The sequence below is a fragment of the Nelumbo nucifera genome, chromosome 5 (genome assembly GCF_055504915.1).
Source record: "Nelumbo nucifera cultivar China Antique chromosome 5, China Antique-T2T, whole genome shotgun sequence".
Classification (NCBI taxonomy): Eukaryota; Viridiplantae; Streptophyta; class Magnoliopsida; order Proteales; family Nelumbonaceae; genus Nelumbo; species Nelumbo nucifera.
The window spans coordinates 74,957,535-75,029,623 of NC_142653.1; the positions used below are offsets into that span (position 1 = coordinate 74,957,535).

The 72,089-nt window shown below is 38.9% G+C and overlaps 1 protein-coding gene and 1 pseudogene across 6 annotated transcripts; one reads left to right on the forward strand and one right to left on the reverse strand.

Annotated features, from left to right (window-relative positions):
• Nucleotides 1-2,804: 2,804 nt before the first annotated feature.
• On the forward strand, nt 2,805-3,818 carry LOC104594027 (phytolongin Phyl1.1-like; annotated as a pseudogene).
• Nucleotides 3,819-20,627: 16,809 nt separating this feature from the next.
• EMB2820 (Cytidine/deoxycytidylate deaminase family protein) lies at nt 20,628-53,901 on the reverse strand. 6 transcript variants are annotated; one of them, XM_010254074.3, is made up of 11 exons: nt 53,612-53,901; nt 53,233-53,348; nt 53,024-53,075; nt 52,766-52,839; nt 51,646-51,767; nt 42,889-42,971; nt 26,084-26,186; nt 22,694-22,735; nt 22,283-22,486; nt 21,957-22,069; nt 20,628-20,942 (listed from the first exon to the last, which is right to left on the reverse strand). In XM_010254074.3, exons 2-11 carry the CDS (start codon nt 53,303-53,305, stop codon nt 20,765-20,767), a joined length of 1,044 nt encoding a protein of 347 aa, XP_010252376.1. In that variant the 5' UTR covers nt 53,306-53,348; nt 53,612-53,901; the 3' UTR covers nt 20,628-20,764. The 6 variants fall into 6 exon arrangements, with proteins under 6 accessions (XP_010252376.1, XP_088745206.1, XP_088745205.1 ...); XM_088889080.1 differs by having other exon boundaries at nt 53,233-53,372; XM_088889079.1 differs by having other exon boundaries at nt 22,283-22,735; nt 53,233-53,351; nt 53,612-53,899.
• Nucleotides 53,902-72,089: the final 18,188 nt, after the last annotated feature.

Genomic DNA, 72,089 nt, shown 5'->3' on the forward strand with positions numbered 1-72,089 from the left:
AATCTATTTCATTCTTTCATCTTCCTCTTTGTAACTTGTTTCTCTCTCTATCTGCACATATTACCAATCACTCATTCATGTTAACAACATAACCACTCTAAGATGAAGATATTTGAGGCAAAGGAAGCATAGAAAAAGGTAGCATAATAAGGCTATTGGTGGAGAAAGAAGGGGAAGATATCTATAGGAAGACTGGATTCATAGGCTTGATTTTTAGAGGTCGATTAGGGTATGTTGTTGTTTTTAATGGGTTTTAGATATTAATTTCTTGTTCACTTTGCAATTCAATTTTTTTATTAGAATTAAATGGTCGAATTCGAATCTAATCAAATATCTGATTGTTTTGTGGAAGTCAAGTTCAGTTACATATTTTATTTATTCGACAGATATCAAATTGAATTCAAATAAATGTTTACATAATCAAATTCGAATTCAAATACATCCTGATCTGATTCAAATTCACTTTGTTTATACCCCTACTTGTAATTTCATGGGCAAAGAAAGCTGGCCGAAAGCAGTCCCTTTCATTGTCATGAAAACCTTATCTTAGAACTAAAGGGGGAGGAACTAGCCATTGACAATTTGACATATTAAGAATCACCTCCATAATGTGAAACTGGAATTTGTTTCCTTCTTGGAGACACAAATGTAATGGGCTGAAATCTATGAAAATATTGAATCAATTTGATAGTTACATCTTTCATGTTGTGCCATCTAATGGGTTGTGAGGAAATTAATGGTTGGGCTTGAATTCTCATATTAATCTCTCTTTTGTTTATAGTTCCCAACATATCTATACATCATTCTTGGAAGAATTGATAATGCTTCTCCAAGTTGTTTCTAGGATAATCTATCACAGAAAAAAAGGAAAAAAGTTGTATCTTGGATATTTGCATCTTTATATGGCCATCCTCGATGGTAGTTTTGTGAAAGGATGTTTGGCAAATGGTTATTGATTATAACAATTTGTCATGGTGAGTTCGGCTTCAGTCCGTGTAAGCTTATGCTCACATTGTTTGAACAATCTCTTGTAACATTGTATTGGGAATATCTCCTCATGAAATAAAACATATACGTACAGAGATCTTCATAATGAAAAGCTATAAAGGTTGTTCAAATGGGTGTTGCAATAAGGAGTAGGTATGAGAAAGATGAAGGATAGAATGTCCATATATACCATAAGGAGTAGGAATGGCTTAGGGAGGCTAATTATAAGAAGTTGTGCAAACAGCATGGTATGCATGGTTCAGATGGAGAAGGAGGTGTGGCACTAAGGATAAAGAAGGTACAGAGTTCTCTGATCGATTTGTTGGAACAAGAGAGTTCTTGGCAATATGTTTTCTCAAATGCAGGCTATCCACACCGAAATAAATGTTCTTCAGCAGCAATTACCTTCAAATAACATCTGGTAGAGAATCTCAGATCTGACTGTCTACATCTCTTGAGGAGTTGCAGCTTCTAGAAGCAATTAATTGTCCTGTGAGTTATGGCTACGTAAGGTATTTCTACCCTCCATTATAGGTGTTGGTATGTTATTGATGGTGTTTGTCATCGAGATGACACTTGGGGGGGTGGCTTTCTTCTTTTGGATTTTGAGAGGGGGAAAGTTGGTCAATGGGATTTTGATTACCATTGAACCAAGAAATCCATGTTCTTTGTTCAGATTTATGTGGGGATTAGGAAAAGTTTATTTTCCTAGGTAAGTGATACCCCTCTCCTAGGTGGGTAAATAACTTTCTCAACTAGGGAGTAAGTTGCAAACACTTGAATGGAACAAAAATTCCCCTTTTAATAATGGATTTTCATGACTAAAATGATTATTGCCTTATTTACATGAAAAATAAAAGAACACGGGTAAATGCATTTACCCGGGTAAATCTTTATTGGGAAACACTTACCCAGGTAAGTGCATTTACCCAGATAAGTAACTTATTGACAAGCGAACAGGGCCTTGGTGTTATGATGTTGTTTTAAAATTACATTTATCAAATAAAAGTTTCATGTATCAATTGTCATAGATTTGTATTAAGTATGCATTGAAACACTGAATTAATAGAAAAAAAATTAAGTACAAAAATGCTGAAATTAAGTAGGCATATTTTTTTAAAAAGAAAAAAATGTCTATACTGGTAGTCAGGTCCTCGGCGTAGCCTTAGATAAGAACAAAGGTGGCGGTTGTTATCCGCTAGCTTAACTATAAACAAGATCAAAGTTGGGCTCACATAGGACCTAAGGTGGTGGTCAATGTCTGTTGGCTTAGCTTTTAACAACAAAATTCAATAGTTACATATGACCTAGGGCGGCGGTCCAGATTACCGCTGAAAAAAATGGGAGAAGTATACTGCAACCCAATGGAGAATTCTGAAATTACAACCCCCCATAGTCTACTTGTAGGCCCCCCTATAAATTGCATCCTGCCTGTGGATTTGGCATCAATCCATGGTCAAGATTCATCCCCCTGTGCGGTAGGACTAAGAATTCTGAGCTGGGCTAATCAATCATTCTCCCAAAAAAAATTGAGATGTTTTGTAGTCACTAAGGCAATCACTAAGGTGGTGGTAATTAGGCTAAGCCAGCAGTACCGCCTCTTTGGGCAATGAGACTAAGGCGGCAGTCTTTTTTACCTAAGCCGATGGTGTTAAGGTATAATCTGGTTCTTGTAATGAATGATATTAAAGAATTGTTTGTCAATTATTATAAGGAATTGTTCCACAATACAAATCCAACTGATTTCTGTTTCTTGATTGGGGGGGACTGAAATTCTGTTAAATTTCTCTCGTAAACAGAGGATTCATTCTGAGGAATATCTGTTTTTCTTTCTTTTGGCTCTTGTTTTGACAGATTCAAAGAGGAATTTATTGGGTATTCGTTGAATTTTGAAATCTAAAAGCTGTTGGTGAGGAACGAATCTGTTCTTCGTGTTATTGGGATATAGATTTGATGCGACTGGCGGAAAATTGACCTTTTGATTTAGGGATTATGAAACCCTAAACAATTATGTTGGTCAACTTTCTTGATTTTGAGGTTGCTGGAGTGGAGTTTTGTTGGTGCCTTTTGGAAGTTATTCTTGATTTTGAGTTTATCGTACTGGAATTTTGCTGGTATTTTTTGGAGGTCATTGATGCCGTTACTGATGAATTGATTGAATTGTATTTGATGCTTGTCTCAGTGCTTGAACGATTGATTGGGTTTATCTTTTTCCAGATTGTGATACCCTAAAATCTTAGGACATGGATTGGTTGTTGGGTATAGTTAAAAGAATTTCATGCCAACCCCAAGATTCTTTTCTGATGACTCCAAGGCCGTCTTCTTATTAGCATTTAACAACGTTCAAGTTGGGTTTCTGGAATTTGTTTCTTGCCAAGGAAATTGGTTTCTAAAGGTCAATGGGATCCATTCAGAACACGGTTTATTACTGTAGTGTCTCCAAGGGGAATGAGATTCTCTATTCCTATAGTTGTGGCAACCATGAGATCGAGAACTTAGCTGCTTTGTGCTTGGAGAAAACTCCACCCTTCCACAGTTGGTATTTTGAGACCATGGGAAAAAAGACTTTTGGGTTCTTGATGGAAGATGAGCACGTATACTTTACAATAGTAGACGAGGGCCTTCAAAATCCAGGTATTCTTTAGTTCTTAGAACATGTGAGGGATGAGTTCAAGAAAGTTCGGGAAGGTTCAAGGAAGGGCTCAAGGGGTAGTTTTTCTGGGTTGGATGCTGTTTGTCTCCAAGAACAACTCGTTCCAATTATCCATCGCTTGATATCCTCCTTGGAGAATGTCTCCCGACCTAGGCGTCCGAACCATCCAACAATTTAATCGTTTTTTACTTTTTTTACTTTTTTTTTTATTTTTTTTGTTAAAAGGGGCCATCCATTCAGTTCAAATTGTTGGACTGTTCGACCTGGAAACCAAACCCTTGACTGGTTCATTGTCTGGTTTGGTTTTAAAAAGCTTTGTCTGTTGTATGTCAATAGACTTGTACGAAGCTCCGAGCTCGATGATATGCCTCTATACTGTTCTACCTAGCTTTTTGGTCTTAAATTACATCTAACATTCATGTGTGGGTTGTTAGTCTATTTAATGGTGAATGTATTTGATTGTGACAAACTTTCACATCCTAATAAACATGTCACTATTTAGACCCATAAGTTTTTGTAATGTGACTTTTAAAATTTTTCTAAGATATTGGCTAATAGGCATAAGGTTATATCACAAGGTGATTAACCTTACCATTTATCAACCTCTAATTATACAATAGAATTTTAGGAAGAATGATGATGATTTCCTACCTTTCTTTTTTGTTGCAATGATTTACCATGTTTGTATCATCAAAAACCAACATGATGATAAGGAAGGTGAAAATCTTTGAACCAAAATGGATAATGGGAGGATTAATGCAAAGGGAAGAAGTAGGCCTAAATCCATGAAAAAATAGGTGGTGTTTGGTGCATCTTTTCAGCACATCTTTTGGTCTATAGAAAGCTCTCGAGACCAAAAAATTGTCTTTTACGATTTGGTATCGCATAGACCGGAAGATGTGAAGATGTGAAGACAAGCGAGCAGAAAGATGGAAAGAACGAAAATCTTGAAGCTTTAAATGAAGCTTTTGGTCTTTTCATGTTGAAAATAACATTCGTATCTGTTTTTAATAGCTTGATAGACCATGACATGATCCAGACCATTTTGATCTTTAAAGACAAGACCCCAATATCTCAATGTGTCTTTTTGTCTACTAGGTTATTGAAAGATCTACCTAGAAAGGCTTGACAAACAGCCCCACTGAAACTGAGGTGGCAAGGGAAGTAAATTCAATGGATGCTTACTACCGTAATACCGTTGACTTATGAAAGGGTGGTGCATGACCCCTTTATACCAATGGAGTTGGGTGTAGATCTTAAAAGGAAGTGAGTTGTTCATGAAAACATAGACTTAGATCCATGGTTTTCAAAACCGGACTAGACATATGGTCAGATCGGAAAAATCGGGAACCAGTCAGGTGTTCCATTTTACCCCAGAACCGTTATTTTACCAAAAATTGTTTATTTGGTCAGCAAACCATTGACCCGAGTGGTCGAACCATTCAAACTATCCAACGGTTTTGGTCGTTTTTTATTTTTCTAATTTTTTTATTTTTTGTCAGTACGGGCCATCCGTTTGGTTTGAATGGTTGGACTTTTTGACCCAGGAGCCGGACCCCTGACTAGTTCGTTATCCGATTCAGTTTTAAAAACCTTGCTTAGATCCATTCAAAATACTTTTATAGCCTCAAGCTGTGAGTGCACGTGTGCATGCCTAAAGAAAAAAGCGAGATAGAAGAATTGGATCTCAACTCTAAGGTTGCGTTTGGTTTGAAGGAAAATGTAGGGGAAGGTAGGGAAATCTTTACAAAACTTGTATAGGTTTCCCTACCTTTCCTTCAAACCAAACATAACCTAAGTGAACGGGATTCTATATACAAACCTTTTGAGGAGGCTGGGGTGTTGAGCCTAATTGAGATCGGCTTCCATCAGGGAAAACATGTGCCCACACCGTTCTAACAGCCTTTTGCAACCTTGCATTGGGAATATCTTCCCATGAAATAAAGCACACAAGTACGAAGATATTCTCAATGCAAGGCCGTAAAAGCTGCTTGAACGAGCTTTGCCCTGATTGAAGCCAAACTCAGTCTTCTACACCATGCATTGTTTAAAAAATAAATCAAAATCATCTTGTTTGAAAATAGATTGCTTCTTACAACAAAAAGACAAAAAAATTGTCTTCTCAATTGTGTATGTATTTTCTGTTTTCAAAACTAAGAACTATAATTATGTTCTTGAATCTGGTTTAAAAAACATGCTTTCATATGATTATTCAACATCATGTTCCATAAATTATATAATTTTTATACTACAAGTTTTGTTTTTATTTTAAAAGCCAATATTTTGTTTGTTCTAAAAACATGTAATATTTTTTAAACAAAACCAACTTGTTTTTTTCCCTTCGAAAACAAAAATAGAATGCCTCCTTTGTGAGCTCTGAGGGCCAATCTGGCAGTCTATGGGTGGGATGGCCCAAGAATGCTAATGTAGTAGTAGTGTTTAATTTCTAGTTCTAATACTATTTGTGTCAATGGCATCCTATTAAAGAACATCCACAATTTGTTTGGGACCCAATTGAGACATGTTTTCTGATGTCACTGAACCAACCTTACCTCAGTTGGGAGATTTGAATTCAATAAAACTTTGGTGGCCTTCCCCCTCATGGGATTCAAATGCGTCTGTTCAATGCCATGATTTCAAATCGGTGGCCTTCCACATCCTTGAGATCATCTCTTTGAGGCCTATAGTATTAACAATCTTGTTGTGTAATTAAACCCGGGCAATTAGATTATGTTTCCACGAGTCACTTGGAAGTTCATCACCTTCTATCGCCTCAATCAGTTTGGTTTATCATCTAGTAAGCTCTTCCGATACCATGCCTTTCAAGTATCATATATTTTTCTTTTAGGTTGCATTTGGAAACAATGCAAATTCCATTATTGCACTCCGGTCCATAATTGCACATATTTGGAAACATTGTAAAAATACCCCTAAAATTGATGTAAAAATGCAAACATGTCAGGATTTACATCGATCTAGGGGTGAAAAATTACCTCCATTTTTTCGAATTAAAATTTCATGCTCTTGTTTCACGAGGGAAGCAGGTCAAGGGTTTAACCTCATCCACCAGAACAATGGTTTGAATAACAACTATTTTCCTATATCTTCACAGTGTTTGAGATCTGAGAGTCTGATAATCCGTCTGAGTGTTCTAGCATTTGACTATGCACAAGGAAGGGAAGGGAAGGGAAGAAGGGCAATAGAAAATCAGAGACCAGTGTAAGAGGGAAAAATTTTGGATCTATTATGTTTTCAAAATACTTATCTCTTTACCAAGGTTCTAAATTTTGATACGTATCGGGCTGTATTGGGGGCTTCCTGATATGCCCCTATAGGAGGTGTTTCGGGGTTTAACAGGCCTTAAACCAACCCCTCTAAACCAGGTTTTAAAAGAAAACTTAAAAAAAAATGAGCTTCGATACAGACTGATATGCCCCTACCAGAGCGTATGAGACGTATGATATTTTGAATCTTGCTCTTTACAAGTATTAGTATACAATTTTTGGTTGGAAAGTTGGTTCAAGCAAAATAATGCTCTTGATCCGTTATCAATTTTTGTTCGTTATTCTAGGCAGATCAGATGTAAAGCTGCTTTTGAGAAGAAGCCTTTTCAGCCCCTCTCCGTGGTCTCTTCTGCTCAAGCTCAAATGACCGAAATTGAGCAGCACATATCCTCCTCATTGGTTGGTGCAAATATGACTACAACTGAGGTACAAAATGTCAACATCAGATTCTGGTCTAAGCCTCCACCCACAATGGTGAAAGTCAATTTTGATGGAGCCCTCTGTTTCCTCTGGCTGTGTAGGCATTGTAATTAGAGATCACAATGGTTGTTTCTGTTATGGTCGTGCTATGAAGATTCCAGTTGGTAGTCCTGCGTTCATAGAGGCTAGAGCAGCACTTGAAGGGAGACTCACAAACTGTCATCGTCTGTTGGAAGACACTTCAGACCCTCCTTGGCAACTCAGAACTTTGATTGCTGATTGCAAACGTATCATCCATCAATTCCTTCACTGCTCAGTTCAATGGATATCTAGATTGGGGAATAAAGCCACACATCTGATGGCTAAGCATGCTCTATCTATTCCACTGTATACACATGGATTTCCATTCCCCTTTTTTAATTTATATTTTACATACAGGAGCCCAGTGGCAGTTATGCCCGATCTTGCAAGAGCGCTCCTATAAAAGCCCTCAGGGTAGAGGAGAAGCTCTCTCTCTGGAGACCTCAAACCTCTCGAATATAGTGATAAAGCGCGACCTCCACTCTTAGCTTTCGTTTTCTCTCTTTACTCCCCATACACTGTACTAACTTAAGCATCGGAGTATTCCCACTGGGCAACTCCCCAGGAATCCTTCTTCTTCGTCTTCTCAGGTGTTGTCCGTTGCCAACAAGGAGCCAGTCAGCAGCCAGCTAGGAGTGCCCGGATCGTGCCACATCACATACAGTCACACTTTATCCAAAGTCAGAGAGGCCCTGCCCAACTTCTAGTCACACTTTATCAGACAGATCCCTTGGTCGGAGAGCGCCGAGGCCGATGCTCTGTCCAAGTTAGCCAGCACTAAAGACATCACCATGAAAACCATGTACATAGAGGACCTGTCTCGGCCTAGCATTCTCGGGGGGGGGGGGGGGGGGGGGGGGGGGGGGGGGGCAGAAGAGGTCGCTCCTGTCGTTCAAGCAGAGCCGAGCTGGATTGACCCACTCATGAGCTTCTTGTTACACGGGACCCTCCCTACAGAGCGCAATGCAGCCAGAAGGGTGCAACGTCAAGCAACTAAATACGTCATGATAAACGAGCGGCTATACAGGAGATCCTACACACTCCCCTACCTGCGTTGCTTGCGACCTACCGAAGCCGAACTCGTACTCCACGACACTCATGAAGGTCTGTGTGGCGGGCACTTAGGGGGCAGGGCCCTCGCCCAGAAAGCGCTTCGACAAGGGTATTACTAGCCAACGATGAAGGCAGATGCCATTGAACTCGTTAGAAAATGTGATAAATGCCAGAGACATGCCAATGTTCACCACCAACCCGCTGCCGACCTCAAATACCTCACCAGTCCGTGGCCTTTTGAACAATGAGGCATTGATCTACTCGGGCCATTCCCGCCAGCAATGGGTGGAAGGAAGTTCTTAGTTGTAGTAGTGGACTATTTTACCAAGTGGGTAGAAGCCGAACCCCTCGTAGCAATAACAACTCAAAATGTCCAAAACTTCTTTTGGAAGAACATCGTATGCCGCTTCGGATTACTTCGGGTATTGGTCTCCGACAACGGCAAACAGTTCGAGGACATCAAATTTCAAGACTAGTGCCGAGACATGGGGATCCAACAGAACTTTACTTCAGTTGCGCGCCCTCAGGCAAATGGTCAGGCAGAAGTCACGAACAGAGCCATCCTCCGCGGACTAAAAGCACGGCTGGATCGAGCTAAAGGATTGTGGGCAGATGAACTACCTAGTGTTCTATGGGCCTACCGGACCACGGAGAAAACCGCCATGGGAGAAACACCCTTCAACCTCACTTACGGCACCAAAGCAGTGATCCCCGCAGAGATCGAAGTACCTACGTTGTGCCTAGAAGCATACAGTGATCAAACAAACGAAGATGTGCTACGCACCATCCTCGACTTACTCGACGAAGTAAGGGATCTCGCGTACATTAGGACCGCAGCCTACCAGCAGAGAGTAGCTTGGTACTACAACGCCAGGGTCAAGAAGCGGAACCTCCGCGTTGGCAACCTAGCCCTTTGTAAAGTTATGGTACCTGAACCCGACAGTGGCAAACTCGGGTCCAACTGGGAAGGTCCTTACCGAGTGAAACGAGTGCTCGGGGAAGGAACATACGAGCTCGAGACCCTCGAAGGGAAACAAGTACCTCGAGCATGGAATATTGTCAATCTGAGGCAATATTATCTGTAAGAAGCGAGTAGGCCATGAGCTACTCCCAAAGCCTAAGGGCCAGAATACTGAGCTAACATGACCTTGGCACAAGAAGACCCCAATCGCCACTTCGGCTTGGGAGAATCAAAGAGCGGACTACGGGTCCCTCCCTAAGCCTAAGGGCCAAAACACCGAGCTAACAAAGACCTCGACGTGAAGAAAGACAGTTACCTCAGTGGCGAAGGCAAAGTATGAAATATTAAAGGCGTAAGCAGCTCGGGTTCAAACCCTACGAAGCATAGCTCGTCTCGATACGTCGGTCGAACTAAGGGATAACCAACCAATGCTTAGTTCAGACGTACGTAGTAATCACTTCGTGGTATGCCACAGAGGCCCTAAACGTGACAAATAGGGAGAACGCCTACCGAAAAAACAACAACAACAACAAACAAATGCAGCAACCGAGCTAAGCAGCTCGGGAAAGGTTTTGATCATCATAGGGCACAACCGCCCAACCGAAAAACTGGTGAAAGACCGGGTTCACTGCACCCGGAAGCCACAGAAGCCTAGAGAAACGCCACCTCAGGGATCCGCCTCCTCATCCTCTGGAGAGTCAGGCTCCTCTTCATCCGCTTGGTCTACTGTCTCAGGGGACAGACCTTTCATAGTAATGCCGTCGAGGTTAAGCCTGGAGAACTTCTTCCGAACCAGCTACCAGCAGAGCTTAAACCCTGAGCGGTACAAACCCGAGCCATACTCCGCCTGGAGGTCATGAAACTCCTAGGAGTCTTTAAAATCCCAAACTGCTTTCTCTCGCTCAGCCTCCACCATCTGGTCAAAGTTTCGGGTCCAATTCAGAAGAGTGGACTCCAGGTCCCGCACCTATTGCCTGAGGAGCTCCCTCTCCCCCGCCATCCTCAACGATTCCTCCCTATAGCGTGCGCTCTCTTCAATAAGCCGAGCGATTTGAGCCTCCTGGTCGTGAACGAGCAGCTCCTGAGACTCGCTCCCCTTGTGAGTGTGATGGAGCTCGCCCCGGATCCGGTTGAGCTTGACTTGGAGATTCTGATTGGTAGCACGTTCGTCGAGGGCGTCGATGCGATGGATGTGCGTCTGGAGAGCCATCACATGGATGGTGGAATTTACCTATAGACGAAAAAGATCAGAAGACAGCGAAAAAGGGCAAAACAAGAGGGAAAAAGGGGAAAAAGCCACTTACCACCATGCAGTGGGCAGAGGCGAACGTAGAGAGATCTCCGGGCTCCATGTTTCCCCACTGAGCGATCTCGTCATTATTGATTGCCTTCCGACTCCTCCGGCGAGCTACCAAGTAATCATTTACCCCTTCCCAGTTCCCCACTGGGAACCGGGGATAGGGACGGGGCTGAAGGGGGTTAAAGGGGGCCTCCCCCAACAGAGAGGGCCCGCTTCCCCCAGGGTTGACCCCACTAGTCCCCTCGGGAGGGGGCATCGGAACCTCGGGCGGAGGAGAGGGCAGGACCGGCTCGACAGACCCGAACTCAGTGCTTCCCGAAGGAGGGGTTCGGTCGGGGCGCGTCCTCTTCACCTGGCGTCTCTGGCTACCCGAGAGAAGGCGGCGCGAATCGGCACTAGACATGATGGCTGCCAAAAAACCACAAGATATTAGTCCAACAGGAAAGCAAAATGCATGTGTGCACAATAGTCACAAGACACTACGCGACTTAAAAGGCCGACAAACCCGGGCTCAAGCCTGCCTACACGAGCTTCTCCTCGGCCAAGTAGTCCGAGCAAAGGAAGCCTATCGACGCCCAAGACAACATCGTTTTCCGAGTCTCAGGGTCCAGCTCAGCCCCGGGGTCCTGGATGGCGCCCCTCCAAGCAATGGGAAAGGGCCACCCCTCGGGGTTACGGACCACAAAGTAGTCCGGCTTCCAGGCGGGGATCCTATTCGGCAGCGTGTACAAGAGCTTGTAGCCGCGACGGGGAGAGAGGTAGTAAAAGCGCCTCTCCGGAGGAACCCCAGGAGCAGCATTCTTTATACAAAGGAAAGAGGCAAAAATGTCAAGGTCTAAAGGGAGGCAGTACTCGTGACATAGGGATATAGTCCCAACCATGTTTCGAACAGCATTGGGGTGAAGCTGGTCTATAGTGACGTTGAAGTGGTTCAGCACCTCCACTATCAAGGGGTGCAGGGGAAGACGCAGGCCAGCCTCGAGTTGTTCCTGAAAGATCATTATGTCATTGGGACCATGCTCCCAAGGGAAGTTGCCAGTGGGGAGGCTGTAAACCAAGCCCCCAGGAAGGCGAAAGTAGCGGATCAGAGACCTGAGTCTCTCCGTTGTCATTAAGGAAGGGCCAAAGGTATCAGGCTCCCTCCCCCTAGAAGTGGACGCCATGTCGCTAGAGGCCTCCCGAGCCTCCGGGATATGCTCCCAGGCTCCCCCCAAGCTCGAGGGAGCATCATCATCATCTTGACCATCGCCCCTGTGGTACGTATGGCGTGGGTACCCAGACATGGCTGACGACGATTGGGACTCGCCAGAGTAGACGGAACGGAGCGGACTGAGAAACTTGAGTAGACTAGGCGAAGTACGCAACCTCAGAATCCAAAGCAAGAAGGCGTGGACGGAGGTAGGGCCGAGGGGGGCTCCCCATTTATAGCCCTCGCCCTCTCAAATCGACGGCCCGGATCAAAACAGATCCAATGGCCCGTGGGCGCCCTGACCGCACGACTTCTGAAAACCGAAGGCGATTGGCAGCACATCTTCCACGATTAAGGTAGTCGTAGCCGCATGACATTCGGAATTAAAGGCCACCTCAGCACGTTTTCAAAATCCGAGAAGTCGGAGAAGTCAGAAGATCTCTTGATTCCCACAAATGCATTTATTGAAGACAGTCAATCAAGTTTGAATTTCGGTCAAATCGGTCCATCGCGCTTCATAAACTCCCCACGCTAAGGCGGCACTCTTAGCCCGAGGAGTGGGGGGCAATTGATGAAGGATGATTTGACCCAACCTATGAAACGGCGACACGTGGATGCTGACTCAGCGTAAGCGACAGCTCAACATTGTGGTCCAGTACGGCTAAGTGATAGGCTCATAAAGCAGCCCGCTACGTAGTAGCGAGGTAAAGGAGAGGCTCGCTACAACGCGAGCTCCAGGTTCCCCGAGCAACCAATAAGGGAATACTCCAAGACTATTTCAGCTCGCGAGCTAGGGAAACCAACTCGCTCTAGCACCTGGGCAGAAGAACTGCCCCAAAGACCAACCTTGATGAGGGTCACCTTGAAGTACCCAAAAGAGCTTGCTACGGAGTAGCTCGCGGCAGGGATAGCTCGCTATGAGGTAACTTGCGACTGAGTGATGCGACGCTCTCAGGAAGCTTCCATCTGACAAGACCGTACCAAACAGACTGCGCTACGTCTCTCGACTGGCGGCGCAGTCCTTGTCCTTTCGACAGTTTGTACCCACGTCTCTCGACAGATGGAGGCGTGCCTGCCCCTTTGGGACGTGTCACTCAACCAAGCGGATAGTATACTATAACGATCACCTGCGCAGACCTGGCAAGTAACGGCTGCGGCAGGAGCCCAGTGGCGGTTATGCCCGATCTCGCAAGAGCTCTCCTATAAAAGCCCTCAGGGCAGAGGAGAAACTCTCTCTGGAGACCCCAAACCTCTCGAATATAGTGATAAAGCGTGACCTCCACTCTTAGCTTTCATTTTCTCTCTTTACTCCCCATACATAGTACTAACTTAAGCATCGTAGTATTCCCATCGGGCAACTCCCCGGGAATCCTTCTTCTTCATCTTCTCAGGTGCTGTCCGTTGCTAGCAAGGAGCCAATCAGCAGCCAACTAGGAGTGCCCGGATCGTGCCGCATCACATACAGATTGTAATTCTGAGCAGATTTATGAATGAAATTTCCCGTTGGAAGGTTGCCAATGGTGTTCTCAAAAAGTATTAATATACAACTTTTGTTATATTTAATTGAACTCAATAGCACTTCACTTTGATATGTAATTATATTTAATATGTATCATTATTAACCCATATTGATCTGTATCATTTTAAAAGTGGATATTTAAGACTTAAGGTTAGGTTAGGTTTGTACTCAATGAAAGAATGGTAGGATCCATCTAATGGACGCCAAAAAGATTGTGGAATGGGTGGGCGAATTTCAAAAATTTTCCTACCTTCTTCCAACTGGGAATCGTATTCCCTAAATTAGAATACACTATTCAACAATCCTACTTTAACCATAATCGAACCAGATCTGAACCAGAAGACAAGGGAGGAATTATACCTGATTCAGAGAAGTAGTATCTCCCAAAGTTGGTGTTCACGCCCAAAGAGGACACTAAGATCCGCTCCTGCTAAAGATGACACAGCTGTAGGTGGAACGGAACCGGCAAAGTGCGTCCTACACACTGGATCCTTCGCAAGAATCCTATGGAAACTCTGAGCACCAAATCTTTTTCAGTCTTTTCTGCAAGACTGATGTCAAGAACTGATTTCTTGACTTCTTTCTTCTTCAAAGATCGAATCTTGTCAGAAAGAGAGGCGGCAGCTGGAGGAGATCTCCTGAGATGAAGATGACTGAATTGCTTCTCTTCTCTCTGGAGTGTGAATGAGATCCTATCTCAATTCGCAGGAAGCTTTCTTGCTTGCACACAACCCTAGGTTCGAAAATCTGATTATGTTCACTTAGGGTTTCTCCTCTTTTCTTCTTGATTAAGAAACCTCCTAATTAGGAGTTATCCCAATCCAAATCAGTATTTGGATAGGGGATGATCTTAATCCTATCTATAGATTAAGTTAGCTTACTCCTGATCTTATCAAGAGGTTACCAGATTCAAATATGATTTGAATTTGGTCTCCCAGAGTGGATAAGGTTAAAGGCCCAATCCTTTTGCTAACTTTAATTCCAGATTTGCCCCATAGATGGGTGATCATATCAGCCCATCTCGAAATGGGCTTTTGGCCCATTAAGTATTCAGTGCTTAACTAGTCTTCAATCTGCTGCCTAGTTGGGCTTCTTTGTATAGCCTGGGACCCAAGCATTGATCTACACACCAGCTACATGGGTTCGGCCCAGCCTTTATCACAAGGCCCAACCGAATTCATTGAAAGAGCTCAGTGAACCCCTGAGCCCATCGCATGGACCCTACGGGCCCAACACTTACATTAAGTGGTCCTTGGGCCAAGCCATCTTATAAAAACCTAGGGACTGTGGGCAGGTGCAAGATTAGCCCATCAGGTACTATCCTAAATGGTCTTACACTTAACCTCTCAGCCCTTAATGATCAAGGACTGCCCGACAAGAGAGGACCTCTCCCTTGGCTGCAAGGAACAGTGCCGCACTCTCTGCTCACATGGATCCCGGGAATTAAAACCATTTGCAAACACTTTGAAACCGTATAGACAAAGGGGCTGATCTTGTCACTATGATCACTATGATCCCCGCTAAGGATCTTATTGAGTGGCATATCAAAGACAGCCCGATCCGACACCTAGTGAAGTGTCATAATCGAGTCTAGGGGTCAGGTGTAACTTTTTACTTTTGCCCATTTGTCTCCAAGGTCCAGGGCAATACTAGAAATCTGGTCTGGTTCAATGATTCGAGTAATCCCATACTACATGTGCCTTGGGTCTTACCCTGGTGGCCGAGACAGGCCATCCCAACACTTGGTGGCACACCAGTATCAGCCTTGGCAGGATAAATCTCCCCAGACTTATCCAATGGTTGTGAACATTTAAAACTAACACGAGTCTCTATAAGTGTCCAGTTTTAGGGTCTTACACAGAATTATACCAAACAACATGAATCAAACATGCACTTTATTTATTTACACTAAATATCAAAAGTGCATCAAATCAGATTGAAGCTAAGGGCATACAAAACTGTCTAACAGCTCCCACTTGCACTTAGGTCCAATCTGGTACAAGCCGGAGTCCCATACTTTCCACGTGTTTCTCAAACACCTTCTGTGTCAATGGCTTAGTCAATGGGTCTGTCACATTATCCGCTGATGCTACCTTCTGAATTAGGACGTCCCCTCTACCAACGATCTCCTGTAGTACGTGGTACTTCTTTTCAATGTGCTTTGACTTCGCGTGGACCCGAGGCTCTTTAGCCTAGGCGATCGCTCCATTGTTGTCACACAACAACGGGATGGGTGATGTGCTGGACAGAATCACTCCCAATTCATGTATGAATTTCTTCATCCACACGGCTTCCTTGGCAGCTTCACTTGCGGCAATGTACTCGGCCTCGGTTGTGGAATCTGCAGTGGACCCCTATTTGCTGCTTTTACAACAAACAGCACACGATCCTATCGTGAAAACATACCCAGATGTAGATTTTCTATCATCTGGATCTGACTGGAAATCGGCATCAGTATACCCTAGAACTTGTAGTGAACTACCATCGAATACCAGACAAAACTCTTTTGTCTTTCGAAGGTATTTGAGTATGTTCTTCACAGCAGTTCAATGCTCCTGCCCTGGGTTGGCCTAGAACCTGCTTACTACACTCACCGCCTGAGCAATGTCCGGGCGAGTGCACAGCATGGCATACATGATGCTCCCTACGGCTGAGGCATAGGGAACGTCTCTCATGCCCTCAATCTCCTCAGAAGTCTTTGGAGAAATCTTCTTGGAGAGAGTGACTCCGTGCCTGAAAGGAACGTTTCCTTTCTTGGAGTTCTCAATGCTATATCTTTTGACAATTTTGTCAATGTAAGCAGCCTGGGATAATCCAATTATCCGCTTCGATCTATCTCTATAGAGTCGAAGACCCAGTATGTATGAAGCTTCTCCAAGATCTTTCATGGAGAACTGTTGTGATAGCCATACCTTGACCGAAGTCAACATTCCTACATCATTCCCAATTAGTAGGATATCGTCCACGTACAATACCAAAAAAGTGATCTTATCTCCACTGGACTTCCTATAAACACAGGGTTCATCCGGATTCTGCTCAAAGTCAAACGTTTTGACTGCATAATCAAAACGGATGTTCCAACTCCTAGAAACCTGCTTAAGTCCATATATGGATCTATTAAGTTTACATACCATGTGTTCCTGACCAACAGCAGTGAAGCCTTGTGGCTGCTGCATGTAGATATCTTCACTAAGATCTCCATTCAGGAACGCAGTTTTGACATCCATCTGCCAAATCTCGTAGTCATGGTATGCTGCTACAGCTAGCAGGATCCTAATGGATTTGAGCATGGCCACGGGCAAAAAGGTTTCATTATAATCGATGCTTTCTTTCTGAGTATACCCTTTCGCCACCAAACGAGCTTTGTAGGTCTCAATCCTGCCATCGGGGCCCTTCTTCCTCTTGTAGATTCATTTGCAACCAATTGCTTTTACCCTGGAGGGCGGATCTACTAGAGTCCAGACCCATTGGTCTCCATCGAGTCCATCTCAGCTCTCATGACCTCCACCCACTTCTGGGAATCTGTGTCTAACATAGCTTCCGCGTAAGTTACGGGATCCTCCTCACTAGTCAAGGCTTCCACCAAGTAGCTATCCTGGTCATAACCATATTGGACTGGTGGCCTGGATACCCAAGTGGATCTTCTAGGTTGGTCACTACCTGGAACTCGTAGGATATCTCCCACTGCTCCTGAGCCCTCCTTATCAAGAACTATTTCCCGACGATGGGTGTCCAAGATGTATTCAGTTTCAAAGAATTGGGCGTTTCGATTGCAGAACACTTTCTGCTCACTTGTGTCATAGAATAGATAATCCACCGAATCTTTTGAGTAGCCTATAAATAGGCAACAACTGGTTTTGAACTCCAACTTGTCCGCACTTGTTCTTTTAACGTGTGTAGGACAACCCCAAATCTTTAAGTGTCTTACACTTGGCTTCCTTCTGGTCCATAGTTCATATGGAGTTTTCAGAATCGATTTGATTGGAGCCCGATTCAGCACGTAGATAGCAGTCTCTAATGCGTATCCCCAAAAGGATGTGGGTAATTCTGAGCGTACGAGAAGTGACCAGACCATGTCCAACAAGGTCATATTCCTCCTCTCTGAAACACCATTGAGTTGAGGTGTAGCAGGAGGAGCTAATTGTGACACTATCCCATTGACTCTTAAGTAGTCCCTGAATTCGTCAAAGAGATACTCGCCACCTCGATCTGATCGAATGGCATTAATTTCTCTCCCTAACTGTTTATCGACTTCCTGTCTGAACTCTTTGAACTTTTCAAAGGATTCAGACTTGTGTCTCATTAGGTATATGTAACCATATCGTGAAAAATCATCTGTAAAGGTGATGAAATACACGTGTTGATTTCGTGTCCTAACACTCAGGGGACCATATACATCAGTATGTATTAGGTCAAGTGTGCCTGCAGATTTTTCACGTTTACCATCAAATGGCTGCTTACTCATCTTACTTTGTAGGCAAGGATCACAAGTGTAAAAATTTTCTACGGTTAGAAAATCCAAAAGACCATCCTTTACTAGTCTTGTGATTCGGTCAACACCGATATGGCCAAGTCGGTAATGCTAGAGGCACGTGGGATCACTGTATCACGAGTCCTTTTCTTGGGATTTTTGACCGACGTAGTTTCGGTTAACTTAGTTTCCAAAGAAGGTTGTAGAACATAGAGACTGTTCTCCAATTTCCCGCATGCGATAAATTTGTTATTCCGTTTAACAGTAATCATATTACTAAAATAAATAGTATATCCATCAGCATACAGTTTAGAAACAGAAATTAAATTTCTTCTAATGGACGCCAAAAAAGAATGCGGAATTGGTGGACGAATTTCAAAAATTTTCCTACCTTCTTTCAATTGGGAATCGTATTCCCTAAATTATAATACAATATTCAAGAATCCTACTTTAACCATAATCGAACTAGATCTGAACCAGAATGAAATGGAGGAATTATACCTGATCCAGAGAATCAGTATTTCCCAAAGTTGGTGTTCACGCCCAAAGAGGACACTAAGATCCGCTCTTGCTGAAAATGACAGTTGTAGGTGGAACGAAACCAACAGAGTGCATCCTACACTAGATCCTTCGCAAGAATCCTATGGAAACTTTTAGCACCAAATCTTTTTCAGTCTTTTCTGCAAGACTGATGTCAAGAACTGATTTCTTGACTTCTTTCTTCTTCAAAGATCGAATCTTGTCAGAAAGAGAGGCGGCAGCTGGAGGAGATCTCTTGAGATGAAGATGCCTGAATTGCTTCTCTTCTCTCTGGAATGTGAATGAGATCCTATCTCAATTCGCAGGAAGCTTTCTTGCTTGCACACAACCCTAGGTTCAAAAATCTGATTATGTTAATTTAGGGTTTCTCTTCTTTTCTTCTTAATTAAGAAACCTCCTAATTAGGAATTATCTCAATCCAAATCAGTATTTGGATATGGGATGATCTTAATCCTATCTGCAGATTAAGTTAGCTTACTCCTGATCTTATCAGGAGGTTATCATATTCAAATATGATTTGAATTTGGTCTCCTAGAGTGGATAAGGTTAAAGGCCCAATCCTTTTGCTAACTTTAATTCCAGATTCGCCCCATAGATGGGTGATCATATCAGCCCATCTCGAAATGGGCTTTTGGCCCATTAAGTATTCAGTGCTTAACTAGTCTCCAATCTGCTGCCTAGTTGGGCTTCTTTGTATAGCCTGGGACCCAAGCATTGATCTACACACCAGCCACATGAGTTCGGCCCAGCCTTTATCACACGGCCCAACCAAATTCACTGAAAGAGCTCAGTGAACCCCTGAGCCCATCGCATGGACCCTACGGGCCCAACACTTACATTAAGTGGTCCTTGGGCCAAGTCATCTTATAAAAACCCAGGGACTGTGGGTAGGTACAAGATTAGCCCATCAGGTACTATCCTAAATGGTCTTACACTTAACCTCTCAGCACTTAATGATCAAGCACTGCCCGACAAGAGAGGACATTTCCCTCGATTGCAAAGAACAGTGCCTCACTCTGCTCACATAGATCCCAGGAATTAAAACCATTTGCAAACACTTTGAAACTGTATATATATATATATATATATATATATATATATATATATATATATAAATTTTGCAAAACAAAATTCCAACTATTGAAATCAACTGCTGGCAGTTTGGTTTCCATTAGAGAGAGTGCATTCCCGATCATTACTTTTATCCGACAAAGGAGCTTATCCTGTCACTATGATCATCCACTCAGATGAATTCTCAGACTGCCCCAACATGCATAGGTTTTGATCCCCGGTAAGGATCTCACTGAGTGGCATATCAAAGACAACCCGATCTGACACCTAGTGAAGTATCATAATCGAGTTTAGGGGTCAAGTGTAACTTTCCAGTTTTGCCCATCTGTCTCCAAGGTCAGGGCAATACTGAAAATCTGGTCCAATTCAATGATTCGAGTAATCCCATACTACATGTGCCTTGGGTCTTACCCTAGTGGCCGAGACAGGCCATCCCAACACTTGGTGGCATACCAATATCAGCCTTGATAGGATAAATCTCCCCAGACTTATCCAATGACTGTAAACTTTTAAAACTAACACGAATCTCTATAAATGTTCAATTTTAGGGTCTTACACAGAATTATACCAAACAACATAAATCAAACACGCACTTTATTTATTTACACTAAATATCAAAAATACATCAAATCGGATTGAACCTAAAGACATACAAAACTGTCTAACACTCAATCTACCCCTCCCAGGAGGCCAGATGGCTGAGAATCTTGGACCAACATTTGTAACTAAGTTAGCTTGAAGTTCATACATGGTGACTGGTGAAGCCGACTTGTTTATGAGGTGGATTCAATGCCAAATAATTACCAAAAAACCTTGGGTAGGTTGTAAAACTGAAAATGAGCAACATACAGAAGGTGGTCTTTCTTATCCCTCCATTTGCATCAGAAAATCTCTATTATGCATGCTGAGCCAGAACTTACAAGGGGTGTCCCCCTTCAGTGAATGTGGGTTCACCTCATTATAGAATTTTTTTGTATAACAATTGAATTGACCCAGCCTAAATTAATTGATTCAAATTCTTCATGACAAAGGCAATGTTATTGGAATGGATAAGGATCCAAGTCTCAAAAATCCTGGGAGTAAACACCAAAACAGACATGGATAAAATGATAAAGCTGCTAATTGAAAAATATATAGTACACAGTTTACACATGAGAATGGCCTCACAATGCCTCACAAAATAATTTTTAATTTAAAATAATTGCACAGCTAGGGCCATTGCTGGCGATTGACATTTAAATGAATTTTTTACCAAAGACTTCTTCAGGTAACAAAATTCTGAAAACAGCATAATGATGATTCAAGCTTTTCTCCCCTTGTAGTCTGTAGACACTGCCCAATGCACCAGCATTAGGGTTTGGAAATGCATAAAATATACGCCGGATTCTTTGATGAACAAGTGCCATGGCACACCTTAAACATAAATACACGTAAAAGAAATCAGCTAGTAGAAAATTTATAAAAACAAATAGATAATAAAAAGTGCTTGAGCATGAGGACAACACAGCAGCTAATAGGGGATGTTACGTGGCAAACTACTTTTGACTCTTAAAGTCAGGTCTGGAAAAGACAAAATACTCTTTGAATTTGCTGCAAAGTCTAACTAATTAGATAAATCCATTTAAATGTTCAAACTAGATCAAGACACCTTATAAAAGGCTAAAACCCTAGGGTTCTTCTAACCACAAACATGTATCAAAAAAAAATTAATAATAATAAACAAAAAATAAAGATGCAAGAGACAGAACTGGAGAGGAGAGATAGGAGCGCCAAATTTGAAAAGCTCCTAAGTTGGGAATATATTAGGAGTGTACTACTCATACATGCATCTCTGTAAAATCAAAATTTCACGTGTTATTAGTAACTTAAAATTGGTTGGTTGATGCACATATACTTAACAGGGGGCATTATAAATAATAATTTGCAATTGTTAGTTAATCTTACGTGTATGCAGAAAGAATAATGCATTTATTTATTATAAATGGCATTTGAACATGAAAAATATAAGTGTAGATGTAGGTAGGACAGAATCCCACTTTGGAGGGAGAAAGGGCTTGTGAAGGACGTGACTTTGGAAGGAGAAAGGGCTTGTGAAGGACGTGACTATATAAGCCCCCTTGACATTTCTATCCAGTCCACAGAAAGTCGTCTTTCCAGCAAAAAATACTAGGCTCACACATCAAAAAATATGGATGGTGAATATAGCTGAATGATTTACATGGAAAAGAGAGTGATGCCTATCTGGCCAGGAAACCTGTTGGTTATGTAGCTACCCCTATAGGTGCAAGGAAAAGAAGACCTAAGATTTTATTCCCTATATTTTGTTGTTTTTTAGATATCTGAAGAGTATGGACTTGTTCTATACAACACAACACTGGATGCATAAAGTAGTAAGGAAAATATCCAGATATAATGTTAATGATTTACATTGCACATGGCTCCCAAACCAGGTAGATATCAAAACCAGTGCACAAATAAGGCCGAACTGCTTCTGAATGGAAGCCATCTGTACAGGCTTTAAGAGTCATGTCTTCAGCAACCTGAAATACCATTGAACAGTAACAAGAAACAAGTTGGGGCAAAGTTAGGAACAGAAGCACTTAACTATAGACAATGATCACCTGAGGTGGGTAAATTAGAATAAGGAGTTAAATACTCTGATTTTAGCAAGAATTTGTAGCTAAATGCTGTCCCTAAAGTTAGCCAGACCAGCAACATGGTTGTGCAGTAAAAACAGAGAAAAAAACACTTACTTCTGAAGGAATCTTTTGTCTTTTTGCCGGATTGATAATAGAAGAAGACTGCATGTGATCCACTTGAATGGAGAGGCCTGAGTTACCTAAACCAGGAAATAGGTGTCTATCCCTGGCAGCAGCATTTTCAATAGCAACAAGAGCAGCATGTCTTAAAGGATGCCAAGCATAATTTTTTCCTGCATATTGATGCTTCTCTTTCCACTGCCAAGGATAGAGACAAGAAACACCACTATATGAGAGTGGGCATTGATCTATACGATTTAAGATTGACTGCTCATTCATTTCGACCCTGTTTGCATCAGATTGCAAGGCAGTGCATATTTCTGGTTGACAAGAAAACCTGGTTCCTGAAGTGTTATTTACAGAAGGATGCTCATAGCATGTCTGATCATATGCACTTGCAATTACCTGCCTCACTGAAGGATCCACTATAACTGCAGCATTGACTATCTGTGCAGAATAATAAATACAAGCATGTTGAAATGAAAGAACTTTCAAGTCAAAAAATGAATATATGATAGCTACAAATTCATAATACCTTAGTTGTCCAAGCTATCAGCTTGGGAAACAGAAATGAATAGTCATAATTGGTTAATATGCTAGGAGAGCTATTAAAAAAATAACAAATAAAGCAGATTGTTACAGCAGAAGAGGCAAAATATTTTTAGCAAGTAAAACATTGTAGTTCACTCAAGGATGGTGATCAGTAAAGAGTTCAGGGATGTAAGCACCCTTTTCTTTTCTCTCCATTATGTAGCAGCTAGTTGTACATGGGCTATACTTGTTGAATATTTTTTGTCCACTTTTTTTCTACTCTGCTTCTTTATATAGCATCATAGTCATATACAACATATCTTTTTCATTTCTTTTGAGATTTCTTCCTTGATCACTTAGCAGCTATACTTGTAGTTGAATGTTTTTTGTTTTGTGCTGCAGGTATTATTGTCTTCTAAAGTTTGCTTTTTATTATTTGTTTAATGCTGAGAGAACTATTTGAATTGAATTGGGTGCTTCCAATATATGACTAGTATGTCTTCCTTTTCAACATTTCCCAGTTGTACTCTATAAAGCTAAGTAACCGTTGCTAATGGATCTCTTATATCTTAATAACAAAAAGTACATATTAGACATGTCTATGCTACACATTCTCAAATTAAATACAAATTCATTTGTTTGTTAATAATCTCAGGTAACAACTGCATTGTTTCATAGCCTTCTAGAATCCTGATACATTATTACTTGGCTATGAGGAAAATCATTGGAAGTTGTAAACCAAAATGAGACTTGCTTTCTTATCTTCTAATATCTAAAAGTATAAATATTTTTTTTATCATCATCAAAATCAAATTTTATTACTTAGAGAAAGAGGAATGTACAAATCAAAAGCAGCCCCGGCTACCTCCAAGAAAATACGAAGACAATTTAATATTCGGTCTTACAACTGAGCCCAGAAACACAGTGCCCTATTTACCCCTTGCTTTGCTAGTTGATCAGCTACACCATTTGCCGACCTAGGAGTCCATTGAATTATCAGCTGCATGTCCCTTGAGAACCTCCTGAATTGTTTGATTTTGTTTCTAAAAAAACAAGGAGTCTTCTCATTCTGTTTCAGCCAACTTATGATGTTTGCTTCTCATTCTAATCTCTAAAAATATGTCCAATTCCACTCTTTGATCTTTGCATTCACCACTTGGAGCCTATTAGAGAATCTCATTCCTTCCCACTTCACCTGTACCTTTGCTTCTTCCCACCATTCCTTCACTTTTTTCTGCACACCCTGAATGAGTAAGCCACATGTTTTCAAATCTAAAAGGAAAAAGACCACCAACAAAGGAATCTTGGTAGAGACATATGAGACAATGATCAGATGTAAGCCTAAGAAGTATTCTACACAATGATCAGATGTAAGCCTACGACATATGAGACAATGATCAGATGTAAGCCTAAGACATATGAGACAATGATCAGATTTAAGCCTAAGAAGTATTCTACATGTCAATATGTCCCTATGCTCCTCTCAGTGAGGTGACCAGAAAGGCAGAAATCTGTCAGACTTAAAAGAAATGGGGTTCTCTTGTAAATCGAAGCAAATGAACTATGTCTCGTCAAAATTTCCTTCAACCCAAAAGTCACAATGAACTAATTAAATTTCCCCATACTAGTTGTTGCTTGTTGCCTAGGATTACTGGACTCTTGGGAAAATTTTATCACATTGAAATCTCCTCCCAAACACCAAAGTCTATCCCATAAGCCATAAACCTCTCACATTCGCTACTTCCCCCGACATCTCATTTCTCTCCCTATAGGTGCTTGGTCCATAGATATTTGTCACTACCCACAAAAATCCATCCACCACAATATTTACTTAAAATGAAACAGAAAATCTTCCCACCAGCTCTTATAGACATTCCACTGACTCTTCTTGCCACAAAGTTAGAATTCCCCCAGAAGAAACCCATGATGGAGCCACAGTCCACTTACTAACTCTCCCATGTGGGGCCTCTCTCCTAAGCACCTTTTTAATAACCGTCATCTTTGGAGCACTACCCAATCCCCTCACATTCCAACTAATTATCTTCATTTAGTAATTATGTTCATTTTGAAGAAAGCTTGGATTTGTGGTCTCACATGGTTCATGTTACTAAAATTTTTTCAAAACTGAAAGAAGGGCTAGTTGGCGCAGGTCCCACAAACAAGTTTAAGCATGTCTACAAGAAAAGAGGCTCAAAGGCTAAAGCTCTAAATAAGAAGATTGATGAGGGGAGAGGATTTGGGATTCAGGATTCAGTTGGTGCAGAGTCCCAGATGCTGGTGTCTCAAGAAGCAAGTTTACTACTAATTTCAGGGCCAGAGAAGGAGATTTTAGTGACGGTGAGGAGGGAAATGGTAAGGAGATTTTAGTCAGCAAGGTGGGAAAAAAAGGAATGGAGATTGAGAGTTTGGCTGAGAGGAATGTAAAAGTAGGAAAGAGTTTAGGCTTGCTTTTTTGAGGCAGAGAGGAGTTTGTAAGAAGAGCATTTGAAGCTTTTGAAAAGAGCAGGAATGAAGAAAGATTACGAGTAACTTAGCAAGGGCAAGGGGAGAGGCGTCAAATGAGGAAGGAGATGGTGAAGAAGAGGTTTTTGAAGGAGATGACTTTTGAAGTCTCCAGAAGGGGAGGTTTTTTCTGTTTTCTTCTTGTCTCCTTTTCTTTAGTTTAGTTTGTTTCATAGTTTGGTTGGGCGCAGCCTTATCACCCTGTAGCTGGTTGTAATCAACTCTATTTTTTTCTAATATTTTTTTCTTTTTATCATTCAAAAAAAAGATTGGGAACAGCTACATGGAAGTATAGACTTGTTATAAGAGAGAAGGAATTAACCAGTCTGATGCATATTAGGTAGATATGAACTTCAAAATCAACCAACACTTTGCTTGATGGACTGGCAAAACATAGTGCGACTAGGGATCATCTGTATTGGAGTACAACTAACCAGAGAGGGGACACAAAACATATTATGGGTCAAACATAAATTAGCAAATCTATAGGGTGTATGGCACATTACTATGTATAGCATTCCTTATTCTTTTACTCAGAATTAAAAAGGACTTATCAGTTACCAATCAAAAAATTCTCAACAGGATTTAGATCAGTATATCATCATTTGAAACCCTAATGATATGTCACTTCATCAAAGAATTAACAATTAATCCCAATCATCTATAGAGTAGTCATGTTACTATAAAATATGAGAATAGTGACTAAGATGATTAATACTAGTAGAATTGCCATTCAATGGAGGGAAGCATAATAACAGTTACCTGATTAAAAGGATTAGAACTTGTCAATTCAATTGCTACCTTCATAAAGTTGAAGATTGATTGTGAATCATCTTCACTAAACCCAGTAATGCCATCAATATTGCTGTCATTAGAATATAAACCAAAGTTCAAGCAGATCAAGAAGAGGAAACAAGGACATGATAACATTTTGTTTGGTAATCTTAATGACAATAACAAAAAAAGGTTATTCACTGCCATCTAATCTTACTACACGAAATTTAAAGGAAAATTCACACATAGAAGCTTTATGACCACAGTAATATGAAAAGACAGAGAAACTCAGAAGCTTCAACACAGCTAATTAATTGTCATACTCAACAGTCAAACAAAGATTTGATCAGAAAAGGAAGAAATTATATCCCATCAAGGGATCCTCTGGACAAGGGTTTCAGCCTTACCACTTCATACAATGCAAAACGGTTTGGGTGATTTAGCATCTCTGCTTTTCTTTATAATTAACAGTGCTGATTTCATTCAAAAACAAGCCATACCATTCAAAAAGTCGGATAAATTGGACTAATACAATGACCCAAAGACTACAAAAGATAGTTAGACAAGGATTACAAGTTACTCCTAGGTCCAGGCATTCCCCATAAAACACGATGGTGGTTGAGATCCCTTGTATAATCTCTTTTATTATTCACAGCCCTAGTTTTTCTTCTCTATTCTCTCTATTTTCAGACCTGTTTTTTTTCTTATTTTCCTTGTTAATTAAGAACAGATTAGGTAGGTTGGTTATGAAAACTTGCTAGTTGAAGGGAGTATAGTGATGACAGATTGGCTAAGAGGGGACAGTTAGAAACATGGCAGTTTGGACTAATGTTTTAAAAAGGCGCACCTAGGTGCACAGGCGAAGCACATTTTAGGGTACGCACCTTGCCTAGGTCCCAGGCACAGCATTTTCAAAAGGTGTGTGCCTGGTATGCCTTGCACTTCAGCCCAGACGTATGCCTTGCACCTCACTTGCTTCGCTCACTCACCGAAGCTCAGAAAACACCATATTTGCTAATATTGCTCATTCATTCATCCTAAAAAGAGATATTTTTAAAAGACGCTTAAAGTTATAAAACCTTTTTTATAGGGATTAAGAATTTAAGACCTTTCTATGGATCTTTTCTAGGCTTGCCTCGAGGGGCTTAATATGAAGGCAGCTCGTAGAACCAAGAATGCATAATGTTTAACATTACATTAGCTATTTGAAGCAATGTAATTGGGAAAAAAAATAAAGAGCTGAGTTTACATGCTTGAATATGTATTATATGTTATGCTTAATTTTATTTTTATATTTTCATTTTGAATATGTTCTACATGTTATGTTATGTATTTAAATTTGAGATAATAGGTTTTTAAAGCATTTATTTTAAAATTTAAGTTCATATTTGTAATTAATAATGTGTTTAATATTTTTAATATTTTGCATTTTTTTGGACTTTTTTTATTTTTTTAGAAATTCAAAAGCCTCTTTAACTTCCACTTTAAATTTGTTTGAAGACCTTTCCTTTTCATTTACTCTTATACCTCGGTCAATCGAAGAGGACTGTTTTGTTCCCTTTCCCCTTTGATTAAGTCATTTGTTGAGGCAGTTCAGTTTGGTGCTCGATCGGACCTACGATGTGAGCAAAGCTACACAATAACTAAAGTAGGCACTCGATCAGACCTACGGTGTTAAGCCCATGTGACTATTTAAATAATCGTGAGTCATAGAGGTAGTCTGTTGATTGGGGACAATAACCCCATCTATCATCTTCTTTGTTACAGACTAGTAGACATGTTCATGGGCTAGGCCGGTCTGGGCTTTGTATATGTATCAACAGAATACATTTAGGCCTGAGCCCGACCTGACCATCGGGCCTATGTCTTGAGCCCAAGCCCGGCCAAAAATTTGAAAATAGAATTTTTTTTCTGTTTTATTCAATAAAAAAGTGTTTTATTTATATTAAAAACCTTCAAAACTCAAAAATAATAAACATCTCACTATTACTTGGAAAAAAAGAGAACAAAGAAAAAATATTGTATATATATTTTTTATTAAATAAATATATTTTTATTATTTAATATAAATAGTACCCAGTCAGGCTCAAGCTTGGGCTCGGACTTGGGCTAGGCTTTTTTGAGAAAGCCCGAGCCCAGCCCGAAAAAAAGTCAAGCATGGTGCTTTAGGCCCGAGCCTGAGCCCGCAGGTCTAAAATTATGACCAAGCCCATCTTATAATAGGTCGGGCCAAGCCAGCCCATAGGGCTACCCGGCCAATTAACAGGTCTACAGACTAGCCACAGCTATATAGCAAAGTCTTGTTCGAAACAGCCCCTACAATGGATGCCAAAACAATGTGAGGAAGAAAATGACCTTGGAAGACCACAAAATGATCGGCCTAATCCAAGGTATACCCAAACGGGGATGGAGGAGAAAGATTTGGTGGATGGAGGATGGGTCGACTATGATTCATCAGATGAGGAAGACTCTAAGTCTTAGACAGAGTCACTGAGCAGTCGCGTGGGCACAACGGCAAAGACTTAAGTCTTCAAAGATGATTACTATATCGACAAAACATTTAACAATGAAACAAAAGGAAGTGGCAAAAGCCTCTGTTCAAAGTTCAACGCCAATCAACATTAAGTCAAAAGAGGTCGAGGATTGCTTGGTTGGGAGGCAAGTAAATCCTAGGCATAACACTAAAGAATCATTCCCTAATGGAAATAATTCACATGGTGTCTGTAAGGAGGATTTCAAGATTCACAAAGGGTGTAACAAGGAGTTCCCAAAAAGAGGCAAGTCATAGAACTCTAGAAGGAACTTGCAAGTTGATTCCTTACTCAAGATTATTTCAAAGCAAAACCAACCTAGGAAGGACTATGACCCTTCTTATGCCCAAGATAAAGCGGTTGAGCCTTCCTCTATTGTATCCCAAGGTATGCTTGTGAATTCTTTTTTGGATACTAATTTGGGTCCTGTGTCTGTTGTCCTCTCTCCAAGTGTCCAGCATATAGTCAAGTCACCGACTATGGATGTAGGAAAGGATGAAGGAGAGGATATTACCAAAGAAGAGGAAGATATGAAGAGGAAGGAGATGGAAAAGGTTAATTTCACTGATCATGAAAGTAGCAAGGAGGACATAGATCCCGGGTTGAGAGAAGATAGTATGGGCAAAGAGCTAAGGATAAATTGTGGAAAAGGTGATCTTAAGCATCCATGGGCTGGTGGCTGATAGCTAAGACGTAGGAGTCTCGAATTGATCAACTAGTACAATGCCTTGGAAAGCTATTCATGCTATCCTTCCATTTTTTTCTACCCTTTGTTAGGTATAACGTGTCCTTTGGGAACTTGGTAAGGTTTTGCGAACATGTGTGGGTGGGAGAGTTACCACTTAAAGATCAATTTACACAATTATTTTCCCTCTCTAGATACAAAAAATGAGCCTATATCCACTTTCCTATCTTACTCTTATCTTGGGCTTGAACTTGATTGGGACTTGCGTTTTAGAAGGGGAATCAAAGAATCAGATGTGGACAATGTTTTGTCTTTGATTCAAATTCTTCAAAAAGTTTTCTTGGACTCATCCAAGTTGTATTCTTGGATTTGGACCCTCTCCTCCTTTAGTTCCTTCACATGTGCCTCCTTCAAAGCCCTGCTACAACCTACTACTGGTCTTGGGCCTTCTTTCCTAGTTAAGGAAGTGTGGGGAAGCCGGTTCCACCAAGGATTGGGGTGTTGTGCTGGAAAGAATTAACACTTTTGACCATCTTCAAAGGAAGAAGCCTTTTTGGTGTTTGTCTCCTAACTGGTGTACACTTTGCAAAGCCAATGGTGAGTCTTGATACCACTTATTAATCTCCTACCCCTTTTGTTTTCTGTTTGGGTTTTATTTCTTTCTTTGTTTGGCTACAGGTGGACAAAGAAGAGGGGCAGAATATTATGGAGATAAACAAGAGCAATGGTTTGTTGGATAATCTGGGAGGAAAGGAATCAAAGAATATTCGTTGAAAAGGAGAGAAGCAAAGGCAATCGTAGAAGTGATCACTTCCAAGGTTGTTCATTGGGTAAAATCAATGGAGATATTTAATGACATTCACATAGGGACTTAATACCAATGGAGATATTTAATTGGCAAGAAGTGGTAGCCTCAACTCCAAGCAGAAGTATTGTGCAACCTTTAGGGTCTCCGCCATGTGCTGGTTTCAAGCTAAACTTTGATGGTGGCAGTGAAGGTAACCTTGGACATTCATGGATTGGTGGAGATTTTAGATCAGAGGAAGGTTCAGTCATAGCTATGTTTTCTAGCCCAATCGGTCATGAGGACCCACTAAGAGGAAAAATGTTGGCCTTGATGGAGGGTGTGAAAAGATAGGATGTGGACTTGGTTCTTGAACCAAGTCTTAATAGGTTGATCATTGAAGGAGACTGTAGAGTTGTAATAAGATGGCTAGGGAAGGATGATGATAGGATGTGGACTTGCATCAACAAACAAAGAATCTTCAAGAGGCTGACTTAGGGTGTGGAGCTGAGACTACTGTGGGTAGAAATCGTTTACTTTGGGCTACGTTGTAATTTTTAATATTTTGGGGGGAGAGTTAAAGAAAGTTTACCTCTTCCCACCAATGAAAATGATTCATATTCATTAATGAAATTTTCTTGTTATTGATCCAAAAAAAAGGCATGGAGAGTTAAGATGCCTAAGCATGTCTCTGGCCACCCATGAGACATTACCAGGAAGGAATTGCTTTAGGGTCTCCTAAGTCTCAATCCTTGGCCTCCCAACCTCGGAATCATCACCATACCGGGTTCTCAACCTCCCAATCCTTGGCCTCCCAACCTCGGAATCTCTGGCCACCCCAGTCACCTAGGTACATGCGAGTGAGGGGGACTTTCTCAGTCTCTAGGTATGGCACGCCTTGAAATATTGCTCCATATCCCATTCCATATCTCAGATAGTGGTGGAAAGCAATGTTTTAAAAGCGCAAGGGCCAATTTGCGTTTGAGGCGCAAGGCACAAGGCGAGATGTGCACCTTTTTGAATCAAGGCGCAAAAATACAAAAAAATGCTAAAAATAAAAAAAAATGGCAAAAATTTCAAAAACATGCCAAAAAATTAAAAAAATAAATAAACAAATTTCAAAAAAAATAATAAACATAATGTTCATAAAAAATATAAACTTAAATTTTAAACTAAATGTTTTAAAAAACTATTATCTAAAATTAAAATACATAAACAAAACATGTAAAGCATATTCAAATGAAAATTTAAAAGTAAAAGCAAACATATAAAGCATTTTAAAGCATGTAAAACCCACAATCTCTTTTTTTCCTCAATTGCATTACTTCAAGTAGCTAATGTGATGTAAAGCATATTGCATTCTTGATTCTGAGTCGTCTTTCTACCACACCTCTGAAGCAAGCCCGAACAAGTCCATGTAAGGGTCTTAAATTCTTATTTCTCACATAAAAAATAATGATTTTATTACTTTAATTGCCTTTTAACAAGATGTTTTATTGGAATGAATGAATGAACTTTAGCAAATAGGGAGTTCTCGGGCTTGCTTCGAGGGGCATGGTCGAGGTATGGGGGCAAACCCCCCAACCCAACCGCCATTAGGCTCAAAAAAAAAAAAAAAGCAAAAGCGCAAAATTTTAAAAAGGTTCATGCCTGGGCTGAGGCACAAGGCGCACACCTAGGCGCACCAGGTGTGCACCTTTTGAAAGGGGTGTGCCTATGACTTGGGCAAGGCGCATACCCCAAAATACACCTCGCCTATGCGCCTAAGCGCGCTTGAGGGGTAGGTTCTAAATGGTACAGGTTAGTAACTTCTGTCTATGGTTTGTTCAATGAGTGATGAATGGAATAGTGTGATAGGATTACAAAATCATTATCCAATTAGTGTTTTAAAGTTTCCTATTGGCTGGACTGTTTTTGTGTTTTTTCATAAGTTGCAGCTATGGTAAATTGGTGAATAGGCTGTTGGCTGACATGCTTTATGTGTATAAGATTGGATACCTAGTGGAAATTATTGGAAGAAACTATCTAAATTGTTCTTGTATTAGACGGTGTATGCCCTTAGCTCCAATCAAATTGATATAAATAAACAATTATGAATAATATTAGTACATTATTGTTTTATGATCACATTTGGTGTGTTTTTTGTGAATTACTCCTTAAACTGGACACTTATAGGACTGGTGTTAGTTTAGAATCTTCTCAACCATTGGATAGACTTGGAGAGTTTATCCTGACAAGACTGACATTGATGTATTGCCGAATTGGTGGAGTAGCTTCTTTCAGCTGCTAGGGTTAGACCCCAAGCACAGCCAGTGGGTGTTTGGAAGAAACACTGAACCTGGATCAATTTCCAATTATCCCTAGACCTTGGAGATAGATGGGCAAAACTAGAAAATTGCACTTAACCATAGATTTGATTATGAAATTGCACTAGGTTTTGGATTGAATTGTCTAATATGCCAACCAGTGAGATCCATCAAGGGTCAAATATCTGGGCATGTTAGGACAGTGTAGGAAATTACATGAGTGGATAATCATAGTGATAGGATTGGCCCCTTTGTTAGGGTTTATACTTTCTCTGATGGAAACCTCAACTTCCAACAATGGATTTCAATTGTATTTGAAATCTAATTTACAAAATGTATTTATATGCTACATTACTAGTTTATGAAAAATGTCTGCGAAAGATTTTAATCCCAAATCCATCCGAGCAGAGAGTGTGACACTGTATAGTGTTTTGATGATTATGTGCCAAGAGGTTAGGTGTAAGAGACCATTACAAGGTTGATTACCTGGTGGGCTTCATCTTACACAAGTCCATTGTCCTTGGGTCTTCATAGGGTGGTTGAATCCAATGATCATTAATATGTAAATATTGGGCCCGACTAAATCCAAAATGATTGGGTCAAGGGTTCACTACCCGTAAACAGTGAATTCTGCCTAACCTCTTCTAGAGGTGGGGCCAAACCCTTACGGACTTGTGTGAGACCTTTGTGGGTCCCACACTAATTGGGTCAAGGGTTCACTGCCCTTGGGCAATGAATTCGGCCTAACCTCTTCCAGAGGTGGGGCCAAACCCTTATGGACTTGTGTGAGATCTTTGTGGGTCCCATGTCATACAACGTTCAGGCCTATATGGCCTTGCAATGCATAGGAAAGTGAGCCATTAAAGAAAATGGGCCTAAGGCCCATTACTAATATGATTTAGTTAAGTAGGCACATGACAAGTTGTCATGTGACATGGGGTAAATTTGGGTCATGGATATGGGTATAGAGCACCCATTCTTCTAATAAAATAGAGTTTATCTATAAGGATGAATACTCCAAATCAGATTTGGATTCAGCTCTTAGTAGGACTAGGAGAGTACTCTATATAAGGGAAGAGAGGGATGGGTGTAGCAAGGCACTCTCTCTCTCTCTCTCTCTCTCGTCGCTCCCATAAAATCCTAATTTGTTCCAGCCCTAGTAGGGACTGATTTCTTTTAGTTCCTAACCGGATTCAGCTCTTAGTAGGACTAGGCATTCTCTCTCTCTCTCCCATCGCTCCCATACTGCTTCATTGATCCCAACATGTTGGAGGTTCAAAGTGCAAAAACTGCGTTGTTGAATCGGCTTCACTTCACTATTGCGCATCTACAGCAAGAGGCCAGTTTGAGTTTGAAATTAGGCATGAACTACCACTTTGGGAGCTGCGTTTATGGACTCCGTATTAGGTATGATCAGAAATTAATTTGGATTTCAAACCTGGTCTGATTCAATGCAAGATTGATCCCAAAATTTCAGATTTCAAAATCACAGAGAAACCAATTCCCTATTGGGTTAGAAAAATTTTAAAAATTCGGCCAGCCACCAAATCTGGTTCGGCCATGTCTAATCTGACTTCTAAACCTTCCAACATTCTTGGTGATAATGGCATCCCCTAGTAGTGAAAATGTGAAATTAAGTCATAGTGTAGTAGCATAGCCAGACTTTATGGCTACCCAAATGACCTCGGTCAAACTGAATGGTGCAAATTACATACCTTGACCAAAATCCGTGGGAGTACACTTAACTGCTAGGGGTAAACTAAAGTATATTAGAGATAAGAAACCTGATCCAAAGACTGCAGAGTACAGTGAATGGGTACAAGAGAATGTTCAAATCCTGACTTGCCTTCAGAATAGCAAGGAAGCCCATATTAGCATAAACTTGATATTACTTGACACAGATTTTGGGTAGTGGTGAGATACCTAAACTATCAAAGGTTTTCTCCAAAGTTAGGAGGGTTTCTAACCCACAGTTTGACAATTCTCCCCTACTTGAAAAATCTGCTCTAGCCACAACTAGAGGCAGTAGAGGTGGTGGCATACAAGGTAGAGGTGGCAATGTAAGAAGTGGTGATCGTGGAATGATAGGTGGTCGTGCAAGTGGTAGAGATAGCAGTGCTGTTAGGGGCTGAATTTTTGGAGGACATGGCTTAGTGCATGAGTGCAACTATTGTGGATGTGAATGACACACTGTCTACAATGGCTAATCATGCTTCTGTTGGAAACTATCATGGTGTCGCTAGTGATGAATCATTTGCCTTACGTACTAGGAAAGGAAAGGAGATGGTATCCATAACACATGAAAAGTATGAGAAACTTCGCCTATCGTGTTCTTCTAGCAACAATACTAACTTTGCTAAATCAAATACAACTTGTCTTGCATGTTGCATCTTCTTCTAAAACTTGGCTTATAGACTCTGGAGCCTATAAGTTACTCTGGGCATCCAGACTCGTTCGCTTCTTTATTCCCTCCCTCCTCATCCCTAACAGTTACTCTAGTTGATGGTATTACATCTGTAGTTACAGCCCAACAGGTACCAGTAATTCTAATTTATCTTTTGTGTTATATGTTCCTAAATTTCTGTTTAGTGTATTATCTGTCAATAAGCTTACCAGGATCTCATAACGAGGAAGATGATTGGTAGCAAGCATGAAACTAAAGGATTACCATCCAGATGGTGGTGGTTCGCAGAAGCCAGAAAGCCTTCTATACAACACTTTCACCTCTACAATGGCGCTGTCAATTGGGCCACCCATCTCTTCCCGTGCTCAAGAAGCTTGTTCCAAGTTTGGTGTCCATTAAAGAGTTGTAGTATGAGTTGTGTCAATTGAATAAACACTGTAGAGTGTCAATTGTTCCAAGATGACTTGGAGTCCATGTCGCATTGAGTCGTATAATGGGTTTAAGTATTTTGTTATATTCATCAATGATTACTCAAAGATTTCTTGACTTAATTTAATGAAATCTCGTTCATAATTATTTAATATATTTTTCTCATTCTATGCTGAAACTGAAAACTAATTAATGTTTCCATCAAAATGTTTCGTTCTAACAATGCAAAGGAATACTTTCACGACTTTTTTCAATTATCCTTTGCCTCTTGTATTATCCACCAATCTTCTTGTTCTAACACACCACAACAAATGGTGTGGCTTAACGGAAAAATAGTCATTTACTTGATACTACTTGGCTCCTTCTCATTTAAATGTTGGCTCCCAAAATTTATTGGAGTGGTGTTGTCCTTACTTTGTGGTTCCTTATTAGTCGTATGCCCTTTATGGTTCTCAATGGTGAGTTCCCCTTCTCTCTTTTGTTCATCGTCTTGGTCCTAGGATGGTTAAACTTTTTATTCTCATGCTTACAGATGTGTCTTTTTGGGAAAGGGTGAGAATGGATTGGCTCGGTTCAATTGCAAGGCAAAACTTGGAACCTATCCTATAGGGCTGGTTCTAGGTTTGGAACCAGAACCTATCCTATAGGGCTGGTTCTAGGTTTGGAACCAGAACCTACCCTGTCAAGATTAGTTCCAAGGTCGATTTTGGCCATGGAAATTCCAAGATCAGTTCTAGGTTCAACCCATGGAATCTGTTCTATATAAAAAAATAATGATGATGATGATGATGATAATAATAATAATAGTAATAATAATAACAATAATAATAATGATGATAATAATAATAATAATATCACAATCATAAAATGTTTAAACTTGATTTTCAATAACGATAATGCATAGTTCAAAACTTATATTACCTTAATTGATTAGGTTGATTAAATTGAATAATTTAATTTGTAGACCATCATAATATATTAATATATAGTTCAAAACTTATTATGACTTAATTTTGTAAATATTACCTTTTACATTACTTATTATACACATTAGTTATTAATGAAGAAAAGTTATCAATTCACTTAAGTGGCCCAATGATCAAGTGAGACCATGGTCTTTGTAACCATGAGTACTTGAGTTCAAATTTTCACATCTTCAAAATAATTTGGGATTTATTTTCAGGCAAGTTCAGACCAAGGCTGGTTCTGCAAGTTGGTTCAGGTAGGGTAAAACCCTGGACCCGGAAAATGGACTAGGTGGGGGTTGGTTCCAAGAATTTGGAACCAGACCCTACTTGGTAACATATTGGGTAGGGTGGGTTTGAGGCTGATTCAAGGTCTTGTCCCATTCGATTTTGGGAAGAACCTACTCATGTGTTCGCCCCTATTTGTGGGGTATTTTCATACCTAGAAAGGACACAAATGTGATAGTCCCACTCTTTGTCAGTCCTTTGTTCTTCTAGATGTGTCCTTTGAAAACGTTCCCTTCTTCACTACAGTTGAGTCTTCTTCGCCTCCACCCATTCCTCGTCCTGTTCCTACTACAAAGGTCTCTTTATTGACTTCTACTATGCTGGCACCTACACAACCACCAGAGAATTTTTACACCAGCTCCGGCTTCTCCTGAGCCATCAATGCCTTCACTGTCAACAGATCCATCTAAGTTACACTTGCTATTGCTCTTTGGAAAAGTAATCATAGTTGTACAAAACATCCCCTCTCTCGTTATGTCTTTTGCTCATTTGTCTCCTTCACATAACATTTTGTGCCTCTCCTTTCTTCTCTGTCTCTTCCCAAGTCTCTACAGGAAGCTCTTGTTTCTCCTTAATAGGAAGAGGTGATGGATGAGGAATCTCATGCTCTTCAGTCTAATCATACTTGGAATCTCAATCCTCTATGGCTCTACCTCCTAGTAAGAAGGCAATTGGATGTCAATGGGTTTATGTATTTAAGCATTGATCTAATGGAAGTGTGTTGAGGCATAAGGTGAGGTTGGTGGCAAGGGGATATACACAAACTTTGGGTATTGAGTACACTAATACCTTCTCCCTAGTTACCCAAATGGGATCTTTTCAGTGTCATCATCTCTCTAGCTGCACATTTTGATTGGTTGTTTCAGTTAGATGTGAAGAATGCCTTCCTTTATGGTGATCTTCAGGAAGAAGTTTATATGAAGCAACCTCCTAGGTATGTTGCTTAAGGGGAGGTAGGAAAAGTATGAAAATGAGGAAGGCAATTTATGGGCTAAAACAATTACCACGAGCCTAGTTTAGTTGATTCAGCAGTGTAGTACAGCAGTTTAGATTACGACAGTGTAGTGTGGATCATTCTATCTTCAGCAAAGATATTTCATCTACAAATATATTTCATCTGGAAAGATTATAATAGCCATGTATGTTGATGATATCATCACTAAAGGGTGTGACACACAGGGAATCAAGGATTTAAAACAATTCAAGCAGCAACAATTTCAAACCAAAGACTTCGGAGACAAGACACCTGAAGTATTTTCTGGGTATTGAAGTAACAGGGTCGATGTTTGGAATCACCCTTTCACAAAGGAAATATGTGTGGCTTACTGGAAGAAATAGAATTACTAGGAGCAAAGCTAATGGATACTCCTATTGATTCAAATGTTAAGATATCTGATATTGAAGGGGAGTTCCTAGATGACCCTAGCAAGTATAGGAGGTTAGTGGGAAAGCTTATCTTACCATTTCAAAGCCAGATAACTCTTTCAATGTAGGAGTGGAGTCAGTTCATGGCTTCACGCAAAACCCAAGGACAAGTCACTGGGAAGATCTTATTGGGGTTCTCTACCATTTCAAGGGTGTTCTAGGTCAAGGGTTGTTATATAAAGAAGGGGGAGAACTGTCTCTAGAAAGATATATAGATGCAAACTTGGCAGGCTCAGTTACTCATAGAAAACTTACAACTAGTTATTGCACCTTTTTATAGCTGGAAATTTGGTCACTTGGAAAAGCAAAATCCAAGGACAAGTCATTCGGAAGGTCTTATTATGGTTCTCTACTATTTGAAGGGTGTTCTAGGTCAAGGGTTGTAAATAAGGGGAAAGAACTGTCTCTAGAAGGATATATAGATGCAGACTGGGCAGGCTCAGTTACTAATAGAAAACCCACAACTAGTTATTGCACCTTTTTATAGCTGGAAATTTGGTCACTTGGAAAACCAAAAAGTAGAGGGTGGTGGCTAGAAGCAGTCATGAAGTAGAATATAGAGCCATGGCACACATGACTTGTGAGTTGATTTAATTGAAGCAGCTACTACATGAAATTGGTGTGAAGATTCCCATTCATATCAAATTACACCTTTGTTAAGTTGGAAAATCAACTTGTTGACTTGTTCATGAAAGGTTTAAATTGGGCTCAAATGAAACAAATATGTAACAAGTTGGAGCTTTACGACATATATGCTCCAACTTGAGGGGGACTGTTAGAAGTTAGCTTATATTTCTGTTATTACTTTAGAGTCAACAGTTGGGGACCCTATTCTTTTATTTGTTTTTTTTTTATGAATGAATTCCTATTGTTTTATTTGTTCTATTAATATTTAATAGGGTATTTATGCAATCTTGCTCATTATTATCGGATTAATAAAATAGAGCGGCAATTGAGATCACTTGTACGATCTCTTCCGTTATTCACATCCCTAGTTTTTCTTCTCTACTCTCTACTCTCTCCTCTCTTCTTCTCTATTCTCTCTATTTTCAGACCTGTTTTTTCTTATCTTTGTCATTAATTAAGAACATATTAAGTCTGTTCGCAACCTCCAAGGGAAGTTATCAACCTTTTTTTGATAGGAAGTTGTCAACTTTCCTTATCCAATTCAAAATAATCTTACAGTCCCCGTCAATAATTAGGTCTGTCCATCTTGCAATGGCACTAATTTTTGGCCTTGTAAGAGGGTTAGGATTTCTGTCTTGAGCGAATTACAATGCCCCACTCAGTGTTTTAATAGCCCAAGGTGCATGAAAAAGTGCAAGGGCCTTTTTTGTCCTGAGTAAGGGTGATCAAGGTTTGAAATGTCGATGTCGGTCATCCAAATATAAGAAACATGTCAGAAATGTCGGAAATGTTGTAAAAATTATAGATATGGTGGAAACATTGTAAAATATGCAAAATATAGAATGGTATTTTATGAAACGATAAAAGAAGCATAGGCACACCTTTTTAAGTTATTATCTTATTCCAAATCATTAAACAAAGCTAAGAAACTAAGGTCATAGACAAAAGAGTATGTTTCAAAGTTGCCCCGTAAACCTTAAGATTCAGAGCTTCATGATAAAATGAGTTAAAGCAAAATTTAAACTCATAGAAAATGTAAATAGTTGTAATAGATCAACCAAATAATCTATTACACAAATAAAAACTAATATTTAACTTCATATTTGAAATGAAATAATGAATATTGAGTTAGATCAAAGTGGTAACCACATAAGTTAGGTGGACAATAACTTGTTACTAAACATACCTACAATATTGTCACCAACTTATGTTATAATACCATCTCTTGCATTCCACATGGTATTTGTAGTGTTCATTGGGGAATATGTCAATTCTAGTAAAATTTCATGTTGCCACCCATGGAAGTGGAAATGAAAATATGTCATGGAAGCTATCTCTTATACTCCACAGTGTTGGTAGTGTTCATTGGGGAAATGTCGATTCCGGTAAAATTTCGTGTCCTACCCAAGAAAATGGAAATATGTCGTGGAAATATTAGGGAAATTAGGGACATTTTAAACCATGGGGGTGATCATATGCTAGGCCTGGAGGGCTTAGCTTAGCACCAATTATATGGGCTTTAAGCTAGGCCTTGGCCCAACCCGGCCCGCACCCTAGTTCTAGATTGCAAGCCTAAGCCTGGCCCTACATAGGCCTGGGCTGGGTTTACGAGCTTTCCAAGCCTAATGAGTAATGACTTTGGGCTCATGGCATCAAATAATAAAAACTTAAGTATAGTATGCATAAAAAATTTTCACAAGCTAAAGTTAAATTGGACTTAGCTAGGCTTTAGCCCTATGGCACAAAAAATAAGAAATGGGCCTCATTTAATTGTTAGGCTTAATTTGGTTTGGGTTACCTATCCTTTTATAGATGAAAGCAAGGCCTTCACTCCTATTCTTGAGCAATGTTGGACTTGGGACAACACTAAATAGTTGGTGCAACCATTGAGTGTTTTCCCTAAGTCTCACATTGCTTAGAGAATGAGAATAACAAAACACATAAATATAACATATAAAACTTATTCAAAGTAAAAATGTAAAAATAAACTTGAACACAACATAGTCAAGCACTCAAAGACCTTTGGGTGGGAGATAGTCCACTCAAAGACCTCTTCCTTGACCTATACACTTTGTCAAACTTCAAAGGGGAAACAGTAAGCATTTTGGGTAATCCTGGCGCAAGTGGGGTCAATTGAAATCTGGGTTTCAAGAGGGGCCTTAGGGAAAATGAATGTGCCTCTTTAATTCAATTGTTGGATCTAATAGGACAAGTTCATCTGGGCCCATCCTTGGAAGATTCTAGAATTTGGAAAAGTTCCTCAGATGGCCTCTTCTCTTGTTCCTCTTTCTTTAATGTTCTTGCCACACCTAGCAACCCGGTTGGGGAATTCCCTGTAAAAGAAATTTGGAGTAAGCCTATCCCTCCAAAAATTCAAGCCTTCTGTTGGGAAATTTTCATTGGCAAGGTTAACACGTGTGATATGCTACAGAAAAGAAGGCCTTTTGCTTGCCTTTCTCCTCACATGTGCTCCCTTTGTAAGGAAAGTGGTGAGACCTTGACACATCTATTGTTATCTTGTTCCTTTGTGCATCATATTTGGGAATCTTTTTGTCTTCTCTTTGGTTGCAGGACTTTTCAACCAAAGACTTTTTTAGGCAATCAAAGAAAAGAGGGAAGGTCATGTGGAAAGCTACAAAGGCAGCTATTTTTGGGTGATATGGGAAGAAAGGAATAACAGAATATTCTTGGATAAGAATAGAATAAAGGAGGAGGTAATTGACACAATCAAAGTTAAAGTAGCTCATTGGGTAAGATCTTTGCATATTTTCCAAGATTTCTCAGTCACAAAAATTATAAGATCTTGGACAGAAGTAGCACAATCTTCATGAGTGAAAGAGAGAGTAAGGATGGAATGGAAATCTCCATATGGTAACAGAATTAAACTGAATTTTGATGGAAGCTCATTTGGAAATCCGGGATTGTCAGGTATCGGGGGCGTAACCAGAAATTCTGAAAGGAGAATATTAGCATTATTCTTTGGACCTATCGGCATGGGCAACTCTCTAAAAGCTGAGGTAATGGCATTGCTACAAGGATTGAAGATAGCCAAGCAACTAGGAATGAGGCATATTGAGGTTGAAGGGGATTCCAAGGTGATCATCTCTTGGGCTAAAAACAATAGAACTACTCCGTGGACTTTCAACAAGTGATAAGGGAAGTGGAAAATGTTGCAAGGGAGGTAGAGGCAGAATTCAAATGGGTTAGAAGGAGTGCAAATGGGATAGCTGATTATCTTGCTAAACAAGGGGCTTTGAGTCAACAATTGTTTTGGGCTGCAATGTAAAAAGGGACAGAAATATGTAATAGTGTGGGACTTCTAGTCCCATACACAAAGTTGTAAAACTTTTTAACTTTAATTTCAAATAAAACTCTCCTTTAATGATCAAAGAAGAAAAAATTGAAAGCACACAAAACTTCAATCTCTTAATTTCCTTCCTAATCACATTACTCTAGTTCTACAAGCCACTTTGTACCAAGCCCCCAGTTCCTGAACTACATCCATCAAAGTTTAATTATAGCTTCCATGCTTAGGTGGATTGGTGACATGAATGCAATAAACAAGTTTGGGGGTGGGGGTACAACCTAATCTTGTTTTGAATTGGGACCACTGCATCTTCAAGGCCAGGGTCGAATTCAACTTTTAACTTATTTCCAATAGGTATCTCTCTACCTTCCCCCATTGTGATGTGCCTGATTCAGTAGCATGATTCTCACTAATAATGAAGGAATGAAGATATTTGAATAAACTGTGCCCATGTTGACTCCATGTCATATCATGCCCTAAACAACCCCCATGTTAGCATAAAACATACCCTAAAGGTTTGAAGCAGAAATTTTCAAAAAAAAAACATTATTTATTCATTAAAATCATGGATAAAAATAAAGACATTAGTACTGGACCAACTACAAAATAGAACAGACTAATAAGCTTGATGAACTTTTCAAGACAACACCCGTGGCTGATGTATTAGCATGGCAAGGTACAAATAAAACTCAGCTGTATTAGGAAAGGATCCACCAAGTTGGGGACTAGTGGAAAGTATCAAATAGGTATTTGTATCATGTTAAGGGTACAAAGGGCTAGGACTTCTTTTGGGGTACCCGTACCACACACAAACAGTTGCACATATCATTCTTTTTATTTACAACTAAAATTTTCACAATTATTGATAAAAAAATACAACAAAGAAATAAATTCTCTGAACCATTGTTGCACTTGCTTGCATTTCACAACCCAAGCTCAACCATGAAAACCAGTTCCATGCATTAAATGTCCATATCAGAAAATGGATAAAAGCAATTATCAGAAAACAAATGAACAAACAATTAAAGATGCTTAAGCTTACTAGGTTGGTGGATGATACGACGTTGGCCAAAGCTTGCATTGTTCCTCCCACTCTTCCTTTGACAAAGCAGCATACTTAGCTACCTGAGAGCAATTTCAATATTTATTTATACACGAGCATCCATATCATAAACCAAAAGAACCATTTATGCAGTAAAAGAAAATGCAAATAAGACACCAAGCTATCAAAGAACAATTTTAACCTCCTAAAAACGTACGATTAGCACAAACATGAAGTATGAACCAATCTACATAAGAGAACTGTAGACAATATATTTCAACAAAATTAGATGGGCAAAACCAAAATTTCAGCAATGAACATGATTAACAGTTGAGGAGACGATTTTTTTGGTCTTTTGAGCTTTAGTTGAAATTATTTAATTACATAGGAGAGATAGGAGATTTCTTGTAATCGTTATTCCTTATATATAAGTCAATAGTTAGGTGTATGATACTCAACAGATTCACTAAACCATTTACCTAATCTAATTTTCTTTTCCTCTCTTCAATCTTAGTTTTCATCTTCATTCTCTTCTATTCTCTTTGATTAATAAGGATTATGTTATTAACACTATAACTTCTGACCAGAGCAAAGACCCCGTTGTGATTTGTGAAGAAACAGTGATTCTTGTGGAAGAAGAGAAACCATTGTCATCGTCTAATGATGTTATCTTTTTGTTTTTTTTTTATCAGAAACACAGAACTAATTCCATTAAGATTAGAAAAAAGAATTACAACAAGAGGTTGTGAAAGAAGAAACAGCAGCTCCAGTAGAGCTGACTCATCCCAAGTATTAGAATTGAGCCCAATACAAGGATTACCTTTGTACCCTTTTCTTAGTTAAACCATCTGCCAGACTATTTGCAATTCTCCTAAGCCATTTAACTTGGACCATCATGCCTTTTGACAGCCATTTGAAGCACTGAAGTCATTCCTTAAGTGCCATGTCACCCCCTCCTTTTTCAGCCATTCCACAACTATTCTCAAATAACCCTCAATAATCAATCTTTCAATACCCAATTCTTTGGCCTTCTCAACCCCATAAACTGCAGCCAATAATTCTGATCTAACTACATCACCTTGCTCAGTTGGGCCTGAATATAAGGCTATTATGTTACCTTCCTCATCCCAAATGACCCTTCCAATACCTGAGTGACCCAGATTGCTCACACAACTCCCATCAAGGTTCAGTTTCTTCCAACCACAGTTTGGAGGTGACAACTCCACAAATATTTTTTGTCTCCTGGATGATGAAACAGCTATTACATTACACCCCAAGATCTGAAAAAATCATCAACCTTAAAATCTGAAAAGAGTTTCAGAGTTTTAGCCCATTGTGCCACTCTTAATGTTATGACCTCTACTAGAGATTCCTTAATTATTTCTTTATCTTCAAAAATTACTGAGTTCCTTTCCCCCAAACTGGCCAGATCACCGCTGCTCTAGTACATCTCCACAATATCCTGACCCTCCTTTTAGTGCAATTAAAAACTGAAGCGCTAAATAATCCTTCCAACTTCCAAGTTGTCAAGAGAGAACCATATGCAACCAAAGAAAGAAGAAAACCAATCCCAAATAAAACTTTTTTTTATCAATAACGTTGAAACTTTTATTCATTAAAATACTTTAGGTTACGACAATAAGTTACAAAAGAAATCAGCATAGTAAGTTGACCCAGTACAGAATTACAAATGTGCCCAAAACATATATGTTCTTTGAACCCCTTGCTTTGCTAAGCTATCTGTCAAACTGTTGGCAGATCTCCTTACCCATCCCACTTGAATTGGCATGTTCCTTGATATCCATTTAAATCTTCTGAAATCATTCTTCTTTGAAGCAATTTGGTCTTTTTCTTTGAACAAATAAATCTAACAAAGGAACAAGAGATTAAGAGATAAAAAACAGTCTCACCATTCAACTTACATAAGAAGCACCAGCTAGGGGACAAACACCAATTTGGTCTTTTTCTTTGAAGCAAGTTACAAGTATTAATACTACCATGAAACACTTCTCAACAAAAAGCATTGATTTTTGGGGGAATGGAAAACACCAAATTTCCGTAACAGGGAAAGAAGAAGAGCTGACTACAATGGAGTTAAAGAAAGACTTACAAGAGAACAAACATATAGGATTAAGGCCCCAAACCCTATTGTCCAAAACACCTTCTCCCAAAACTATTGAATTCAGCAAGCTTAGCAAATCACACACTAGGAATTTCAGACTCTCTAAGTTTCCTGTTAAAACCTAATTTCATTTCAGCCTTGAAGGATGAGAGTGCAGGCAAATAAAATCAGACACAGGTCTATCCTTAAAACTGGAAAGAGAAAAAAATGAGGGAAAGCTCTCAATCAAAAGAATATCCCCAACCCACACATCTTCCCAAAACCTAAATTTTGACCTGAAGCCAACTTATACCTGACATGGTTGAGGAAGGCAGGAAGGATCTCATGAATAGCCTTCCAAGGAGCAGCCAAAGTAGCTCTACATAGACAACCAGCATCCCATCCATTGCTTGATATCCCATGAATGCTTGGAACAACTTTGTGCCATAATCCCTCATTTTCTTTGGGAAACCTCCAAAGCCATTTGCTCAATAAAGCCAAATTTTTCATTGGCATTACCAATCCACAAACCCCCTTCTGACTTCAATTTCACCACCTTCTTCCATGTTACCAAATGATCTTTTTTTTCCCTTCCCCTTATTTCCCATAGAAAATCTCATGATTTTTTTCAATTTTCCTCACCACAGCTTGGGCTATCCTAAAAACTGACATGTAGTACACTGGAAGGTTGGCAAGGGTGGACTTGATTAGAATTAATCTCCTACCCAATGAAATATAGTTCCTTTCCTTTTCCACCCCGCTAATCTCTTCTCAAACCTTTCCACCACCAAGGTCCAAAAACTAGTTGATCTAGGGTTGTCACCTAGGGGTGACCCTAAATATCTCAAGGACCACTCTCCCCTCTCACAACCTAAAGATTCTACCATAGACCTCAATTCATCTCCTTCTACATTGATGCCAATTATTAAACTTTTAGACCAATTAATCCTTAAATTGGACAATCTCTAAAAAGCTTCACTACCAACTTCAAGTTTTCCACCCCATCTCTACAATCCTCATCACAAAATACCAAGATATCATCTGCAAACTACAAATGAGTAATCAAGATGTTGTCTCTCCCTACTGACCAACCTCTGAACAACTGCATACAGTTCACTCTTGAAATCAACTTACTTAGTACTTCAGCTACCAAAGTAAAGAGAATGGGAGAGAGTGGGCCACAAAACCCTTCAAAGAAATCAAACACCGAACCATTGAGAATAACTAAGTAATTACTTGTTTGTAAGTAACCTCTTATCAATTTACACCACAAATCCCCAAAGTCACACCTCATGTTATCAATTAAAACTCCTAGTCCACCAAATCATAGGCTTTCTCCAAATCCAACTTGATTGCAACCCCCTTCTTCCTTAATCTATTTTGAGCCTCCACACACTCATTAGCAATTAGAATTTGATCGCCTGTTTGCCTATCATGAATAAAGGCCCCTTGAAATTGTGAAATAAGTGAGGGAATCACCATCTTGATCCTCAAAAACAACACCTTTGCAATTACTTTGTAGATACTAGTGACTAGGTTCATAGGTCTAACATCCCCTAAAAGGTTGACATCACTCTTCTTTGGGACCAAAGCTATAAAAGTAGAATTCATACCCAGGCTAATAACTTCTCTTCTATGAAACTCTCTAAAAACTCTAATCAAATCGGCGACGGCGTTAATTATGTCCCAGCAATCTTGATAAAAGGCCATTGTAAATCCATTGGGCCTCGAAGCTTTTGATCTATCTATTGAGAAATTGCTTCCTTGATTTCATCCTACTCAAACCTTCTTTTCAGAAACTCCACTTTATTATCTCCCAAGACCTTCCTATCAATACCTTTAACCGTCCACCTTTCAATGGCAGGTCTTCTATAAATTGAAATGAAATGATCCACAAAGGTCATAGCAATTTCACTTTGATCTATAATCTCTGACTCCCCCACCATTAAGGAGGCAATCAAACCCTTCCTCCTACCATTTGCAATGGCATAGAAGAATCTTGTATTACCATCACCTTCCTTGATCCACCTCTCTCTAAATTTCTACTTCCAACTAATTTCCTCTCTTAATAATGTCTCCTCTAACTTCTTCAAGGACCATCTCAACTCCTTGTCACCAACTGCTAAGGAACCATCCAGTTCTTTTTTATCAATTTCCTCAATTTGTGAGATCAAATTAGTTTTTTCCTCTTCTTCTCTTCCAAACTTCTCTCTATTCTAATCTCTAATTTCCTTTTTCAACAATGGCAATTTCTTTAGAAACCTTTGGCCTTCTTAGTTTGGTAGTTGAACTTGGTATCCCTCCAAATGTTGACTCTCTCTTTGAATTCCGAGTGAATGAGCCACATCCCACATGTTTTCAAATCTAAAGGGGGTTGGGCCTCCATCAATAATCCTCTGAAACAAACAAATTGGCCAATGGTCTAAGGTAATTCTAGGAAAAGCTCTTCCCAATAGGCTTGTCCAATGCTCTTCCCAGCCTAGAGATACCTAGAAATCTACCAAGTTTAGAACAGATGGGATTAGCTTGAAGATTCAACCAAGTATAGCAAGACTAACCCAATGGAATATCTCTCAATTCAAAGGCCTCAACAAAATCATTATATTTCCTCATTCTCGAAGTAATCCTTTGCCTACCTCTATTTGGCTCACCCACAAATCCAATAACATTGAAGTCTCCCCCTATGCACCACGCCCTTCCCAAAGTCCCTTAATGTCTAATAACTCCTCCCACATCAAGTTCCTCTCTCTCTATGAGAGTTTGGCCCATAAACAATCCTGAGAACTCATTCAAACTCATCCTGTACACTCATCAATTTAGTAGAAATTGAAAATTTCCCCACCAACTCTTCCATGCACTATACCACCTCCTCTTTCCATATTATTATTATGCCCCTGAGGCACCCCATGATGGAACAAAACTCCAATTAATATTTCTCTCTACCCAAAAATTCCTTACCCATTTTCTATCTACTTCATGAATTTTCAATTCCTAGATTAACACAATATCCGGTTTCTCCTTCCTCAATATTTCCTCGATTGCTCTTCTTTTTGTAGCACTCCCTAGCCCTCTCACATTCCAACTGATAATCTTCATTGTCATAGAAAAACTTAACCCAACCCTTACTTTTCCTATAGCCCCCATTTCTTCTTCCCCCTCTAGTTCTAAACTCCTTGTCCACTTCCCTATCATTGATAAGTTTCATAACTTCATTCAATTTTCATCTCCTCTTACCTCCCCTCTCTTTTTCTTTCCTAGTCTGAGACTTCACTTCCTTAGATCTTTCTATCTTCAATCTCATTTTATCAACCAAGTTCATCACCAGGTCCTCTACACTATAAGCCCCCACTTGTTTTATAAGCCTCCACTTGTTTTGTTCTTTCCAAACATGACTTCTTCTTCCTTCCCCTTATTCCATTCCATCAAGTTCTCCTCAACCTTAGAATTCTTTTGAGTCAAATTTTCCTTTGGACTCCCTTTTTCCCTACTCTTACCTAAACCTTCACTATGTACTATATCTTCCCCCATTTTCCTTGACCTCACCCTCCTAAACTCAGTGTCAACAATCCCTCCTTCCCTGCTTCTAATTGCTCCTTCACCACCCCCTCCTTCTAAACCTATCATAGTCGTTCCGCCTTCAGGCACCACCAAGGGAACTTCAGAGCCATGGATGGGAGTTAAAAGATCTGTAGAACCAACATGGTAAGGGTTAGTACCAAAAACAAAACATCAAAATTACAGAGGTTACCAAAATATAGCAGAGAGGTAGACATAGTAGGGGTTGAAGTAGCAACTCCTTCGATAATTTGTTCCATATGGTGGTTCCCCAAACCAGTAGAACCAAATTTGTCAAGTTAGGAAGGTTTCAAGCTTGTATTTTGCTTTGTCGACTCTAATTTTGTTCCCCCAATCAGATTTTCCAATGAAGTTTCCTAGCTCCCTTGCAAATTCGATGTCTAAATACCTTGTGCTAGATAGTGTATGCCCTTAGCTCCAATCAGATTGATGTACACAAACATTTATAAATAATATAAGTACATTATTGTTTCATGATCACATTTGGTATATTTCTATGAATTACTCCTTAAATTGGACACTCATGAGACTCGTATTAGTTTAGAATCTTCTCAACCATTGGATAGACTTTGGAAGTTTATCCTAACAAGGCTGACACTATTGTATTGTCGAATTGGTGGAGCAGCTTGTCTCAGTTGTTAGGGTTAGGCCCCAAGCGTAGATAGTGGGTGGTGGGAAGATGCACCAAACCCGGACCAATTTCCAGTTATGCCCTATACCTTGGAGATAGATAGGCAAAACTGAAAACTTGCACTTAACCCCTAGACTTGATTATGATACTATACTAGATTTTGGACTGAACTGTCTTTGATGTGCCAACTAATGAGATCCATTAAGGGTCAAATATCTAGGCATGTTGGGGCAATTAAGGAAATTACTTGAGTGGGTGATCATAGTGACAGAATTGGCCCCTTTGCCAAACAAAGTGAATATCAGGGTTTATACTCTCTCTGATGGAAATGTTATATTACTATTTTTATAAAAAAGGTTGGTAAAAGGTTTTAATCCCAGGATCCATACGAGCAAAGAGAGTGACACTGCATTTTGTAGTCAGGGAAGAGGTCCTTACTTGTGAGTAGTGTTTTGATGATTATGGGCCAAGAGGTTAGGTGTCAGAGACTATTACAGGGTTGACTACCCAATGGGCTTCATCTTACATAAGTCCACTATCCTTGGATCTTCATAGGGTGGCTGAATCCAATGATCATTTATATATAAATGTTGGGCCCAGTTGAGCCCAAGTTGATTGGATTAGGGGTTCAACCTAACCTCTTCCAAAGGTGGGGAGTTTTGCCATCCATTCCAAAAGCCACCTTCTCCATTCAAAATCATCCAAGGCTTCCACAAGCTTCATCCAAACTTGTTTTCCTTTTCCTTCTAGGATACACACCACCTGCTTTTTGCCATCTCAAATATCTCACTCAGCTGAATATAGCCTCCTCTGTTATTAATCTTCTTCTCCACAATTTTTTTTCTTTTGAATGCCAAGTTCTTTCCAACCAGACTCAATGATGGCAAATATTGTACCATCAATGAAGCCTTTCAACCATCTTGACACCTCCCTGCTTAAAACCACCAAGGATCTTTTGTCTTCTCTGATTTTGATTGTTGAACCTCCACCAGTTTCTTCCAGCAGGAACCTTTTATTTTCCACGACCAGAACCTTTCTCCACTTTGTCAATAGCAAAAACTTCTCCATTTCCTCTTCTGTTCTAAAACCAGAAGTTCAAGCCTTAATCGTAAGCACTAACTTTCTGTAGGTGTTCCTCATGTAGCATTGGAAGCTCAAAACATTACATCTGCACCTTGGAAGCTCAAATTTATATACAGAGAAATTGACATAGTTGCAAGGAGGTTCAACACTCAGTTTGGTTGGGTCAAAAGGACTGCAAATGGGTTAGTAGACACCCTAGAAAAACAGGGGGCAAATAGATCTACCTTGTACTAGGCAGAACTGTAAATGCTTTGTAGTGTTTGCAGATTGGGTTAATGCTTTCTGCAACCTAATAACTATTGTATTTCAATATTTCTCTGTTATTAATAAAATCTTTTTGCTGATCAAAAAAAAACATTCAGGGGTAGTTTGGTCATGTAAAATACTTAAATGCATAGTTGTCAAGGCAACTAGGCGAGGCTAGGCAACCATGGGGCGCCGAGGCGCCTAGGCGATGGAATCTGACCTAAACTATTTTATTTAGGAACTAGGAAGGGAGTAAGTTTGGTTGTTAAAAATAATAAGTACAGGAAGCCAGGAACTAGGAAGGGAGGAGGAGGGAGGAGAATAGAGGCGAAGCCCCTGTTTTTCAAAAAAAAAAAAAGCATTGAATTTGGGCTGGAAGAAGGAGGAGGAGGAGGATAGGGGCGGAGCCCCTATTTTTTCGAAGAAAAAAAGAACTGAAGTTGGGCTGGGAGAGAAGAAGCCCCTGTTTTTTTCGAAAAAAAAAAAAAAGAGCACTGAAGCTGGATTTAGGCATCCGCCTAGTTGCCTAGGCGCCCACCTAAGTCTTTGGGCGGTCGCCTGGTATACAAAACTATAGGCGTTTGGGCGAGGCGACATTGTAAAACCACCTAGTCGCCTAGGCATCGCCTTGACAACTATGCTTAAATGCTTATGTCAACAATCTGTTAATAATCACTAACAATGATCTAACAGAAATCTAATAGAAGGTGAGATTTAGACAATAGAACTCATTGATAGGGGGTTCTGGGGGTTTTGAAAAGTCATGGTGACTTTTAGATAATCATTCCAACTTTTTTTTGGTATCTTGAGGCAATGCACCCTTTTGCTATATAGTAATAAAATATATACACAAAAATCATTGATCAAAAAATAATGAGGTAACCAAAAAATTATAAAATAAAACCAAAATCTGATAAGCTTAAGCTTTAATAGATTGGAAAAAGTTTTGACAATGACCAATGTGTCACAAAGTCCTATTCTTCAATTTTGCTAAAAACGGTAATTCCTTATAAAAAACTAAAATGCATAAAAGGAAATTAAAAGCAAATGGAGTTTTTGATAGTAAAATAAAATTCATAAAAGGAAAGGAAATATAATTATAAAGAAAAGGATGACCCACTTTTGCAATGAAGGGACTCAACTGGTAGGCATTTATTAGCTCAAGTATGCCATCTGGTGTGCCCTCTAACCAATTCTCACCTTTAAGTGCAACACATAAGATGATGGATATTTGATTCTTGCCTGTCAAAAATCAAATTGTCATCCATATGTATAGGCCTTTGCAAAGATAATAAGCATTAAAACAGATTCACAAACGGCCAATTTCAGCTTAGTGCAAGACCAACAACGAAAAGCATCATGAATCATAGCAATTTTTCAACAAAGAAGGCAGTAGAGATTCTTTATCTTTATGAAAGCTTTAGGTTAGGTTAGGTTAGGTGGAACATTTCCAGACCATGGTAAATACATAAATATTTTTCCATACCAGTCTATAGTATTTGTTTATTAAATGCAAATATTTTTTCTTTGAAAAAAGTGTTGTATTATATTAGAAAGAAAACAAAAGGCCCATGTACAATAAAATGTACTCAAGGACCATACAAAAGCTCCCTGCAGCACTATACCTCCAAACCCTGCTTTACAAAAAGATTTTCATGTACAAAAAAACATCTTTACTTCTAAACAACATGTGTGCAGCTAGCCAAGAAAACATCTTTACCAAAACCTCCTAAAAAACAGCATTAACAGAGCTGCTCTTATTCTTGAATATTCCTGCATTTCCTTCCTGCCATAAGAACCAAAAATACCACAGCATGGACTATATCCCAAGCTAGATTTCCCCTTGCGCTCAGCCCTCCATACCTTTAAAAACTCCACCACCAAGACTGCGCAGCATCTCTTCACCTCAAACAAGTTCCATATTTTAGACCATATTTCATAGGAGAATCTATAATGTAGCAATAGATGATTCAATGATTCAAAGTGCCCTTCACACAATACACAAGCTTCTGAATACTGGTCCAGCAACAGACCCTTCTCCGAAGGTTGTCCCTAGTAAGTGTTTTGTTTTAAGTATGCATTCCACACAAAAAATGCCACTTTTGTAGAAACATTCTTACACCAAATAATAGTGACAGGGACTGACTGCTTTTCTGCACCCGCTTTTTTTCCAACAAGTTACCCAGTATCATATATGGAAAACATGACACAACAAAAGTGTATCAAAAGATGAATCATACCTCCATCTATGCAATTCTTCCGCACCCGCTTCACATGGCGGAGATTCTCCAATGGTGCTATTTGATTTAATCGTCTAAGCGAAATTAAGAAAGGAAAAAAACATTCATTAGAACTAGATAGCATCATCCATCAAAGCAGACAAAAACCAAGCCAAGAGAAACTTAAGAATAAAAAAGCAACAAAATTGATATTTTTCTGCATACTAAAAAAAAATTGTAAAACAAGGGCTAACTAGTGGCTGGCTGCAGATGGATAACCTTACAATAGTGTTGGCAAGCTTTGGCTCTATCACTGAAGCAAAAACATCAGCTGCACAGTACCCACCATCATTAATAGTAGAAATCTCACAGTACCCATCACCATTTATAGTAGAAATCTCTGAGTAAGCTTTCAGCTGCAACCGTTATCAAAAGAAAGATAGGAAAAAGATGCAGCTAGAAAGAGGAACAATTAGTAGGTTACTTACCAGTGGGTTGTTGATTTGGTGGAACTGGTGGTTTGTCGGGAATGTGAATAATTTCCCATTTGTTATTCATCATTTTTCGTATATCACACCTTGCTTCCTCCCAGCCCTCAGTAACTCTGCTTCTTGAGCAACAAATCATTCTATTTATGAGAGAAGTCACAAGGTTGAATGCAGTAAAAAAGGAAAAAAAATACAAGAGCCTCAGTCTTTTTCCCAAAGGTATTTAAAAAACTAAGAAAATAAGAGTGATAGGACCATTCAAAGAAGGAGGGGGCGTCAGCGAAGCCCTTGTTTTGTTTCCGACAATATTTTTTATAAAAATTTAAGAAAAAAATACAAGAGAACAGGACAACTTAAAAGAAGAAGAAGAAGAAATTACCAGGTCTTCGACGACTTGGGCTGAAAAACTCTTCTTAGTCGTTGGTTTCTCTACTTGTCTTGTCTTCTCAATCGTCAGTCTTCTCTTCTCAGTCTCGGTTGAAACAATGGAAACTCTTTTTTAAGTGTCGATCTCTCTTCTTAGTCTTTTCTATCTTCTCTTCTCGGCCTCGATTTAGAACCCAAAAAAACATGTAACAAACGCATAATGCTAATAAAGGAACTACTAGCCGCCGAAGGGGCCGAGAAGAAATTCATATAAATACTAAAATGGACTGGTCTAATTATAAAGCATCCAAGAAATTCATATAAATACTAAAAAGAGATCTGTGCTCGTTTTTTAAATATTGTTTCAGCAAAGAATTAATATGATCATACAGTGAGTTTTGAGTTCTACAGTTGTCCTTTGTAGTCATCCATGGTCGAACCGTCGACCCAATTCCATTTTACCCCAAACCCGGTCCCTGGCAAAAAATCGTTGAATCAGTCAATGGCCCGTTGATCCAAGAGGTCGATTCGTTCAACGGTTTTTGGCCATTTTTAATTTTTTTATTTTTGTTGTTAGAACAAGCCATCCATTCGAACTCGATGGTCGAACCGTCGACTTGGAAACTGGTGGCCAGAACAGTTCCGTTCCTAGGTCGTTTTTTCTAGATGTTAATAATTAGACGAATTAACTTTGTAGTCATAGGAATGGTGGACATTGCAAGGGATTCCAAAACCTTGAAAGATAAACCCAAAGTGACCTTAAACATAGAAAAAATTTGCGATAAATCCACCAAACTAGAAAACCCAAAAAAAAAAATCAGAAAATCGAGTTCAAGTTCCGCTGTGAGACAAAACTTAACATACATGCAATCAAAGAAAAAGACAAAGCAGATCGTCTTGTAAGAAAAAAAAAAAGACATTGCACAAGAAAACACAGGGAAAACAAAATGGAAGAAATAAAAATGGTGGTAAACCCTATACCATTTTGGAGGATCTTAAAATCATCAGTATAAGAAACATTTGAATAGTGAAAATCCAAAAGCACAAAAAACCATGGTTTTCTGTTGACCTGGATGGATGGATATTTCGGCCCGAGAACTATCCAAGCAACCAGTTTCGTTTTACCCCAACCCCAGTCCCTGGCCAAAAACCGTTGAATCAATCAATAACCCATTGACTCGAGTGGTCAAACTGTCGACCTGTTGACCCGTTCAATGGTATTTGACCTTTTTTGTATTTTTTTTAATTGGGAACCGTCCAGGCAACCAGTTCCATTTTATCCCAAACCCAAACTCTGGCCAAAAAACCATTGAATTGGTCAACGATCCATTGACCCGAGTAGTCAAACCATCAACCGTTGACCCATTCAATGGTTTTTGGCCGTTTTTTTTTAATTTTGGTTGTTAGAACGGGTCGTCCGTTCAAATTAGACAGTCGAACTGTCAACCCAAAAACCGGTGGTTAGAACGGTTCTGTTTTCGGGTCGTATGAGTCATGCGCTCGAATGACATAACACGTATGATACTACTTAATGGAACACACACACTCAATTTTTTGTTGTCAGAACAGGTCGTTCGTCGAACTCGACAATCGAAATGTCAACCCAAAAACCAGTGGCAAGAACAGTTCCATAATTTTTTGTTTGTAATTTTTGTTGTTAGAATAGACCATTCATTCGAACCGGTTGGTCGAACAATCAACTTGAAACTAATGGCAATAAAATGATATATATAATATATATATAGATATATATATAAGATCTTAACTAAAAAAAGTGTAACATACAAAAGGGTGTATGTTAATAAAATAAAACCCACCAATAAAATGATATATATATATATGAGCATTCAAAAAAATGATATGGTAATTTGAAAATCATATTGACATTAGGCAAGGCGACCTCTAAAAGTCGCACGTCGCCTAGTTGCCTAATGCCAACTATATTAACAACAAATATCCCCACGGATCCAATTGAGATCTAAGGAAATGAAGCACCTGGGTGAGGTTGTGTGCCGAAGAGCGAGGTAAGTTCAAGAAAGCTTGATAATAGGGAGTTGGTTTTGGCTTCCAAGGGAAACAAGGGAAGTGGATTTGGTTCAGGCATGCAAGGAGGAAGCTTTGCGAATATTCATTTTAGTAGGGAAATTAGGAGTGGATCTAGGAAGGAGAAGGGCTGAAAGTGTCTCAAAAAATCCTGTTAACGACATACTTAAAACAAGGAATCTCAGAAAACCCAAAGGGTTAGGAAGCAAGCAGTTGGCTCATGTGACTAAAGTTTTTCACAAGCTTAAAAGGGCTAGTCAAGGATAGTCCTAACAACAAATTCAAGAGAATTTACAAAAGGAAAAGATCAAAATTCAAGGCTAAAGGGCAAACCTCACTAAAAGACAGAAATAAGGTAACAACTTTGAATTTAGATCCGGATAACTTGATTTCAGATTCTATTCCTCCCAATCAAATAGATGTGGAGTCCTCAAAGGAAAAGAGATAAAAAAAAAAAAAAAAATTGGGCTAGAGATTACAAAAGAGAAGGAAGGTGAAGAGATTGTAACTAAGAAAGAGGTCATTGAAAACATGATTGAGAAAGGAGGAAGGATGGAAAAATCGGATTGTTGAAATATAAGGCAACTGTAGAATCTCGTTTTAAGGAAGAAGGGGAAAGGAGAGAGAGCGGGGAAGGGAGTTAGGGGATTGTGGAAATGAAGAGTCTCCTAAGGAGAGCAATTTTGATAAGGAAATAGTGGGTATTGACAAACTTGTAGATAGATAGGTGGAAATCGAGAAGTCTCTTGGATTATTCTTTCTTGGGGGAGAAGCGGTGATTAAGAAAGCAATTGAACAATTTGAAAGAAATAGAAGGGAAGAGTCTATAAACCAAGAGTTTTGGGGGAAGAGGGGGAAGGCTTTGAATGAAGATGAAGGGGTAGAGAGGAAGAAATAGTGGATGAAGAATGATGGGGTGTTGCAAAGCAGCTGTTTGGTGAAAGGGAATCTTTTGAGGCACAATAGTAGTTTTGAGATTGGGTGGGGTTTCACTTTGTTGCCTTTAAAGTTTCAATGAAAGCCTTTATTTCTACTGTTCTAGAATGTAATCTAGCCTTTTTTTTTTATGTAGTACAATTTGCGTAGAGGTTCAAGCTATGGGTCAAGGATGTTGTTTTGGTTTAGTTTTATTGTCTTTGGTTCAATCTCCAGTGTAGTCGAAGCTTGGTTAAGTATTCTTCATTTGCTCTTACCTTCAACCGGGTTCAATGGTCATAGAGTCTTCCTTTGGTTCACCTACACCCAATTGCATCTAGACCCTTTTGAGTCACACTCCCAACTTTATCACCAGTTCAACCCAAACCGGGTTTAGTTAGACGTTGTTAAGTCATGTTTTGGTCACCTCATCCCCAAATTTAACCTAAGATTGGTCTAGTTCAAACATGTTCAGCCATCATTTACTAGCTTTCTAGGTCAGCCAAACCAAGACTTGTCCAAACCTTTATAAACCTAGTTGTGTCATCTTTGTAAAGCCATTTGGCTTCCTAGCCCCTCAGTTTCTAGTCAAACTGAGTCCAGTTGAAGAATTATTTTTTTAAACTTTTTTCCTTTTGTTTTGAAAAGAAGAGGTGTTGTTTTTCTACTTGTTTTGTTAATTAAGTAGCCCTAAATTGCTTGTCCACTTGTGTCCTAATGAAGCTCCCTAAGTGTGAGCACTTTGAAATCAACTTGTGAACTTTCTCCTAAAATAAAGGGCACACCCAACCCATCATGGGGAACTTATCTTCAATTTCTAATCCTATGGTTTGCTCTGAGATGTGATTTATGTTGACAGGTGTATTATATGTAGTGTACGCAGGTTTAGTGCCCGTAGGGGTATTTTTGTAATTTTGTAGTCCTTTTGTGTTGTACGGCTAGTATAATATAAATACAAATGCTTCACTCGCATGAAGCAGTTCTTTTGAGGCCTTAAGTCTGCAGCCTCTTCTCTCTTCTTCTTCTTCTTCTTCTTCTTCTTCTTCTCTTCTTTTCTGCTCAACATGGTATCAGAGCAAAACCGACTAGACCTGGAAAACAACCAGCTGAGGTCTCTCTTCACTGCTGCATAGGAGCTATGGTCCTGATGCTCGAAGACAAGGAAGAGGAAGCATTCTCTAATGCTGCAGTTAGTCTCCTCTGCCGAGTATGGTTCTGCTACAAGAGAGCTGACTGTTCAACTTCCTAGCGCAGAAAAGAGTTCTACTACATGTTTTCTAGGGTTGCTCGGCTAAGAAGACTGTGGAAAAACATCCTAGATGTACAAGGAAGGGTTCTGGCCTGCAGAGAAGATTGGGTCCACGAGTGTACTGTTTGTATTGCCTATTCATAGTTTGGGTGATCTGGGTACTGAACTGAAGTTTCTCTATTTATGGTTCTCTTCTTGCCCTCTTTCGATGGACTGTTAATGTCCTAAAATCTGAGTAGGGACTGTTCGGTTTTCTTTTTCTCCCTCCTTCGACTGTGTGCTGCTCTATTCAGCTCTCTAAGGGACTGTTGTTGAACCCTAAACCCTAAGTGATTGTTCGGCTGCCCTGAAAAGTGAATATCAGCCGATTAGGTGTGGTGAACCACCACTTGTATTGATGTATTGTTGTTCCTACTGATAAGCTGCATGAAAGTTGTAGGTTATTTAGACCTGGCTACACTGCAAGTGCAGTGTTCGTATGTTGTTCTGTGGACTCCTACAAAGGGTAGGTCATACAAACTAGTACTGCAGTTGCAGTGTTTGTGTTTGGTTCTCTGTGAAACCGAAAATCATCAAGTGCCTAGTTGTGGACTGTAACAGCTCTGTAAGGCAGTGTGCCTTTGTTTTGAGTACTTCTAAACCTAGAATCATGAATAAGGAAAGATTGTGGTGCACTAATTGTCAGAAGCCCCAGCACACCAAAGATACTTGTTGGGATCTCCATGGGAAACCAAAGTGGGCTCAGGATTTACCTAAGAAGCAAGGCTCAGATGTAATTAGAAGACCCAGGCAACAAGGTATCAAGAAACACCACATGGCCAATATGGTTACTTGGGAGAATCAGTCCTCCACTTCAACTGTGACTCAAACACCACATAGCCAACACAGCTACTGTGACCATTTGGAGCTTTATGGTAAAGCAATTCGCCAGATGGATGCTCCTCCCACCACATCTTTTGCATCCATATCAGGTAATCCTGCCATAGCTTTCCATGCCTCTTCACACAACCTTGACTCTCCATGGATCATCGATTCTTGAGCGTCAAAACACATGACTGGTATGTCCTCTTACTTTCAATCTTATCACCCTCTTTCCGGAAGAGATAAAGTGAGACTAGCTTATGAATCATACACTTCCATAGTTGGTCAAGGAACTCTCTCTCTTCCCCTCATCCTTACTCTTTCTGATGTTCTTCATGTTCCAAAATTCCCTATGAATTTGTTCTCAGTCAGTAGTGTTACAAATTCCTTAAACTGTTCTGTGAATTTTTTCCCTACCCATTGTGTGATTCAGGATCTGGCCTCAAGGAGGACGATTAGTAGGGGACATATGGTTGATGGACTCTACATGCTGAAGAATACGACTGGCCTTCATGTACAGAGCCTATGAGTTAGTTCAAAAAGAGTAAAATGTACTTGTGGCATTGTCGTCTGGGTCATTTGTCTTTTGAGACCTTGAAATTGGTTTTCCCAGAACTGTGTAAGTCAATGTCTGTTTCTAATTTTTCTTGTCAAACGTGTCAATTAAGCAAGCATTGTAGAACTCAATTTCCTCAAAGAAATAGTAAATCTGAGTTTCCTTTTCACATTGTTTATTCTGATGTGTGGGGCCCTATTACTTTACCTTCTGAGAGTGGCTACAAGTACTTCATTACCTTCATTGATGATTATTCCAGATATATATGGGTATATCCAATGCGAACCCGTGAGGAAGTACCAAAAATTATCCAAGATTTTCAGCGGATGGTCTTCACCCAATTTCAGACCGAGATTCAAATATTTTAGTTGGACAATGCAAAAGAGTTTTTTCATAGTGACCTTACGAAGTTCTTTGCTTCACATGGCTCTCTTCATCGGAGCTCTTGTGCCCGTACACCACAACAAAATGGTGTGGTTGAACGGAAGAACCGACACCTCCTTGAAATGGCACGTGGTTTACTACTCCACATGAATGTTCCCAAACATTTTTGGCTTGAGGCTGTCCTTTGTTCTATATACCTCATTAACCAAATGCCCTCTCGTTGGTTAGAGTACAAAGCCCCACATCAGCTTCTCTTTCCTAAGGCCCCTCTTCTTTCTATCCCTCCTCGTGTTTTTGGTTGTCGGTGCTTTGTCCAAAACCTTTCTCCCACCCGGGGGAAATTGGACTCTCGTGCTATCCCATGCATATTTCTTGGCTATTTATTCTCTCAGAAAGGGTATCGTTGCTTTGATCCTGTTTCTCAGAGATTCTATGTCTCCATGGATGTTACCTTTTGTGAAGATGAGCCATTCTTTCCTGTTTCTCCTCAGAGGGAGTGTAGGCATGGGGAGAAACTAGTTCAGCTTCCTCCTCTTCCTAATCCTTCTCCTTCCCCCCTTCTCTTCCTCCACTTCCTAATCCTTCTTCTTCTCCATCTTCTCTTCCTGATCCTCCACCTTTCCGTGTCTTTTCTCATCGTCATAAAGGCCAACCAAGTTCAAGAGTTGTACCTCAAGTGCCATCAAACTCCTCGGGGGAAGATCATACTCTCTCAGGTAACTTGACTCCCCATGATAGTCCTGACCTCCATGTTGCTAATGATCTTGACCTTCATATTGCTCATAGGAAAGGTGTTAGGTTGTGCACCACTAAACACCCCATTTCCAAATTTGTCTCCTATGAGAACATCTCACCTTCATTTCGTGCCTTCCTTACCTCCATTGACAATATCCCTATTCCCAAGAATGTGGCAGAAGCTCTCTCAGTACCAGAATGGACAAATGCCATGAAGGAAGAAATTGATGCTCTTCATAAGAATGGCACGTGGGAACTTGTTGATCTCCCTAAGGGTAAGGTTCCAGTTGGATGTAAATGGGTGTTCATTGTTAAGCATGGGGCTGATGGAACTGTGTAGAGGTATAAAGCTCGTTTAGTGGCAAAGGGTTTTACTCAAGTATATGAAGTTGATTATGTAGAAACCTTTGCCCCTGTTGCCAAAATGAACTCTATTAGAGTACTTTTCTCTCTTGCTGCAAATCTGAATTGGGATCTACATCAGCTCGACATCAAGAATGCCTTCTTGAATGGTGACCTTGAAGAGGAAGTTTATATGGTTCAACCCCCCGGTTTTTTTGCTCAAGGAAATGAACAAAAAGTGTGCAAGTTAAAGAAGTCTTTATATGGGCTGAAGCAATCACCAAGAACTTGGTTTAGCAGATTTCATACTACGGTTCAGCAGAGGGGATACAAGCAATGTCAGTCAGATCACACACTGTTTGTAAAAAGGGTAGAAGGTAAAATGACTTCCCTAATAGTATATGTGGATGACATAATTGTTACTGGTGACTGAGAGGATGAAATTCAAAGTTTGAAGGGCTTCCTTGCCACTCAGTTTGAAGTGAAAGATCTAGGACCCGCCAAATACTTCATTGGAATTGAGGTTGCCCGATCAAAAAAAGGTATCTTCATCTCCCAAAGGAAATATGTCCTAGACTTGCTTAAGGACACTGGAAAGATTGGGGTTAAACCAGCTGACTCTCCCATTGACCCCAACCATAAGTTAAGTGACATCCAAGGTGAACCTCTTAAGGATGTGAAGAAATTTCAGAGCCTTGTAGGAAGATTGTTGTACCTCTCTATGACTCGTCCAGACATAGCATATGTTGTTGGTGTCATCAGCCAGTTCATGCATGCAGCTAGGTCCACTCATCTTGAAGCAGCGGAGAGAATACTACGGTATCTTAAGAAGTTCCCGGGTGCTGGCTTACTATTCCAGAAACATGGACATTTGAGAGTTGAAATTTACACAGATGCGGATTGGGCTGGATCTCAAAGTGACAGAAGGTCTACTAGTGGTTATTGCACCTTTGTTGGAGGGAACCTTGTTACTTGGAGGAGTAAGAAACAAACCGTGGTAGCTAGATCCAGTGCTGAAGCTGAGCACCGTGCAATGGCACACGGAGTAGCCAAAGGTATGTGGATAAAGAATCTATTGGGAGAGTTGGATTTTCCAGTTGACAAATCCATGACTCTTCTCTGTGACAAAAAGACAGCTATAAGTATTGCTGCCAACCTGGTACTATATGATAGAATAAAGCACATTGAAGTTGACAAGCACTTTATCAGAGAGAAAATCATCACAGGCGAAGTATGCACTCCATACATTAGCTCTGAAGACAACTAGCAAACATCTTTACAAAAGGGCTAAATCATTCCAGACACCAAGGTCTCTGTGACAAGTTGGGCATGATTGATATCTATGCTCCAACTTGAGGGGGAGTGTTGACAGGTGTATTATATGTACTGTACGCAAGTTTAGTGCCCTCAGGGGTATTTTTGTAATTTTATAGTCCTTTTGTGTTGTACAGCCAGTATAGTATAAATACAAATGCTTCACTCGCATAAAGCAGTTCTTTTGAGGCCTTAAGTCTGTAACATCTTCTCTCTTCTTCTTCTTCTCTTCTTTTCTGCTCAACAATTTATATGGGAGTAATTCTAACATGTGGAATTAGTTCATTAATGTTTTCACTTAACCTTATTGTATTGTAACTAAAACTATGACCAAAGGTTTAAAGAAAAAGAACAAAAAAATAATAAAATAAAAAGAGTGGAGTGGTGGTCCCAATCCTCAACCAGGCGTAGGAGTTGTTTTAAGAACTAGGGATGGGTTTACCTCATAGGCCTTAATTGGAGATTGGAATCTTGAGCCCATTTCTAAAATAAATGGATGTGTTAAAACCCCTAAAATGTGTGCACCAAGGAAGGGAAGCCATCCTTAGTTGTTTGTTAATCCCTCAATATAACCCAAAGAGTATGATCAATTACTTCTACTTAGCCCTTTGAGCCTTATAATGACAAACCTTTCTTTCATGAGCCACATGAACTATACCTAGGGTGGGAATGGACTTTGCTTGGAAGAAGCTATAAAGAAAGTCGTTAATCTAAGCCAATAACACATCAATGCTTGGAAGAAGTTAAAACCATTAGTAAGCCTAGATAGGAGGCCTTCATTTCTAAATCATCATTAATGCTCAACCCATGAATCAATACGTACCCTTGTTATCCCGTTTAGTTGATTTAGCCTTTTCTTTCTATCTACCCCATTCTTGCACCCCAGCTTTTGTACGAGGAATGAAGAAAGTAAATCTCCCAATAGTCAAAGGAGGCACAAAAGAAGACAAGCAAAAGCCAATGAGAAGGGAAAAAAATGAAAATCAAACAAGGAGCAAGTATAGATAGAGGCACCTAAAAGAGTGCCAAACAAGAAGCCAGTGAGAATAAAAGTACCCTAAATGATTCTTACAGTCCATTTGGTTGCCAAGAAATGCATGAGAAGGGAAGCATATTTGGGGAACATTCCCTTTTGTATGCATTTGTTTCAAAGCAAAGTCTGGGAAAGGAAAAGAAACATTGGGTTCCCAAAAATCAATATGTGGGGTCACACCAAAATGGTGAGACCCCGCTGAGAAAAGAAAAATTAAGCAAGTTATGGGAAAATTTTGTCGAGAGCTACCTAACCAGACCTCGTGTCCTTCCTTCAAGCATTTCTATACCATTTTTGTCTTGTTTCATTGGATAGTGCTTGATTGTGATTTTTATCCAAGGGCCATGGCCCTTTTTCGACTGAGAGCAGGAAGAATCGAGAACCCTAAAACACTAAGCCAGGATGGATAGGGTTCATGAGAGAGAGAGAGTGGCATTGAGCAGAAAGAAAAGAGAAGAAAGGGAGAGAGACAGACATAGGGATTCCACCAAAGATCATTACAAAGACATCAGTTGTCATTGAGATAAACATAGAGATGTTCGATCTAGGGAATCTGAAGAACGACACCATAGTGATAAACACAGAGATGTTGAATTGAGAGAGTCCAAAGAACGGCACCACAGTGATAAACATAGAGACGTTTGATTGAGAGAATCCGAAGAACGGCTCCACAATGATAAATACAAAGAAGAGAAACGTTCCTCCAAGGATGAGAAGCATCGAGATGAACATTAGGGCTGATCGAAGGACCATTTGCAAGATTATGAGTTGAAGCACGAGAAATCTCATGAATCCAGAGAAGGGAGAGAAGGCGATACGGAGAGAATGATATCGACGATTCCAAGGGTATGAATGGATTTAGTAGGGAGGAGAGGGTAGAGGATCAGAAGTCCCATGATAGATTGGGAGTGTTAGGATAGAGAAAATATATTATTGGGGGTGTTAGGACAGAGAAAGATCAAAAGTCCCATGAATGGATTTAGCATGGATTTGTCAAACTAGGATGGATCCGACAATCCTATAAAATTTTCTTAGCAATCAAATATTGGGAAACAGATTTGGCAAGATAATTGTTCTCAACAACCAAACATAGGTAACAAGATTGAGAAAAAAAAATTTCCTTCTCATCACATCCTTTCTCATCCCATCCCATCCTTTCTCAGCAACCAAACGGACCATTAAGAACAAAGAAAAGAAAAGATAAATAAAGAGTTCAAGCAAGGAGCAAGGGCAAAATCAAAATATACTAGAAACAAGGGGCAAAAGAAATGGCCACAAATTAGGGGCAGAAAAAAGGGCAAATGATGAATAATGACAAACAAGAGGATAAAATTCAAGAAAACCACTTTGATTTACCAAGGGATTGACTCAAAGTGCTACACAGAATGTCAAACTAGGGGTAACAGATTCATTTAGGGAGATAAAGAAAAAAGTCCCCAACCAAGGCAAGAGTTATGCTTTTGAGCTAAAAATCCTTTTCTTTGGAACCCATAAACCTATAACCTCTTTACAACCTGTAAAAGTCCTCTTGAGGCCTAAACATTACTAGACTCCTCCAATTGGCAACGATGGATCTTGATTCTTGAAGTGGGTAATCCAGGTGTTGTCCATTATAAGTACGTATTACCTAATAAATAGGTATCTTAAGGAAGCGATCCAAGTGCGATCAACTTATTTGAGTTTTGAACCTCTTATCCTTCTCTCATGACACCCAACCTAAGTTACTTTCGTCTTATGTACTAAGACCTCCTCAAGATGTACACATTAGGGGCATGAAGACATTTCCTTTCAAAGAAGGGGCAGTGGTGCCCAATAGCCCTTTTTGAATCCTTGAGGTTCAACTTTTACTTGGACAAAGAAAAAAAGGAAAGAAAGAAAGAAAGAATAAATGAAAAAAAAAAATGAAATAGAAACAAAAGGAAAAACAATAAAAATGACAAAATGGGGAAGAGATGGAGGAGTTAATCTTGGCCTAGTCTAGAAATACATGATAAGGGCAGAGTTGAGAATGTCATTGGCTATTTCTTACTTTATTGTGGAAGAATGAATCATATCACCCCTCTTGGGCTGGGCCGTAGGTAGTCTCATTTTTTTCATGATGAGAGGGCACCTCTATGAAGAAGGCTTGGTAACATTGAAAAATAAATCTAGAGCTTCATTACATGTAAATTCTAACCAGTGGGCAAGTTTTTTTTGAAAACAAAATGTGTTTTTCTAAGTCTTCTTTGATTTTGAAAATATAAGTTTTATGACCTTAAAAAATATAGACAAAAAATGAAAACAAAAAAGTGGTTTTCTAGTTGTGGCCCATCCCGTGTAACTCGCCAAAGGCCCACCTTTTTGAATGAAGAATAAGTTAGTTGAAGACAATCACCTAAGAACTTCTTCCCTTTTTGAGTTAACACATCATTTCTTCTATTTTTTACTACCATGCTAGTTGGCATATGTAAAACACCTTGTAAACTAGTTCCGTCTCTACTCTTTCCCTTGTTTTGAGTCACTCCTAGGACCATATTCACTTGAGCCAATCCTGTTTGATCTTGCCCTTTCGAGTTAATCCGTTCTGTTTTGTCTTCTTTCCATTATATGGTGGAGTGTAGAAGAATGTTTACATCAGCTTGGGCAATCGCCTATCACCCAGTGAGAAGAGATGAAGTTAAAGTTGAAGTTAATCTAAGTGCTTGATCTTAGATTATGAAGAAGCTCTCTTTAAGTAACTAATCAAACTTCAACAAGGAAATGTATCTAGAGAAGAGTACCTAACCAATCAGCCTAAAGCTTCCCTTGCCCTTTGTTTGGTGGACATTTCCAAGGTAGCTTTGTTTTTTCCTTTGATGGTAAAAGAGAAATTTTATTAAAAAAAAGAAAGAAACTGATTACAACCATATGCATCAAATTCAATATCTGAAGTGAATTGTACTAGTCACTAATGAATGACATGGTTCTTGGCTATCATTTCTTACTAATTGGAATGGCTTGGCTTCTATATTTGTTGTCCTTCTTGCAATTACAGTTGATTGGTAGTACTGAGCCTACTAACAACTAACCAATGGTATGTTATGTTGTTGTCATTTCTTTAAATTGTCATATTTGGATTCCTTTGTTGTTTTAGGGCCTTTTGTGATTTGAAAACACTAGTTTTTCATGCCATGCACACTAATTTTGTAAGGCTTTAGCTTATTTTGACATTTACTGAGATTCAGCTTCTTATTGGAAAGGTCATGAGTTTACTTAAGATATTAGTAATATAATTTTTATTATGTTCTTATTAGAAATAAGAGAAATGAATATAACAAACTTCTCTTTTTGGTTATTATGGAGTTCTTAATTTGGTAGCAAACATGGGGTTAGGAAAACCATATGTTATTTCAACCACGACAAAGAATTATTGCACCTATATTTTTGAAGTTTTCTTATGGCAAAGAATAATGACATGAGTAGTATGAGTTTTCTTATGGCAAAGAATAATGACATGAGTAGTGTCTGTTCATTTCTTCTTTTATTTTTTTCTTTGTCTCATTCACTTCTTTTTTCCCATATTAGATTGAGCAACAATTGGAATGTCTGTTCATTTCTTTTTTCTTTGAATCTAGATATAATGTTTTTGTTAATCTAGGTTGCATGTGATATTTAATTTTTGATAATATAATCTTAATAAAAATGATGGTAAAATAGTAAATTATTTATATGTTAATAAACCTAGTGTTTTAAGTAAAACTATCTTTTATATCATCAATCAAATTTATCATTAAAAAAATAAAATGTAATAAAAAATTGCAAAATCTAGAAAACAATTATATATCATCAAGAAAATAACCGCTTCAGGTCTGAATTGGTTTGGAACAAGCAAAAACTAGAACTGACCTGACATTTATCAGTTTATGTATAGCTTGGTTTTTGGAAAAAGGGGTAAAGGATCTGGTCAAATGGGATATGGCAAAGGATTGGCTAATGTTATTATCTCCTTCATGCACAAGCTATTGTGTAAGATTTGAACCCCCCCCCTCAATCTGGGTCAATTCCCATTGTTGCTCAATAACTTGGTTCCCTGGAAATTGGAGTTTAGGGAGGGTACAAGGGTGAGGGTGTCTTGGTTTATTAATGGACTATTGGGCATTGGTGATCTTATTTGAGTTGAGTTTTGTCTTATGATCAAGTTGAGGTGGTAAATTCCCAGTGGTAATGAAAGAGGTCACATTGAGATATTTCTTAGTCTTAATCCTAAGGTACCTTGATTTTCACTCCTATTATTATTAAGTTTACATTGCATATATTTGGCTTAATCCTACTTATTTTAAAGATATTGTTTCAAAAGTATTCATCCAAAAATCTAATTTTGCATTTAATCAGTCTTTAATTTTATCAATTAATAATATGTTATCAGCAAACAATATGCACCATAGAACCTTCTCTTTTAGAGGTCAATGCAATCACCTTTTGTAAAATGTATTGGAAACCCTTTTTCCTTGAATACAAAAGAAAAACCCAAGCATTGACATCTTGGCTAAAAAAATGCAAAGCAAGCAAAGAAGGTAGTGCTAGAGAATACATGATAAGGTCCTATGTTATATAAATTTTGTCATTTGCCTTATGTTGGCCTAGCCTTCCCTTTGGGATTGGGCACCTTATTTCCAATTGTGTAATAGAAAAAGGGAAAGAAAAGAACAATGTAAATGAAAGATAGAATTGTAAGTTTCATAAGCTTTTCATAAGTTGTGCTGCCTTTCCATGCTATAGTAATTCCAGGAAAATTTTCGAAAAAGCCAATGAAGCAAACTAGTAAAATAGAAAGGCCATTATTGGATGTTTTTTTTAAAAGAGGTAAAGTATTAATTTATTATAAAATAAAGAAAAAAAAATACCCTTGTACAACCGGAGACTATACAATGAGAAAATACAAAAAACATTAGATAATTGTCCTATTTGTGATTACAAAAAAGGTTTTCATACTAAAGGAGAGAATTAAGGGGAACACCGCCTTTGGATAGGTGTAGAGATGACTAGGATAACAGTTTCCCAAACATTTTCTGCCATACTTCCTCCTTTTGATAGCCTTTGCTCCGAAAGAGCCTTGAGTTTCTTTCTTGCCATATTGACTAGAAAACTGCTTATGGGACCAATTTCCATAGAATTTTACCTTTCTTACCCAGACCAAACTATTCACATCAGCCTTGCTACTTCCTCCTTAACCACCAAATTGTTTGTTTGGTGATATTCTTGTCTTTTTTTGTCCCATTCATATCATAGCTGATCTCTTGTCTTTTTTCATTATGGTGTAAAATGGACAAGAGTTGGATTCATTGATCAAAAACTTCTAAAGAGTATCTGAATGGTGTTAATCAGTTTATTAGGTTTGCTTTTAGGAAGGCAAACCATGAATGAAAAATTCGATGTCTTTGTACAAAATGTGGCAATGTTTTGTGGATGGGTCAAGTTGATGTGAAAGACCATCTAATCTTGAATGTGTTTCTCAAAGGTTATATAGAGTGGATATTTCATGGAGAGTCAATTTCTGTGCATACGACATATAATGAAACTCGTTATTGTGATAACCCAATTGAGCGTGATGATATGCATGGGATGATTTATGATGCATGTGGCATTCCTACAGTAGAACAATGTAATGAAATGATGGATATTTCAATACAACCCAGTGGAGGGCCTAATCTTGATGCTCAGAATTTTTTGTCTTTTACAAGATGCTGAACAAGAATTATATCCAGGGTGTACAAGATTCTCAAAGCTTTCATTCACATGGTTCAAAGTATCAATACGCCCTTGTGTATTGGCAGGGGCGTATCGGTACTAAAAAACAACCACTTAATGTTTTTTTTTTCAAAACTTGATTTTTGGAAATGTTTTTTAAGTCTTTTTTTGTTAAAATTAATGGGGGTCCTGAAACACCTGTAAATAGGTGTATTGAGACCAAAAGATACGATACGATACGCCCGATATGGGACATATCGTATCGATACTTTGAACCTTGTTCGTTCATTGTTAGGCTGTATCATATGAAGTGTTTGTATGGGTGGAGTAATAAGTCATTTACCAAATTGCTTGAATTGTTAAAGGAAGTGCTCCCGGAAGGTAATTAAGTGCAAAGTTCTTTCTATGAAACTAAGAAGATGATGAAAAATTTTAGACTTAAGTATGAAAAGATTGATGCATGTCCAAATGATTGTATATTGTTTTGGAAAGAATATGCTAATGATGAGATCAATTCCATGTGTGGTGATTCAAGATGGAAGGCAAATGATGACCATGAGAATAACACTTATGGGGCAATTGGTACAAGAGAGAGGTCACACCGTTTGAACCGGAAACTGGTTATCCCATTGGTTCTATTTTCATTCTGAACTGGTACTTTACCAAAAACCATTGAATTAGTTAAAGACCTGTTGACCCAAATTGTTGAACCATTGACCCGTTCGACCTAGGTAACCGGATAGCGGTTCGCCTATTAAAATTATTTTATTTTAAAATAAAATAAAAGAAACCTATCTAATTTCTTTTGATGCCTCTTTCTTGAGACCGGATATGCTCCTCACCCAGGGCGCCTCACATCGACCTCACATGCACATCCTACTATGCATTGGGAACATCTCTCGTATTTATAAGTTATTATTCACCGGAGATGTTCCCAATGCATGATGGATGTGCTTGTGAGGTGCCCATGTGTGGAACTTTGACAAAGAGGTGACTGGTTAAAGCTGAGAAGTGAGAAAGAAGAAGAAGAAGAAGAAAGAATTGTCATCAGCGGCTATCTCCATGTTCATTATCACCACTGTTACAAATACCATTTTCCCTCTTCTTACATCTCTCCCATCTTTCTAAATCTCTCTCAGATCCCAGATCATTTGCTTTATTGGTGTATCTACTAATTTTGGCCATCGGGAATAATCAAACAAGTTTATGAAATATAAAGTTTCTTTTTCCAATTTTTTATTTTCTAATTTTTACTTTAAAATAAATAAAAATTTGGAAATAATTTGAAAGTAACCTAAGAACGTTAATTGGGTTGAACATTCTAATGGTTAAACCGTCTTGGTTAGTAGTTCTTTGGTCATTGCAGCTTTTTTTTTTTTTTTTTTTTGTAAAATAGTAGTTTAGGGCCAAAATGGAATTGGTGACTTGACTGGTTCCCATTCTAAATGGTTTGATCATCCGATCTGATCCGATTTTTAAAAAGTGACTAAAATACTCGTTTTTTAATTTAGACCCTATTTACTTGTAAGGTTTAAATTGTAAATTGAACTACTATTTTTCACCTTATTCAATTCCCTCTATTTAAATCTTACATTTTTTTTTTATAAAAGAACAACAGAGAAAGGATACACCAAAAAGATAAAACACTACAAAAAGAAGAGTTTAGCCAACTAGGTAGGCCTATCAATGATGCTTAAAACTTCACAACTTGATCCATTTATCACATATTTGGATGAGGTGTTTCTATAATCATATTTGAATTTTGTAATCTGCATTTGATTAATAACAGAAAGTAAAAAAGTAACTACAAAAAATAAATAATACATAAAGCTTATAGAAAATTTTGTATATATTATTACTATAATTATCATCATCTAGAATTTCCACTTGTAAACCCTTTACTTCTTTGTTTGAAAAAGGGTATAAAAGTCATTTAATGTAGTTATAATGCTAGCTTTAGTGGCTACTAAAATGCCTATACTTTTGTATTTATTCCATTTCTAATTGTAAGGGTTGAAAATGTAACTTCAATTATTACTTAAGGTATTAAATCCCATTTTCTCATATTAGATCATATATTTTTAAGTTATTTTTCACTAATAAATGCTACTAGTTAGATCTATGTCAATATTTTTAACAATATAAACCCATATATTTTCAAATTGACTCAAAAACAAAACCATTTTTTATCTAAGAGGTGGCTAAGCAATTCAACAATCTGAATCAAATTGATTAACTTACGAAATCATAGTTAGGTAATAATTTTTTTTAAATAAAAAATATAGAAAATTACAAAAAAGTAGACACATTTATGATATTTTAATAAATTAAATTTAAAAAATTAAGTATAATAAACAAGAATATTTTTTATTGATAATTAAAATGAAATACATAATTTAGAAGTAACAAAAAATTAAATATAAAAATTAATAATAAATAGTTTAACTTTTGGGTTAAATGTATTAACCTTTAATGTCATAAAAAAATAATAAAATTTGACGAAATATAAAAATATAAAAATATAAAAGTAGATAAATTTTGCATAAAAAAAGCATTCAGGCACTTGCATAATATCATATATTTATCATATTACATAAAAAGTAAGTGTGCATATTAGAATTATTTTTATATAGAAAAATAAAAAAAAATTGTAGAAAAAATTGAACACACATATAATTCCACATTTACACTACCATTAAAAATATGAATAAAATTGTGTAACTTTACTTTGACTAAAATACTCAATTTTGAATTTAGTCCTTATTAAATTGTAAATTAAACTACTACTTTTCACCTCATTCAATTCCCTCTTTTTAAATCTTACAATTATTTGATAAATGAACAAAAGAAAAAAGATACACCAAAAATAAAAAAAAAACACTACAAAAAGAAGAGTTTAACAAAGCAGGTAGGCCTATTAGTGATACTTGAAACTTCACAACTAGATCAAATTATCACATATTTGGATAAGGTGTTTATGAAATTAGATTTGGATTTTGCATTTTGCATTTGATTAATAATAAAAATAAAAATATACAAATATACAAATATAACATAAAAAATACATAAAATTTTTAGAAAATTTTGAATATATTATTACTATCATTATCATCATCTAGAATTGTCACGTGCAAAGCATGTGCATGCTTACTAGTTATTGCTAAAAGGAAGATAGGTGTCAGCACCCAATTTTTGCTTAGTCCACCACTTGAACCTCCAATTTACCCCAAACCTCTAATCAGACCCATCCGACCTCTCCAAAACGCCCCAAAACCCAAAGAACCCAAGTTTTGCCCCGAGATCCCTTAAATCCATTATTAAACTTATCCGATACCAATCAAATGGCTCCGATC

Excerpts from the sequence above, each read along its gene's own strand:
- EMB2820 (XM_088889078.1), bottom strand. The coding sequence starts at position 53,371 with ATGATTTGTTGCTCAAGAAGCAGAGTTACTGAGGGCTGGGAGGAAGCA. Across the intron at positions 51,768-52,765 it reads GAAGAATTGCATAGATGGAG|GCAAGAATCAAATATCCATC; the intron begins GTATGATTCATC and ends GATTTTTGACAG. Across the intron at positions 20,943-21,956 it reads GTTTGGGAGCCATGTGCAAT|GTGTGCCATGGCACTTGTTC; the intron begins GTAAATCATTAA and ends TTTATGTTTAAG.